General features: G+C 47.0%; 2 protein-coding genes and 1 pseudogene across 3 annotated transcripts; all 3 read left to right on the top strand.

The window, feature by feature from the left end:
• Positions 1 to 1,352: 1,352 nt before the first annotated feature.
• LOC106800142 (sialic acid-binding Ig-like lectin 14) lies at positions 1,353 to 44,938 on the top strand. The gene is given in 9 exon segments (XM_087421900.1): positions 1,353 to 1,797; positions 2,003 to 2,281; positions 7,719 to 7,723; positions 34,497 to 34,539; positions 39,494 to 39,618; positions 39,620 to 39,752; positions 39,858 to 39,993; positions 44,628 to 44,697; positions 44,867 to 44,938. Coding segments are annotated over 9 exon segments (1,308 nt in total).
• Positions 44,939 to 49,968: 5,030 nt separating this feature from the next.
• Positions 49,969 to 57,563, top strand: LOC101408068 (sialic acid-binding Ig-like lectin 6). 2 transcript variants are annotated; one of them, XM_087421228.1, is made up of 10 exons: positions 49,969 to 50,048; positions 50,126 to 50,497; positions 50,666 to 50,944; positions 51,144 to 51,191; positions 51,686 to 51,940; positions 52,025 to 52,309; positions 53,079 to 53,172; positions 53,519 to 53,600; positions 55,456 to 55,491; positions 56,479 to 57,563. In XM_087421228.1, exons 1-10 carry the CDS (start codon positions 50,006 to 50,008, stop codon positions 56,650 to 56,652), a joined length of 1,668 nt encoding a protein of 555 aa, XP_087277354.1. In that variant the 5' UTR covers positions 49,969 to 50,005; the 3' UTR covers positions 56,653 to 57,563. The 2 variants fall into 2 exon arrangements, with proteins under 2 accessions (XP_087277354.1, XP_087277355.1); XM_087421229.1 differs by lacking the exons at positions 52,025 to 52,309; positions 55,456 to 55,491.
• A 2,762-nt stretch (positions 57,564 to 60,325) lies between these two features.
• Positions 60,326 to 70,696, top strand: LOC101407810 (myeloid cell surface antigen CD33-like; annotated as a pseudogene).
• Positions 70,697 to 71,832: the final 1,136 nt, after the last annotated feature.

The following is a 71,832-nucleotide window of genomic DNA, read 5'->3' on the forward strand; positions in this document are numbered from 1 at the left end:
GACCACAGATGCTGCTACAGCCCCTGCAGGGAGAGAGTGAGTGGCCAGGGGAGCCCAGCAGAGGGATGGGGATGCAGGCTGAGATTCCAGCTGAAAATGCAGGAAATGGTGATGGTGTGGGAGTGTCTATGCATGCTCAACCCTGCACCTTCCTTCCCCATGATCACAGCACTGACTCTACTCTGGGTTTTTGGTGATAGTTCTGGGAAGGAGGTAATATGGGATGGGAAGAATCATGAAGTTGAATAGAAGAAAACAGACTGTATATTTTTCTACGTATACGAAGTCTTAAGAAAAGCATAGTGCAGAGCCATAGTATTAAAGGCAGCTCAGATGATAAAACTACAGATAAAAGCCAGGAATAAATTATTACAGTGAGGCTGGGGCTCCTTGAGGGGAGTGGGGTGTGGGGATAGGGAGGGGGACCCAGAGGGAGGTCCTGGGTGTTCCCAACATTCTATTGCTTGGAGGGTGTTCATTTTGTGAGGAATCATTGAGCTGTTCTTGTGGGGACACCTCTGTATGTGTCTTATGTTTCCCCAAAAAAATGTTTCAAGAAAATCGACATGGGTCTGAGGAGGCAGCACCTCCCAGGATTCCCATCGCTTCCTCCCAACCCCCACCACACAGTTAAAAAGAACCCTCCGTGAATTCAGGTGCACGTCTCTTCTCTCAGGAAATCCTCACCGTCCCTGAGGGTGGACGACCCTCAAGCTGACATTCCTTTCTCTGTGTCTCCTGCACGTGTCTCCATATCTTCCCGTCTCAGGGAGCTCCAGGTGCCGAGGCAGCTATTGTCACTCCACTGGACAGTGACTCTCAGGCCGTCGACCGGAGCTGGTGTGTGACTTTGTGAGCATAGAGGTGATGCTCACCACGTAGATGCTGAGGCAGGGAGGACAGTCAGTCTCTGTCATCTCCTGTGTCCCTGAGTCCCACTCCTGGCTGGACTGACCTCCACAGACATCCATAGTCTGTGAGTCAGGAAAGCTGACCAGAAGGAACCTATTTCACTTTGCAGAAAATGACCCTCTGAGAGGAAGGGCATCTACTTGGAGGTGGGAGATGGGGCTCGGGCACTTCATGGGGTAGGAACGTGGGCGAGACTCTCACCGTCCCTGGCTCAGGGTCCCTGGGAGTGGACATGCAGTGATGGATGGTTCATTCTATGGGCTGTCCCATGTCCGACAGCGTCTGGAGGTGAAGTTCCTCCTCTGAGGAGGGTCACTGTTCTGCCTTCACTCTCATCTTCCTGTTGGAGCCTCCTCTAAATATTTCAGTTTTTAGTTCCTGAGAGAGAACCCTGAGAAACAGACTTTCGCTGGCAGAACCTGGGACCGCCAACCCCAGACATGCTTCTGCTGTGGCTGCTGCTGGGCCTGCTCTGGTGGAGGGAGGGGGCCGAGGGCCAGAGGGAGCCCTGGGAAAACAACAAGGGTTACCAGCTGCAAGTGCCGGAGCTGGTGAGGGTGCAGGAGGGCCTGTGTGTGCGGGTGCCCTGCTCCTTCTCCTACCCCCAGGATGGCTGGACTGACTCTACCCCAGCTCACGGCTACTGGTTCCAGGAAGGGGCCAATACACACCAGGATGCTCCAGTGACCACAAACAACCCAGATCGAAAAGTGCAGGAGGAGACCCAGGGCCGATTCCACCTCCTTGGGGACCCCTGGACCTACAACTGCTCCCTGGACATCAGAGACGCCAGGAAGACAGATGATGGAAAATATTTTTTTAAAGTGGAGAGAGGAAGTGCAAAATGGAGTTACATATCCAACCATCTCACCGTGCGTGTGATGAGTAAGGAGTGGGCTCCCGGAGAGGCCAGAGGGGAAGGACGGGGGGCCCGAGGGAAGGACTGGGATAAAACCCTCCTCCTGGGAAGAGTTGGGAATACAGAGTGTCAGAGTTTAGATGGAGGATCTGGACCAAAGTCTAATGTTTCTCTGAGCCTGTACCTCAGACCCTCCCTTCTGATCTTCATGTCTCCCTCTCTCCTCACAAGCCCTGATGCACAAACCCGACATCCTCATCCCAGGGACTCTGGAGTCCGGCCGCCCCAGAAACCTGACCTGCTCTGTACCCTGGGCATGTGAGTGGGGCACACCCCCCATCTTCTCCTGGAGGACAGCTGCCCTCACCTCACTGGGCCCCAGGACCCGCTTCTCCTCAGTGCTCACCCTCACCCCACGGCCCCAGGACAACGGCACCAACCTCATTTGTCAAGTGAAGTTCCCTGCATCTGGTGTGATCGTGGAAAGCACCATCCAGCTCAACGTCACCTGTGAGTGCTGGGCCAGATCACCCGTGTCCCTGAGGGCGGAGGTGGGGAGCAGGAGGGACAAGCTGGGGATGCTTGTTTCTTTTGTCCTGGGGACCTGACTGAGTAGGGGACCTAGATGGACGTAAGCCCTGTCCCTCCTGTATTTCTGTGGCTTTTGGGGGTGGAGGCTTACCTACACTTATCCCACCCCATATTCCCACTGAAGTAGAATCCTGTCTTCTCATCCTAGGTGTTCCAGAGAACCCAGCTATTGGTGTCTGTCTCCGGGATGGCACAGGTAGGAAGGAACCCCTCCTGGGCTGTGAGCAGGGCCTCTTCCAGCTCAGGGCAGGCCTGGATCCCTGCCTCACCCTGGACTCACTCCAGTGACCAGAGATCACATTGTGGGTGAACCCTGTGGTTCCTCTCATCCCCAGCCCCCAGGGCCTCTGTGAGTAGCTGTCCCCATCAGCCCCTCACTCCCCTCAGACTTCTCCACCCTCCTCAGCTCCACAAGAAGAACAGAACAACGTTCACAGCAGAGGCCTCCTTTCAAGGCCAATTAACATCCATCTTCTGACGATTCCTCCAGCTTTGTCTTTTTATTTTTCCCTAGTACTTTGTAATTTACATTTTTTTGGACAGATGAGATATTCACATGGCCAAAAATTCAAAATGCACAGCAGAGTCTGTCCTCACATGCCCAAAGCCCTCCTGGGAAGTGTCCATAGGCTTCTCTGAGCCTTGATTTGTTCTCCCAAAGGATCTTAGGGGTCATTTGATTTCAGTAGTACAGGCTGTCCTCATTCTGCTTTGTGATTGTGGCTTATTCCATGGCCTAGATGGATTCTGATTCTGTACAGATCTTCTACTAGTGGAAAAATCATGGCATTAAGTTTATTTTACCAACAGAAATGCTGCAATCAGTAATATTGTATCTCTTTTCACACATGTGTATATATCAGACTGTGGGATAAGTTCCTAAAGCAAAACAGCTGGATTACATGTTCTTTCTATATTGAGAAACATGGTCTATTTGATCTCCATAGAAAGTGGAGAAGTTTACTTTCCCAGCATCAAGGGCTGAAAGTGTGTGCTTTCAGTAAACCAGTACGGGGTGAAACCTTTGCTTTTTGCCAGTAGCAGGTGAAAATCGGTATCGACATAGTTTTTTAAAAATCTGTATGTATTATTTTATTATGGAGAAAAGTCACATAAAATAAAATCAACATTTGGGCCATTTTCAAGTGTACAATAGTTGGCTTTTAGTACATTCACAGTCTTGCCCAACCATCACCACGATCTAATTCCATCCAGCCAACATTTTCATCCCCCCAAAGAGAAACCCTGTGCCCATGAAGCAGTCACTCTCCACGCTCTCCTCCCCCAGCCCCTGCAACCACTACTCTGCTTTCTGTCTATATTCTTTTGCCTATTCTGGACACTTCATATAAGTGGAATTGTGCAAAATGTGGCCTTTTGTGTCTGGCTTCTTTCACTTAACAAAATACTTTCGAGGTTTATCCATGTAGTATGTATCGCTAATTCTTTCTTTTTTGTCTGAATAATATTCCATTGTATGGGTGTACTACATTTTGTTTACCTATTGATCATTTGAAGGACATTTGGGTTGTTTCCACATTTTGGCTATTGAAATAATGCTGCTATGAACATTAGTGTACACACTTTTGTTCAAACATATGTTTTCACTTTTTGGGGGCATGTACCTACCTGGGAGTGGAACTGCTGGGTCGAATAGTAGTTTATATGTTTACATTTTTGAGGAAATGACAGACTGTTTTCCACAGTGGCAGCTCTGTTTTCCATTCCCAGCAGCAATGTAAGAGGGTTCCAATTTCTCCACATTTTTGTCAACATTCTTTTCTTTTTTTTTCTTAATTATAGCCCACTAGTGAATGTGAAGAGCTGGCCCTGGTGGTCTAGTAGTTAACATCTGTGCTCTCATGGCCATGGCCTGGATTAGTTTCCCGATCAGGGAACCACACCACCCATCTGTGGTTGTCATATTGTGGCAGCTGCGTGTTATTGTGATACTGAAAGTTGTGCCACCAGTATTTCAAATACCAGCAGGGTCACTCATCGTTGACAGGTTTCAGTGGAGCTTCCTGTCTTAGACAGACTAGGAAGAAGAACCTGGCCACTCATTTCTGAAAAACTTGGCCATGAAAACCTTTTGAATAGCAGTGGAGCATTGTCTGATATAGTGCAGAAGATGAGAAGATGATGCAAAAACACTAGGCAGGGTTCCACTCTGCTGCACACAGGGTCGCTAGGAGTCAGAATCGACTCCACAGCACTAACAAGTGGGTGTGAAGGGGTATTTCATCATGGTTTTGATTTGCATTTATGTAATGACTAATGATGCTAATTTTTTCATGGACTTACCGGCCATTTGTATATCTTCTTTGGAGAATTATTTATCAAGTCCTTTACTTATTATTTTATTGGGTTTTTCACTTGCTGTTTTTGAGTTGTAAAAGTTCTTTACATATGCTGGATATGTCACTCTTATAAGATCTATGATTTGCAAATATTTTCTCCCACTAAATGTATTAGCTTCCCACTTTTGTGATAGTGTCAGTTGACAAAGAAACTTTGTCATTTTGATGAAGTCCAACTTATGCAGTTATTGTCTCTCCAACTGTTGGACACTCAGGACATGGAGTGGGGTGAGGCCCAGGCGCAGGTGGTCCTGCCTCCAGTGATGCAGGCGGGCCTGGAGACCCAATGTCCAGAGTCCTGCTGGGATTGGAAGGACTAGGGTTGCTGTGGAGCAGGTGAATCTGTCCTCATCCTACTTTCCTGCAGGGAGGTCAGTGCCCGTGGCAGAGGTGGTTCTGGTGGCCATTGGGGAAGCGGCTGTGAAGACCCTGCTCCTCCTCCTCTGCCTCATCTTCCTCAGGTGAGCATTGTCCCAGGAGGAAGGGGAGGCAGGGGGAGGGCAGGGGGCACATGGCTGAGTCCCAGAAGCAGTGATGGAGGGTCCTGAAGGAGTCAGGGGTTTGGGCAGGTAGGAGGCAGATGGGGGCAGGGGAGGGGGAAGGACCTACACTGGCAGCCATCCTGTGTGCCCACCTAGTGTCCAAGATAGCAGGTACCTGTGTGCTCAAGGTGGGTCTGTGGAGCCAGACCTGCCGTCTCCCACCTCAATCACCCCTCCAGCCCCTGAACAGGGAAGAAGGGGTGAGCCCCCTGGACTGTGATGCAACCAGACTGAAAGACCCTCGTCTCTTCTGTTAGAATGAGGTCCCGCAGGAAGAAGGTGGCAAGGCCCACAGGGGGCACGGAGGATTCAAACACCATCCCAAGTTAATCCCTCATGTGAGTGAACCAGACGTCTCACTACCCAACATCAACCACACGTCTCCTCCAGGGTGGCCCCCAGGATTGCTCTGGTCAGCATGCCAAAGTTCAGCTGCCATCTTCCTCCCCAAACCCACTTCTCTGCTGGATTCTCTCACACGCTGATGACACCATGGCCCCATCTCTAAGGCCAGGACCAGGATATGGTTCTCCTCTTTACCTCCCTCCCTTCTCCCTGATCCATTCATCCATAAGTCCTGTCTATCCTTCCTCCTACACAACTCATCTTGCTGCTTGTCCCCTCCTCATCCTGACCTGGTTGTTCCCGAGTCATCAACTCTTCCCTGTGTCTTTGAACCCACCCCACAACCTGCCTCCATCTCTCACCTTAACACAGACCTCCAGACTGTGTTTCCAGAGACCATCATCGTCCATGTCCCGCACAATGTGGACAGCTACGTGTCCTCTCCATGGCAAGAGACCGAGATGCAAGCAACAGGCTGGATTTGAAGGCTTGGCCTTTTCTGTCCCCCTACTGGCCTCTCCCTCCAGATTCCTCCCTCTCTCTGCATCTGGCAATATCTCAACCCCCAGTTGGGCCAAGGCCCCTGTGACTCTGAGACTTTACATGCACAGTTCCTTCTCCTGAAATGCCCTTCCCTCCCCATTCCTGCCTCTCCAAGTCCTGCTCCACCTTCAGGCTCATTCTTAACTATCATGAGGCTTGTGTGTGTGTGTGTGTGTGTGTGCGTGTGTGTGTGTTTGTGTGTATCATTGTATGGTTCTTAGCAGAGTGCCATCCAGTCGCTTATTCATACACTCAATTAACAAGTGGTATTGCACACCTACCACATGCCAGCATTGTCATAGGGGACAGGGGTGCATCGGTCAACACAACTTCAAAACCCACTGTCACCCAAAAGATTTGAAGGGATGCTTCTCAAAGAGGACATACAAATGACCAAGGATCATATGAAACATGGTCAACATCATCAGTCATTAGAGAAGTGCAAATCGAATCCACAATGAAATATGACTTCACACCCATTAGGACAGCTATTATATCTTTTGGAAAAAAAAAAAACAGAAAATAACATGTGTTGCTGAAGACACGGACAAATGGAACCCTCATGCATTGTTTGTGGTAATGAAAAATGGTGCAGCCTCAAGGAATACCCTTTGAATTTCCTCCAAAAGTTAAACACAGAATTAACCTATGACCTAGCACTTCCACTTCTAGCTGTGTACTCAAAGGAATTGAAAGCATGGATATAACAGGTACTTGCACATAATTGTTCATAGCACCAGTTTTCACAGTAGCAGTGGAACCAACCCTACTGTCCATCAACAGAAGAATGGATGAACCAAACATGGTATATAGATATAATGGAGTATCATTCATCCTTAAAGAGCAATGAATGACATTCTGACACATGCTACAACATGGATGACCCTTGAAAACAACATGGTAAATGAAAGGATCCAGACACAAAAGGACAAATATTGCATGATTCTGCTTCTATGAGCTGCCCACGGAGGCAAAGTCACAGAAACAGAAACTAGAATGGTGGCTGCTCAGAACCAGGGGATGGGGGATGAGAATTTGTTGTGTAACTGTGCAAAGTTACTGTTTGGGATTATGGGAAAGTTCTGAAAACACACAGTGGAGATGGTTGCACAACACTGTGAGTGTGCTTAGTGTCACTGAATTGCACCCTACAAATGTTAAAAATGGCAAGTTTTATTTTGTGGATATTTTACCACAATAAAATAAGGGGAACAAGAAGCACTTCTGTCATCAAGATGCTGTCATTATGAAGGTGAGAATAAAAAATAAATAAAATTAGAGCATGTTGGAAATTGACACGTGTTTGGACGAAATCCTTCAAGGAAAGGAGCCTGTGACATAATGGCGTGGGTTTTCTATATCGGACATTGTGATGTGATGGAGGTGATGTCTGAACAAAGACTTGAAGGTAGGGAGGAAGCAGGCTCTGTGTTTTCCTAAGATAAAAGTATTCCAGGAAGATGGGGAAGGGGGAGGAGTGAGTGCTATGGTGCTGAGGCAGAAGCAGGTGTGATGTGTAGTGGAGACAAGAGGCCCATGTGTGACAGCACAGGGAGGATGGTCCAGACCCCGTGGAAGACCAGTGCTGGCCAGTGCACAATTCTGGAAGCCTTTGAGGGGAGCAGACACATGACTAGACCCTCACATTAGCAGGATCCCAATAGCTGCTATGTTCAGAATCAACCAGAGTTGGTACAGGGCAGCAAGAAATAGATGTGGCACATCACTACTGGGTACTCTAGGAAGGAGGTGGTGGTGCCCTGGACCAGGGGCATTGTGTAGGTAGGGAGGATATATTTGGGAAACATTTGGAAGGTCAAACTGACTGAATTTTCTAATGGATGTGGTAAGTGAGGGAAAGAGAGGAGCAAGGATGGTGCTGAAATCTTTCTTCTGAGTAACTGGAAGGATGCAGTTGTGTTCCATGGAGGGCGACAGAGAGTAGGGCTTTGAAGTGTGCTGATCACTCTGAGAAGTCACTTGCTAGCAACTCGGGACGTCAGCGAGAGAGCTGAATATGAGATATCTGGAGATCAGGAGAGGCTTTAGACTGGAGATGTTAAAATGTATAGCCAGCGTAAGGTAATGACAACAGATGAGGTAAAAAAAAAAAAAAAAAAAAAAAAAGAAGGGTTGATAAGAGAACAGCAGTTCCTCAACAAAATAAAAATAGAGTTACCATACGACCCAGAAATTCCACTTCTGGGTATACGTGCAAAAGAATTGAGCTCAGAGACTCAGATATATTTGCACACTCATGCTCACAGCAGCGTTTTTCACAATAGCCAAAAGGCAAAAGAAACCCAAGCATCCCTTAATGGACAGATGGATAAACACAGTGTGTGTATACCTACTGTGGAATACAATAAAGTCTTAAAAGGAATGAATTCTGACACATGCTACCACGCGGATGAAGCTTGAGAACATTATGATAAGTGAAATAAACAGTGATAAAAAAGGCAAATACTATACGATTCCCTAATATGACATATCTAAAGTAGTCAAATTCCTAGAGACAGAAAATGGGATGGTGGTTGCCAGGGGTTAGGAGGTGGAAGGAAATGGGAAGTTTTTGTTTAGCGGGAATAGTTTCAAGTACTGCAAGTTGAAGAGTGTTTAAATGTTTTTGGCCAGATGTCAAATATAGAAATATAGAAAATCCCAAGTACCTACCAGGACACACAGCAAACTGACTAGTGACTGCAGTTCTAAAGCCCAACAGTATTGAGTGTTTGAGGAGGAAGTGACTCCACTGGGTGGGGAACATCTCATGGACATGGACCAGGTCTGTCGTCTTCCTTCTTGTCTCCAGCATCTCCAACATAGAGATGCTCACTAAGTGTTTGAGGAATGAATGAATGAATGATTGGCTTCTGCCTTTAGTCATCTAGGACCCCTTTCTTTTCCTCTGCTTCAGAGTATCACACAGACCCTAAAGAATCCTACACCAGGCAGGACCATCAACCACTGCTCTAGATGAGGCTTTTACTCTCCGGGGTTAGGCAGGAGCTGACCAACTCCCTGGTGTAGACACCAGTGCTCAGAGAAGCACCTCAGACGGGAGGCCCTTAGAGACTCACTGTGTCCCACACCTTAGATGTCCTCATAGGTCCTGGTCCAGGCTCTGGTGCCAGAGGGAAGCCCCAAGATGGGGCAGGACACGGGGTCTGCTTGTCTGCTCCCCTCTGGGGCAGACTCAGGGTCTCTGAGCAGTGGGGTGTGCAGAGAAGGAATGAGCTCCAGCCTGCAGTTCCTCATCTGTGAATAACCAAGGTCATGTGCTCCTCCCCAGATTCCCGTGGGTCCTCCCTCAACTCCACTCCCACTCACCTTCCCCTTCTCTTTTCAGACAAAGGACAAATGCCCAGAACTCTCCATCTCAGAGATGCTGCCACTGCTGCTGTCCCTGCTGTTGGTGGGTGTGTGGGCCGAGGGGAGAGGGGGCGGGCGGGGCAGGAGCTGTTGCTGACCCTGTTTCTCTTCAGGGTCTCTGGCTCAGTATGACAGACACCCACTGGAATTGCAGGAATCCGTGACTGTGCAGGAGGGCTTGTGTGTCTCTGTGCCCTGCACATTATCCCATCCCCGGTACTACTGGAATAATGCTGCCCCAGCTCACGGATACTGGTTCCAGGAAGGGGCAAATCCACACCAGCATGCTCCTGTGGCCACAAACCACCAGTTAGTAAAGTGCAGGAGGAGACCCAGGGCCGATTCCGCCTCCTTGGGGACACTTGGACCTACAACTGCTCCCTGGATGTCAGAGACACCAGGAGGAAGGACAATGGAAAATACTTTTTTCGGGTGGAGAGAAGAAGTACAAGATGGGCTTACACAACTAACCATCTCTCTGTGCATGTGACCAGTAAGGAGTGGGCTCCAAGAATCGCCACAGAGGAAGGACATGGAGGTTCCAGGGCAGGGCTGGGATGGGACCCCTCTTCTGGGAGGAGTTGGGGGTACAGTGTGTCAGGGCTCAGAGAGAGGAGCTGGACCAAAGCCTGAGGCTTCTATCAAGTGGACACCTCAGACTTTCACTCCTGATCCCCATGTCTCCCCATCTCCTCACCAGCCCTGACCCAGACACCTGACATCTTCATTCTGGGGACCCTGGAGTCCGGCCGCCCCAGGAACCTGACCTGTTCTGTGCCCTGAGCCTGTTAGCGGGCCACACTTCCCATCTTCTCCTGGACATCAGGTGCCCTCACTCCCCTGGGCCCCAGGACCCACCTCTCCTCTGTGCTCACCCTCACCCCATGGCCCCAGGACCACGGCACCAACCTCACCTGTCAGGGGAAGTTCCCTGCAGCTGGTGGGACTGCGGAAAGGACCATCCAGCTCAACATCACCTGTGAGTGCTGGGCCAGGACACCTGGATCTCTGAGGGGGTGGGAGGTGCAGGGCCAGGCTGGGGACACTTGATGCATTTTTCCTGGGAGGCTGGCTGCATAGGGAACCTAGAAGGACACAAGCCCTGTCCCTCCTGCATTTCTGTGTCCTTGCTGGTTGGGGGAGGATTACACTTATCTCACCTCATACCTCCTTCCACTGAAAGGGAAATTCCTTCTTCTTGTCCTAGGTCCTCAAGTGAACCCAGCAGTCAGTGTCGGCCTAGGGGACAGCACAGGAAGGAAGGAGTCCCCTCCTGGGCTGTAGGGAGAAGGGCATCTTCCAGCTTAGGGCAAGGCCGGGTCCCTGCGTCACCCTGGACTCACTCCAGTGACCAGATTGCCCCTTGTGAGTGAACCCAGTGGTCCCTCCCATCCTCAGCCTCTGTGGCCTCTGTGATCAGCTGTTCCCATTGGCCCCTCACCCCCCTCAAACTTCTCCACCCACCTAAGCTCCATAAGGAGAACAGGGCAGCATTCACATGGCAGAGTCCACCTCTCAAGGCCCCTTGTCACCCGTTTCCTGACAATCCCCCCATCCTCAGTTTCTTGTTTTTCCCTAATAGTTTATAATTTACATATTTTGGGGCAGGTAATACATTCACCTGGCCAAAAGTTCAAAATGCACAGCCGAGTCTGTCCTCAGATGCCCAGTCCCCTCCCAGGAAGTGACCAGTGTCCATAGGCTGCTCTGGGCCTTGGTTTGTTCACCTAAAGGATCTCAGTGTCCTTTGACATCAGTGGTACAGACTGTTATTCCTCTCCGTGACTTTGCAGTGTTCCATGGCCTGAGTGGATTCTGATTTTACACGCATCTTCTACTAATGGAAAAACTATGGCGTACATTTATTCTACCAACGGAAAAGCTGCAATCAGTAATCTTGCGTCTCTGTTCACGTGTGTGTGTATTTATGACTGTGGGATGAAATCCTATAAGTGAAATAGCTGGATCATATATTCTTTCTATATTGAGAAATATGACCAAGTTGTTCTCCATTGAGGGTGGACAAATTGACATTTCCAGCATCGAGGGCTGAAAGTATATGTTTTCAGCAAACCAGTATGGGGTAAAACCTTTGATTTTTTGCCAGTAGTAGGTTAAAATAAGTATCTCTATAGAATTTTTTAAATTTATATGCATTATTTTATTATTGAGAAAAAATTCACTAAAAATATAATCACTGTTTGAGCCACTTTCACTGTAGGTGGCTTTTAGTATATTCTACAATGTTGTCCCACCATCACCACCATCTAATTCCATCCATCCAACATTTTCATCCCCCAGAGAGAAACCCTGTGCCCATGAAGCAGTCACTCTCCACACTCCCCTCTCCCAGCCCTGGGAAACCCCTAATCTGATTTCTGCCTCTATGGATTTGCCTACTATGACATTTCATGTAAGTGGAATCATACAAATGTGGCCTTTTATATCTGGCTTCTTTCACTTCACAAACGTTTTCAAGGTTGACCCATTTAGCATGTATCAGTAATTCTTTATTTTTTGTCTGAATAATATTGCATTGTATGATGTACCACATTTTGTTCATCTACTGCTGAGTTGATGGACATGTGGGTTGTTTCCAGTTATTGGCTATTGTCAATAATGCTGCTATGAACGTTTGTGTGTACAGTTTGGTTCGAACATGTGTTTTCAGTTTTATGGGGCATATACCTACCTAGAAGTGGAATTGCTGGGTCAAATGCTAGTTTCTATATTTAATTTTTGAGGACATGCCAGACTATTTTCCACAACGGCAGCTTCATTTTACATTCCTACCAGCAACATACGAAGGTTCCAATTTCTCCACATCCTTGTCAACGTTGTTATTTTCCTTTTAAAAAATATAGGTGTATAGCCTACCAGTGGATGTGAAGAGCCAGCCATGGTCATCTAGTGGTTAAGATTTGGAACTCTCACCACTGCCTCCCAGGTTCACTTCCTGGTCAGGGAACAGCACCACCATCTTTCAGTTGTCACACTGTGGCGGTGGCATGTTACTGTGATTCTGAAAGCTATAATCGCAGCATCACCCATGCTGAATAGGTTTCAGTGAATCTCTCAGACTAACACAGACTAGGTCAAAGAACCTGGTCACTAACTTCCAAAAGAAACTGGCAGTGAAAACTCTATGAATAGCAGTGGAGTGTTGTCTGTGATAACATTGGAAGATGAGAGGAGGGTGCTAAAGACAAGGCAGGGTTTTGATTTGCATTTATGGAATGACTAATGATGTTGTTAATTTTTTCATGGACTTACTGGCCATTTGTATATCTTCTTTGGAGAATTTTTTTCAAGTCCTTTGCCCATTACTTAACTGTGTTCTTGTCTTTTTGTTGTTGAGTTGTAAAAGTTCTTTATATATGCTAAGTACTACACCCTCTTCACATCTATGATTTGCAAATATTTTCTCCCATTAAATGGGCTGGATTTTCACTTTGTCGATACTGTCAACTGACAAACAAAAGTTTGCCACTTTGATGAAGTCCAACTTATACAATTTTTCTCTGTCCAACTGTGGAACAGTCAGGACATGGGGTAAAGTGAGGCCAGGGCACAAGTGGCCCCAGATCCAGTGAGGGAGGAGGACCTGGGGAATCCATGTCCAGAATCCTACTAGGAGTCGGAGGACACAGAATTGCTGTGGGGCAGGTGGATCCATCCTCATCCCACTTTCCTGCAGGGAGATCGGGGCCTCTGGCAGAGGCCATCGGGGAAGCGGCTGTGAAGACCCTGCTCCTCTTCCTCTGCCTCATCTTCCTCATGTGAGCATTGTCCCAGGGGAAAAGGGAGGTGTGAGGAGGGGAGGGGGCATGTGGCTGGGTACTAGAACCAGTCCTGAAGGGGCCCAAATGGGTCAGAGGTGGAGAAGGCAGGAGGTTGGCATGCGGTGGGGGTGGGGATCCATGCAGGCAGCTGTCATGCCCACCTGCCGTGTGTCCAAGAGGGGAGGTACCTGTAGCTCAAGACAGTCTGTAGGGTGAAACCTGCCCTCTCCCAGCTCAGTCACCCCTCCAGCCCCTGAACAGGGAATGGAAGGAGGGGTGAGTCTGCTCTCTGCTGTACCATGATCCAACTGGACTGAAAGACCCTGGTCTCTTCTCTCAGAATGAGGTCCTGCAGGAGGAAGATGGTGAGGTCCACAGGAGGCATGGTGAATGCAAACACCATCCCAAGTTAATCCCTCAAGTGAGTGATGTGGGTGTCTCGCAACCCAACATCTCACTGCACACCTCCCCCAGGATGGCTTCTGGGGTTCCTCCACTCAACGTGGCCAAAACTAAGCTACCACCTTCCTCTCCAAAACACTTCTACCTTGGGTTCCCTCAGACACTGATGACACCATGGCCGCAATCTCTAAGGTCAGTACCAGGGTGTGATTCTCCACTTTACATCCCTCTTTTCTCCCTGATCTATCCATCGATAAGTGTGTCCATCTGTCCTCCTACATGGCTCATCGTGCTGCCCGCATCCTCCCCTGGGTTGTTCCTGGGGCCTCATCTCTTCCCCAGCTCTCTGAACCCTCCTGACCTCCTGCCTCCACCTCTCTCCTCAACACAGGCCTCCAGACTGTGTTTCCAGAGACCATCACCGTCCATTTCCTGCACAGTGTAAACAGCTACGTGTCTTCTCCACGGCCAGGGACTGAGATGGAAAACCACAGGCTGGATTTGAAGGCCTGGCGTGGTCTGTCCTCTGCTGGACTCTGCCCCAGATTCCTCCCTCTCCCTGCATCTGGTAATGTCTCCACCTGCAGCCAGGCCAAGGCCTCTGTGACTCTGAGACTTTGCATGTGCAGTTCCTTCTCCTGAAATGCCCTTCCGTCCCCATTCCTACCTCTCCAAGTCCTGCTCATCCCTCAGGCTCAGTCATAAATGTCCCCCAATGTGTGTATATGTGTGTGTGTGTGTGTGTGTGTGTTTAATTATTGTATGGTTCTGAGTAGAGTGATGTCAGTCATTTATTTATAGATTTTTGAGCAAGTATTATTAAAGACCTACTATGTGCCAACATTGTTGTAGGTTCTGGGGCTGTATCAGTGAGCACAACATCCAAAATCTGTGTAATCAAGTAGCTGTCATTCTGGATACAAAAAGGACAGAAATCAAAATAAATAAATAATAAGTAATATTAGAGCATGTTGGATGGTAATGTGCGTTTGGAGAAAAATGCAGGGAAAGGAGCACATGACACATTGGAGACAATTTTCTACATCAGAGAGTGTGAGGGGTGATGATGGAGCAAAGACTTAAGATGCTAAGAGGGCAGGTTCTGCATTTGCCTCGGGGGCAATTATCCACAAAAGGGGAACATAGAGGACAGCGAGTGGAGTAGTCTGAGGCAGAAGCACACCTGGTGTGTTGGGGAAACAGGAGGAAGAAGTCTGACAGCAGAGGGAGGCACAGGGAGGAGAGGAGCTGGGAGGATGGTGCAGACCCTGTGCTGGTGCAGAGCTTGTGAGGCCGTGCAGGAAATGCAAGAAGCCGGACACCATGGAGGGTATGATTCAACTTTCATTTTCAAGGATCCCCGTGGCTGCTCTGTTCAGAAAAGGCCAGAGTGGGTCCACAGCAGCAACACAGAGATTGGGAAGGGACTGCAGGAGGTGATAGTGACTTGAATCAGGAAGGTGAGGTGGAGAGTGAAGGTTTGTGTTTAGATGTGTTATGAAGATGGAACTAACAGGGTTTTCTTGTGGGTGTGGGGAGTGAGGAGAGAGAAAAGGAAGGATGATGCCCAAATGTTTCCCCTGAGCTACTGGAAGGATGGAGTTGTGTTCCATGGAGGACGTCAGGGAGAAAGGTTTGGAAGAGTGATGCTCATCCTGAGAAGCCACTTGACATCCAACTGGAGACATCAGGGAGAGAGCTGGATACGAATGTCTGGAGATCAGGAGAGGGGTTCAGGCTGGAGACTTGAGGACGTAGAGCCTTGTAAAGTGATTACAGTAGATGAGGCAGAAAGGGGTTGATGCACACAAAGAAGAGAACAGCACAAGGAAACGCATTTCTCCTTGGTGATCCTGACACAGCAGTTTTGATGGAGAGGTGGGAAAGGGGTGCAGACTTGGTTGGAGCAAGTTCAGGAGAGAATTGGAGGAGGGCAGATGGGAAGAGGGTACAGACAACCCTTTGAGGAGTTTGCCTGCAAAAAGGAGCAGAGGAATGGTTCTGTGAAGGAAGGTTTTTCTCCATTATTCTCTGCATTCTCCCTGGAGATGGCATTTCTCTTATATCCCCCAGTGTTAGCTTCCTGGGGCCACTGTCACAAATGACTACATACTCCATATCTAAAACAAAAGAAATTTATTCCATCACAGTGCTGGAGTCCAGAAATCCATGGAGAGGAGGAAAAATATTTTCCCTCTGTTCTTGCAAGTTCTAAATTGAGACCCCCTATAATCCAAGACAGGTTAACAAGAGAAAGGAAACATATGCGTTTAATGTAATTTTAATGTGGCACAGGAGGCTTTATAAGGAAATGAAGACCTGAGTAAATGATTGAACCTGAGTATTTTCCTGCTAGATTTGACACAAAATGGAAACCATGAAGAGATATCATAAAACAAAGAGTGTGAGCTAAGTGCAGTAAACTGGGAGAAACTTAGCAAAGCCTGTTCCTTCAGATTCCTCTCAGTGTCATTGATCTTAAGAGATAAGATGCCCCTTTTCTCCGGGTACGGGGGGGGGCACCTCTCAGTGGGGGTTTATGACCCACTTGAAGAGAAGGTCAGAAAGTCCTTCCTGCACATGTTGTTTCTCAAATTCCTTCAGCATGAAATATTCAATATGCAAAGGTTCCACAACTTGGGGTAACACGTCCTGAACCCCATCATCCAGAATCAACTATGCTGAGCAGAAGTCAAGTGGTTGGTAGATCGCACTTCCTCAGAGGCTCGAGGAGAGAATCCATCTCTTACTTCTTCCAGATGATTATGCTGCCGGCATTCCTTGATTTGTGGCCACATCACTCTGTCTCTGTGGTCACATTGCTCATCTGCATCTGTGTGCAAAAATCACCCTCTGCTTCTCTCATCAAAGGACACTTACAACTAGATTTAGGGACCAATTTAGATAACCTAGGATCATCTCCTCAGGTCAAGATCCTTCTTCACACCCACAAAGATCCTTCTTCCTTATAAGGGAACAATTACAGCTTCCAGGGATTAAGTCTTGTGTTTTTTTGGGTGGCTGCAAGTCTCACATGACCTTTGCACCCCTGAATGCCGCCATCTGGCCTCCAGACCTTCCCCCTTTTAATCTTCTTTGCTCTGCTGTTTGACATCCTGACACACCCGTGGGTCACCTCATGGGAGACGTGCGTCTTGGGGAACGGGGGCCTGCTGTTCTCTAAAAGCCACTATGAAGGGACTAAATGTTACAGACTGGGAGAATACATCTGCAAATACCTATCTGACGGATGACTTGTATCTGGAATATAACAAGGACTCTCAAAATAAAACGTCAGTAAACAAACAAACAAAACAGAACATGCTTTTATATGTATCGAAAAAACCATCAACCCAAGAACAAAAAGCCAAACACCTCTATATAAAAATTGGCCATGGATTTGAATAGACATTTCTCCAAAGATATGCAAATGCCCAATAAACACATGAAAACATGATCAACATTACTAATATTGGGAAAACGCAAATTATAACCACACAGGGAGATACTTTCACATTTTTCACACTCATTAGGGTGGCCATTTAAAAAAAGAAAGAAAGGAGAAATAAGTGAGAGTGAGGATGTGGAGAAAGTGGAACTCCCATGCTTTGCCATTGATTGTAAAATGGAGCACTTACTGTGGAAAAGAGTGTGGCAGTTCCTCAAAAAATTAAAAATAGAATTATCATATGATCCAGTCATTTCATTTATGGATGTGTACCCAAAAAATCGAAAGCAGGAACTTGAATAGATATGTGTACACCCACGTTGCTAGCAGCATTATTCACAGTAATGAAATATGGAAGCAACCCAAGGGTCAATCAACAGAGGAATGGATTAACTAAATATGAGAAACACATACAATGGAATGTTATTCAGCCTTAAAAGAAAGGAAATACTGACACATGTCTCAATGTGGATTGAAGACTTTACACTAAGTGAAAGAAGCCAGTCACAAAAGGACAAATACTGTAGATTCTACTTAAATGAAGTATCTAGAGTAGGCAAATTCATAAACACACAAAAAATAGAAAGGCGGTACCCAGGGTCTTGGGCAAGGGAAATGGAGAGTTATTCATTTAATGAGCACAAAGATTCAGTTTGGGAAGGTGAAATAAGTTCCAGAGATGGATGGCGGTGATGGTTGCACAACAATGTGAACGTACCTCATGCCACTGAATTGAACAATTGAAAAAGGTTATAATAGTAGGTTTGTTACCTATATTTTACCACAATGATTTTAAAAAAGCAGCCAATGATTTAATCACCCACTTCACCAAACAAGAAAAATGGGTGACAATTAAGCACGTGAAAACATGTTCAATATCACTTGTCATTAGGAAATTGCACACTAAAACCAGGATGACATACACACCTAGTAGAATAACTAAAACTACACTAAAATAAAAAGAAACAGAAATCCTGATAAAAGCAAATGCTAATGAGGATGTGGAGCAGCTAGAACTCACACACACACTCCTAGTGGGAACACCAATGTACAGCCACGTTGGAGAACAGTTTTGTAATTTCATATAAAGTTATACCTACACTTTCCATAGGACCTAGAAATCAGACTCCTAGATGTTTACCCAAGAGAAATAAAAATGTATCTTCCTACAAAAACCTGCGTATGAATATTTATAGCATCTTTAGTCATAGTTGCCCCAAACCTGGAGACAACCTGAATGTTCTTCACTTGGTAAAAGGATACAAAATGGGGTACATGGAAACCATGGAGAACCAGACAGCACTTAAAAAGAACAAATTATTGATACATATACGTGATAACATGGAGAAACCTCAAATGCATTATGCCAGGTGAATTAAACCAGAGTTTGAAAACTATGTTTTATCTGATTCAATTCTTATGACATTCTGTAAACAGCAAAAGGAGAGGGCTGGAGAATAGATCAGCATTTTTTCAGGGGTTATGGGTGGAGGGAGGATTTGGTTCCCCAGGGACCAAGAGGGAATGTCTTGTGTTATGGCTCTCTTCAATATCTTACTGTTGTTGTGATTACATATGATATACATATGTGAAACCTCACAGAATTGTATATAATAAAAGTTGAATCTCACTTTATCTAACTTTAAAATAAATTAAAAGTTAAAAACCACAATGAGATAGAACTGCACTCCCACTAGAATTATTAAAATTTAAAAGACTGACAATATCAAGTGTTAACAAGTGTGTGAAGCTGCTAGAATTCTGGAACATTAGGGTCAGGAGTGTAAAGTTTAAAACCCTTCTGGACAACAAATTGCAATTTCTACTAAAGTTAAACGTGTGCCTACTCTTTGACCTAACAAATCCACGCCTTGTGTGTACTCATGAGGATGAAAATATGTCCATGAAAAGACTTACTCCTTAACATTTATTGCCAAAAATCTCAAATGTCTGTCAATAGATGAATAAATAAAAGATTACAGTATACCCACACAAAGGAATACTACTTAGTAATCAGACATTATGAACTACAGAAACATGCAACTGGGATCCATTTCAAAAACAGTATGTTGAGTGAGAGAATCTAGACACAAATGAGTATATTTCTTGGAAATTCTCCAACAGACAAAATTAATTCACCAAGGTAGAGAGTATTAGTGGTTACCTGGGGTGGAGGTGGGAGTGATGAGCTGAAAATAGGTTTGGGAAAACCTTTTGTTGTGTTGGAAACAATCTATCTCTTAATTGTGGAGGTCATAACTCAGCTGTATATGTTTGTCAAAATTCATATAAATGTAACTTTCAAGTGGGTACATTTTATTTTATGTAAATTATAAGATTCATTAAAGAGAAACAGTGAGAAATCACTGAAACTTCCAGTCCATGGACATGGTATAACATTCTTTACTCTGAAGCCAGTTGTATTGGGGTTTCCATTAGGTGGCACATTCTCACTTTTTTAATAACCTAGTACTAATATTATTTTACTAATTTGAGACTCAATTTCTTATATTTCAAATAAGGGTGTAAAATCTCTCTCTGTTTGTAAAGTTGAAGGAACGGTTATCTAGATACTACTGTATTTGAAAGATTTTACAAATTGGTGGTAGCAAATGCTATTAAGTCACAGGTGTCAAGGATTTCCCAGAGGCATAAGACACAGAATGACATGCAAACCTCATGGGCTGAAACCAATTTTTTAATTGTAGCTGTATATTCTACTCACATTTTCTGGAAGTATTGTGCCCTGTGAGCCACGTGTAACTGTGAGAAGATGTATTCCATGACAGGAAATGCTAATCTGTATGATGAAGATCTAAAACAATTCACTCCAGTCCACCCAGGCAGAATTCGGGGAAAAGAAGTTTCCTCTGCACTGGCTCCTAGAACATGTGTTCCCCTTTTGTTTTACAGGAAGATTCTTCATGGTTTTTCTTTTTAAGATCCAATTGTACCTCCACGAATCAGCATACACATACAAAGGAAAAACAATCCTGTACTCAAGTTTTATAATATATCCTTTATCCTATAAGGACACACAGCAAGCTCACCACTGACTGCAGCTCTACAGCCCACAATACTGAGTGTTTGGGCAGGAAGTGACTCCACCGGGTGGGGAGCATCTCACGTGAATGAACCAGGTCTGTTGTCTCCCTTCTTGTCTCCAGCCTCCTCAAACCAAAGGTGTTCACTAAGTGTTTGAGGAATGAATGAATTAATGAATTAATATCTGCTACCTTCATGTCACCTAGGACCCCCTTATTTCCTCTGTCTCAGACACTCTTACAGACCCTAAAGGATCCTACACCTAGCAGGACCTACCATCTGAAGTCTAGATGAGGCTGTGACCATCTGTAGTTCAGCAGGAGCTGACTAGCTCCCTGGTGTAGACACCAGTGTTCAGAAAAGCACCCCAGATGGGAGGCCTTTAGAGATTCACTGTGTCCCACACCTCAGATGTCCTCAGAGGCCCTGGTTCAGGCTCTGGTACTCGAGGGAAGCCCCGAGATGGGGTGCAGGACACGGGGTCTCCACATTCTCTACTCCCTTCTGGGCAGGTGTCGGGATATCTGGGCACTGGAGTTTCTGCCCAGTCTGTGCAGTGGGGGGATAAGCTGAGGCCTGCAGTTCCTCTTCTACAAATGTCCGAGGTCGTGTGATCCTCCCCAGCTTCCTGTAGGTCTCCCAACAGTGGCCCCTCCCAGTTGCCTTCTCCTTCTCCTGTCAGACACAGGACTGACACCAAGAACCCTCTATCTCAGAGATTCTGCTGCTCCTGACTCTGCTGTGGGCAGGTGAGTGGGTCAAGGGGAGGAGGGATGGGTGCGGCGGGGGCTGGTGCTGACCCTCCTTTCCCCACAGGGTCCCTAGCTAAGGATGGGAGATTCTGGCTACTAGTTCAGGAGTCTGTGATGGTGAAGGATCGCCTGCACGTCTCCGTGCCTTACAACTCTCTTACTCCTGGGACTCCAGGACTGACTCTGCCTGACCTCACAGCTACTGGTTCCGGGAAGGGGCAAATCCACACCAGGATGCTCCTGTGGCCACAAACAACCCAGATCTTAAAGCACAGGAGGAGACCCAGGGACAATTCCACTTCCTTGGAGACTCTGGGACCTACAAATGCTCCCTGGAGATCAAAGACGCCAGAGGAGTGACAATGGAAGATACTTTTCTCTCTTGGAGGGAGGAAAGGAAAAAAGCAATTACAAATATAACCTTCTCTCTGTGCATGTGACAGGTAAGGAGTGGGAGCCAGGAATCACCACAGAGGAACAACATGAGGGTCTCAGGGCTGGGCTGGGATGGGACCTGTCTTCTGGGAAGAGTTGGGCTACAGTGTCTTCAAGGCTTAGAGGAGGAGCTGGACCAAAGCCTGAGTCTTCACTCATGGCCACACCCTCCCTGCTTATCCCCGTGTCTCCCCATCTCCTCACCAGCTCTGACCCACACACCCGACATTCTCATTCCAGGGACCCTGATGTCTGGCCACCCCAGGAACCTGCCCGGGTCTGCCCTGGGCCTGTGAGCAGGGTACACCTCCCATCTTCTCCTGGACGTCAGCTGCCCTCTCCTCCCCGGACCCCATGACCCGCCTCTCCTCGGTGCTCACTCTCACCCCACAGCCCCAGGACCTCGGCACCAACTTCATCTGTCAGGTGAAGTTCCCCACAGCTGGTGTGACCATGGAAAGGACCATCCACCTCAATGTCACCTGTGAGTGCTGAGCCAGGATGCTTGGGTCCCTGAGAGTGTAGGGGGCAGAGGGCCAGACTGCGGATGCTTGGTGCTTTTGTCCTGGTGGTCTGGCTGAGTAGGGGACCTAAAAGGACACAAGACCTGTCCCTCCACAATTTATTTGGCTCCTGGGGCTGGGGTGTGTACCTAAACTTATCTCACCTGACCCTCTCCACTGAAGGTGGAAATCCCCTCTTCTCATCCTAGGTGCACCAGAGAACCCAGCAATCGGTGTCTACCTAGAGGATGACACAAGTAGGAAGGAGTCCACACCCAGGTGTATTAACTGGGGTGGGGTCTCTTCCAGGTCAGGTCAGACCCGGACTTTCAGAGCTCAGATGGTGGGGCTGGGGTGGGGGGCTGCGGTTAGACATGAGAAGACACTGTCAAGCCTCCTCCCTCAATGACCTCCAACATCCGTCTTGCCCGGATGACCAGCAACTTCCTCCCTGCCCATCCTAAAATTACTTTTTATCTTCCTTCAGTCACTGAAGACCTTGTGGAAACATTTTTGTAGACTTTATTTTTTACAGCAGATTTAGGTTCACAGCAAAATTGAGAGGAAGTTAGAGAGAGTCCCCATTTACCCATGGCACTTTCCCACACGTGCACAGCCTCCCCACTATCTACATCTCCCACCAGAGGGTACATTTGTTACAACCCATGAATCTACATTGACATGTCATTATCACCCAAAGTCCGTAGTTGACATTAGGGTTAATTCTTGGTGTTGTACATTCTATGTACAACAACATTGGACAAATATGTAATGACATGTATCCATCATTATAGTATCATACAAAGTAGTTTCATTGCCCCAAAAATCTCTTTGGGCCCTTTTTTGACTGTCAATATCCCACCCTCACCCTGACCTCTCTCTGGAGCCCAGGTCCCCTCACTGCTCTATCTCTGTGGGTAAAGGCATCTGGTCCCCTCACTGGACAGTGAGTCCCATTGGGTCTTTCTCAGTGGTGTCCATCAAACCATTGACAATTCATGCCCTGAAACACATCTCTACCCTGGATGTTAGGTTCCCAGGATGTATGACCAGGCAGGGCCAGAAGAACTGTCCAAGTCTGACCTGAAGGTCTGAAAACTCTCAGTTGCCACTCCCTTCTGGAGGCATTAAAGACCACCTTTGACTCTCATGGTTGGGGTCAGTGGAGGACAGGAGAGGAGATTCAGACAGCCTCCCCAGAAGGAAGGAAGAACAAAGCATTTCAGCATCCCATAGGGCTCTTTGGATTGTGTTTCTCTCTCTCTCTCTGGAATGCACATAGAGCCCAGAGCCTCACGCTCCTGCTGCGGGCCAGTTTGGAGGATGTAGCAGAGAGACACTGGATGCACAAGAACCTGGGTCATGGAAGAGATGGAGTTTGTTGGACAGGAGTGTAGGTGCTAGATAGTAGGTGTCGCATGGACCGTGTCCTTCTGGAGAAGGCTGAGTTCCTATGGTGGGTGGAAGGACCCAGAGGTTGAACACTGGATAAAAGGGGAAGGGTGAGCTTCTCCACTTGCTGAAGAGGAGAAAACACATGCCTGTTCATCAAGATTGGAGTTCACCCCAAGTGTCTCCCATCAGAGTGAAGAGCTGCAGGAAGAAAGAAGCCAAGACAGCAGCAGGTGTGGATGACATCCACCCTGCCACCGGACCAGCTTCCCCGGTGAGTGATGTGGACATTCTGGCATGCAGTCTGCCCACCTCATCTCCCCAGCATGGCCCACAGTCATGCTCCAGGGTAAGAATGATGAACCTGGTGTCAGAAGTTAAGTTCTAGATACATTTTGAAGGTGGAGCCAACAGGATTTGTTAATGGAGTGATAGAGTATGTGTGGAGAATGATCAAAGATAGCTTACTGCCTCTACCCATAGATGTCAAAGATGACTCCAAAGATGTCATAGATGTCCATAGTTATCAAAGATGATTCTATAGATGTCACTGAGGTCCATAGATGTCAAAGATGACTCCATAGATGCCATAGAGGTCATTATATGTGATAGATGTCCATAGATGTCAAAGATGACTCCATAGATGTCATAGATTTCATAAATGTTAACAGAAGTCATAGATGTTCATATACACAAAGATAGCTCCATTGATTTCTACAGATAGTCACAGATAGCCATAGATGTCCATAAATGTCCATAGATACCAAAGAGGACTCCAATGTGGTTGCCTTGAGCAACTTAAAGAATTGAATTGTCAATTCTTGAAATTGCCAGCTCTACAAGAGAAGTATATTTTCAAGAGGGCACCAAACTTTATTTTATTTTATTTTATTTTTATTGATGTTTTATTAGTTTTTAACGTTGTGAAATTTTGGGTTGTACGTTTTTGTTTGTCCATCACCATATATATGTCTCCCTTTACCCCTTGTGCCCACCCCTCACCCCCATAGCCCCTGGTAACCACAATACAGTTTTCTCTGTCCATGTGTTGGTTTATATTCCTCATATGAGTGAGATCATACAGTGTTTGTCTTTCTCTTTCTGGCTTACTTCACTTAACATAATACCCTCCAGGCCCATCCATGTTGTTGCAAATGGGACGATTTTGTCTTTTTTTTATAGCTGAGTAGTATTCCATTGTATATATTTACCACACTTTCTTGATGCAATCGTCAGTGGAGGGACACATAGGTTGCTTCCACTTCTTGGCTATGGTGAATAATGCTGCAATGAACATAGGGGTGCATAAGCCTCTTTGAATTGTTGATTTCAGGTGCGCTGGATAGATTCACAGTAGTGGGATGGCTGGATCATAGGACATCTCTATTTTTAATTCTTTGAGGAATCTCCATACCGTTTTCCATAGAGGCTGCACCAGCTTGCATTCCCACCAGCAGTGGATGAGGGTTCCTTTTTCTCCACATCCTCTCCAACATTTGTTGTTTTTTGTCTTGGTGATTATAGCCATTCTAACAGGTGTGAGGTGATATCTTAGTGTTGTTTTGATTTGCATTTCCCTGATGATTAATGATGTTGAACATCTTTTCATGTGCCTATTAGCCATTTGTATATCTTCTTTGGAGAAGTGTGTGTTCATTTCCTCTGCCCATTTTTTGATCGGGTTGTTTGTTTTTTTGTTGTTCAGTTGTGTGAGTTATTTATATATTATGGAGATCAACCCCTTGTCAGATGTATGTTTTGAAAATATTCCTTCCAAACTGGTGGTTTGCCAAGCTTTATTTTGGTTGCTGTAAGTTTGTGGTACCTCTGAGATGTCCAAGTGAAGATGACAAGTAGTTGGCAAAAGTTTGGACCTCTGGAGAGGGGTCCAAATGGGAGACACAGAGGTTTGTGTGTCCTCCACATCAAGGTCTGATAGTAGATGAAACCACAAAGAAGAGAAGAGGTCCACAGACAAAGCCCTGGGACCTTCCAGCATTTAGAGTTAGGGAGATAAGGTGGAAACAGCAAGAAGACAAGTGAGGATGAATAAATGACCAGGAGAGTGTAGGGTTGGATCCTGGTGGCCAAGGGGAGCTGGCGTTTCGGAGGAGAGAGTACTAATGAAGATTCTAATAAGTCTAGTAGAATAGGGTCTGAGAAATAACCATTTAAATTTAGCTAAGTAGTATCACAGCTGATCTTGACAAAAGCAGATCTGGTAGCCTGGTAGAGGCAGATAGCCTGATTGGAGTGACATCAAGAGAGAATGGGAGGACAGGAAGTAGAAAGACTCTTGAGAAATGTTGCAGTAAATCTAGAGCTGAGAAATGAGTCTGCAGCAGAAAATGGTTGTACTCCTAAATCCCTTGTAAATTCCTGAGTGACAGCACTGTATTTTGTTTTAATGAGGTGACTCCTGGTGGGCTCCTGGATGGAGATTTTCATCCATGACTCCTTTCTCCAGAGACTGGAGAGGGGCTGTGAATGCAGTTAATAAATGATCATGCCTATGTGGGGTAGCCTCCAAAAAAATCCCCAAAGCATGGAGTTTGGGGAGCTTCCATGTTGGTGAACACATGGAGGTGCTGGTAAGGTAGTACATTCAGAGAGAACATGGAAGCTCCTTGCCCCTTTCCACCTACTTTGCCCTATTCATCTCTTCCATCTGGATGTTCATCTATATCCTTTATCATTCCCTTTTATAATAAGCTGGTACACAGTAGGTAAACTCTTTTCCTGAATACTGTGAGCCACTCTAGCAAATTAATTGAACACATGGAGGGGACCATTAGAACCTCCAATGTATACTCAGCTGGTCAGCAGCAGAGGTGACAACCTTGAATCAAGACTGGGGTTTGAAGAGGGGGGCGGATCTTGTGGGACTGAGCCCTTAACCTGTGGATTCCTATGCTGTCTCCAAGTAGAGAGTGTCAGAATTGACTTCAATTGTGCAACACTCATCTGGTGTCACAGAGAATTTCTTATTGTGGAGAAAAACACCCCCACACACCTGGTGTCAGAAGAGTTGTGAGTGTGATAGTAGTGTGAGAGTAAAGGAGAGACACACAGGAGAAGAAGTAGATTTTCATAAACACTTTCTGTAATCCAGTGCCCAGTACATACGAGAACTCAGAGAGACCATGATCAGTAGCTGTGTGACCTTGGGAAGTACCTAACCTCTCTGAAACTGAGCTTCTTTCTCTGTAAAATAATAGTATTTTACACATAAGTCTGTTTGTGTGTTCAGTAGAATTGGAAAGCAACCAATAAGTGATATATTTGTTGGATAATTGAATAAGTGGGAACTTGGGAAACATTTGATAAAAGAATGAATACGTGTCGTCTCAGAATCAACTCACTTCATGGACCCAATTGTCCTTATCCCTATCCTCCCTACTCTCCTCCTCTAACCCCCTTCTTTGCTCTCCACGCAGAAGCACCAGAAGGAATCCAAGTTAGTCAGCCCTGCTCACCACACAAGCTCTGCAGTGAACGCCTCAGCCTTGGGGATGGCATGAAGCAAGCTATTTAGAGGAGCAGTACAAAGGCTGGTAAACAGAAAACCTCAGCAATAACATCCCCTTGCCCCTGTGGCTCGGAGAGGTGGGGCAGACCGACATCAGCCACAGAATGGACATTGCCTGAGAGCAAACAGGAGAGGTGGGAGAAGGAATAGAGAGAGGAGACCAGCACCACCCACTCCTGATTGTCTGCTCCTCCCCTGGCTCCATCCATCCCCAACTCTTTGAGCTCCCGACCCCAAATTGGGACCTTAAGCCTCAGCTCAGACCCTTCTGCAGAGCTGGGAGGTACCTGAGCTACAATCCTGACCTGTTTCAGCACCATGGACAACACCAGCTCCCCAGTTTGGGTCTTCCCAGGGTTCACAGTGCCTCCTGGTGGATGGACCCCTCTGGCCAAATATTTATCAATCACGAATGCAGAGTGAGAGGAGCCTGGGGAAGGACCTGGTAAGATCCTAGGTCAATGATGCTGGTCAGGGGTATCCAGGACCTTCCAGGTAGTGCCACCATCCTCAGATTTGTGTTCTTCATCCCCTAGAAGTGTTAACTATGGGTTGAGTGCTGTCCTGAGGTAAGGACAGTTTATCGAGGGGTGTCCCCAGTAATTAGAGGGAATAACAAAGCCAGACTCGGGGCATCATTGATTAGAAAGCATTCATCACTCAAAGAAGGGGTTACTATGGTATTATACAGCTGTTGGAGGACCTTAAGAGAAATACACCTTCCTTTTAATTTTGTAGCTGTCCCCCACCCAGGCTTAACAACAGCAGAATGCTTTCTGTCTTTCTCCATCTGAGCTGATATTCACCTTCAGTCTGGGACAGGTTTTTCCTGTTTCTGAGTTTTCTCACATTTCTGTCTGGAGCCGTCTGGTCTGTCGCTAGGCAGTCTCAACCACTGCAGGTCTCCCACTCCAGCTCTACCCAGACGCTTCCTGCAGTTACTAACCCAGGATGTCCTGAGCCCCAGTGTCACGAAGTGGCAGGAAGTCTGGGTCCTGTTACGGCTGGAAACAGGAAGTTCATGCCTTTTCAATAGTCCCTTATGTGTGCCCCTCTGTGGGCTCTCACTCTGTTCAGGAGTGCCCAGTGGGGGCTGGCTTGCTCCTCTGCTATGTCATCTCCAGGATATACTACATCAGGTAATCAGGGCCTTCCCCAGGTAACATTTTATCTGAGTCCCTCAAACACCAGAACACTGTTCCCCAGCTCATGACCCTCAGAGCCAGCATTCTACAGCTCTAGGAGCTCATTCCTGTTTTTTCTGGCAGGGTTGGGGGCCTCTCAAAAGGAGGGATGAGAAAAGCTTGAGCTCCTTTGCCCCTCTGGACAGGAGAAGATCCTGGATAAAAGAGCTCAAAAGGAAGTGCCAGACACTGAGACACCATGATCATTGTCTCCCAAACCTCTCTCCCTACCCCCAACCCACATTTGCACATCAGGGAAGCACTTTGCTGAGTTGGCCCTGCCGCTACACAGAAAAACAAACACCCAAACTTGTTCACCTCTCACTTATGGGCTCACAAACTATTCACTATATTTGTGAGTGAGTAGATGGAAGGAGAGGAAAGATATGTATACGTAATATTCTTTACCAAAATTAAAGCAACACTTTATGCAAGATTCTGATACTGGTTTATTTACCCATATGTAGATTTGGGAAGCCTGTCATTTGGCACATATCCATCACCAACTATGTAATTTATCATCACTGCATGCAAAACAAGTCTACAGCACTTGTGAGAGTCTACAGCGCACATTCCTGCCACCAAGGACTCCCTTTCTATAGTTGGAACTTAACATACACAGTTAAGGAAACTCGTCTTCTCCCTGCTTTCTGACCACCTCCAATCTGTTTTCCACAGACAAGCCAGAGCGAATTCTAAAAACCCAACGGTGTCCCTTTTCTGCTTCTAACCTTTCAGTGGCTCCCAGTTGCCCAAATGGAAATAGCCAAAATCCTTTAAGATGAGACCAAGGTGTTGTATGGTCCATCTTATTTGGCCCAGAGGGACCTGTTTCTAATGCCTAGGACACACCACAAACCAAAAAGCCAACACATGCACAGAGGCAGACATAAACTTTTTCATTTATTCTATCAAAGGATAATTTAAAAAAAAGTAAAATCATGACTCTCATAAGGATATAAAATGAATATGGGTTAAAGACTTTTTTTATTGTGGTAAAAGAACAGTAACTTGAGATCTACCCTCTTCACAAAGTATTAAGTGTACAGTATTGTTAACTACAGGCACTATGTTGTACAGCAGACCTGTAGAACATTTTCCTCTTGCATGAATGAAATTTATATCCGTTGCTCAGCAACTCCCTGCTTTCTTTAACTCAATGGGAGAACCAGGCAGAAATGGAAGAAGCACAAATTGATGTGGAGTAAAGTAATGTTGAAATGAATTTGTGAATTCATGTGAAACTGGCTTGGTGGAGGGATTCAAGAGACCACCCCCCAGCAGACAGAATGTGCATGTCTATGGACATGAACTATTTACATTGCTGTTAATTATCTACAAATGATAACATTGTAAAATAGTTCAAAGGCAACAAAATGCCAGAATCAGACAACTCGGGAAGGGTGTGCTCTAAAGAATGCCTAGTTTTCCACTGGAGATGGCCAGTAATCTCATTTTGCTTCTTTTGTATCTCCTTGCAATTCTTAAAGCAAATATTTATTGATCACCTATTAAATGCCAGGTATTTTTCTAGGCAGAGTGGATTCAGCAGTAAATGGAAGAAATACAAGATCCTTTGTGAAGCTTCCATTTTAATGGCGAGAGATACAGGCAAAGAATAGTCAAGTAGATTATATATATTATGTTGACTGGTGATAAGGGGTTAGGAGAAAAAAGAAACAGGAAAATATGTAGGGAATATGGGATGGATTATACTCTTCAGTATGTTGTCCATGGACATTATCATTGAGAAATTGACATTTAAGTATGTACACATATGCACACACACAATAGGCGCTTACAAGGACATACACACAGTTCAGATATGCACACACAGATACCATAGACACACATATAGACACACACACAGACACATACACACTTCAAATATACATACAGATACACACATCTCAAGCACACACAGAAACCACAAACACAGACACACACACACTCATACACACAGATCAAAGAAAGAGACGCACACATCACAGAGACACACATAGAGACCAGACACACAAACACATACATATATATGCAGGCACAGATACACAAACACCACAGACACACAAATGAGGCATCAGCCATTGGCTCCCTGGGAAGACTGGGGCCCTGGTTCTCAGGCCAGCTAGACCCAATGTCTCAGAGGGAGAGAAATGTCAGGGGTGCCCTGTGACTCTTGGCCACTTACTGCCATTTGGGCAACCTTTTCGTTCTCAGAACCCACCTCCCCTGCCTACTGACGTCACCATCCACTGGTCCCTGCTGCCCACAGTCCAGCGGACCCTGCGGCCCCACCACCCTGGTTGCTGACCAGTAACTGGAACAGCAGTTGTGTCCACACTCAGACCAAGCATCAGAGAATGGACAGGGAAGGTGAGATCTCAGACTTTGGAAAGACTGAGACATGAAGCCGGGACAGGTGAGAAGGGAAGAGGACTCATCTGAGAGGAATGGGGGGCAAAGAAGCAGAGGGCAAAGAAGAGTGGGCTCTGGGGTCACAGCCAGTGTGGGGGGCCCAGCTGCTAAATGGCTTCTGTCCCTGGAGCACCCCCTTGGTCCTGTGAAGATGCCATGGGGCTGTGAGTGGAGTTCATGGGACATGCTGGGACCCCTCAGAGGTGTCTGGAAAGTTCTTCCCATGCTCCTGGGCTTATTACAGCCATGAAGGGGCATCATTTTGGATACTCCATCTCCTGAACAGACCCTATGCTCCCTGAGGAAGCTCCTGAGATGTCTTTCTGGAAACCCGTATGTTGATGAAGGGAGCTGGGCAGGAGGGAACCAGGGTCCCCGCATGGGACAGCAAGGAGAAATGTTAGCTGCAGAGCTCATCGGGTGGCTCAGTTACCATCCTCTTCCCTAGAAGAGAAGGAGGAGGAAGAGGAGGAGGAAGGAGAGAAGTGTTGAAGGAGTTCAGACTCAGATTTCCTTGGACCCTGGAGCTGAGAGGCTGAAGAGCTGACTGAGGCAAAGGCACTGGCCGGGGGCTGCAGGGGGAGCTGCAGGGGCTCCCTGTCTGCTCACACCTGCGTCCTTGGCTCTGGGCCTGCTCTCTGGAGGATGAACTTACCTCCCAGACAACCATATTCATGATCTACCTCTCACCCGGCCCATCCTCCAGACACTTCTTCACCCCCTCCTTGGGCTGTCACAGCCCGATCCTCCCTGTTGGATCAGGCTTGACCACGCCAGGCTGTGAATGTGTCTCTGCTTCCCACTCTTGGCCCCACTAGTGCTCCTCCAGGGTCAGCCTCACCTCAGCCCCGCCCCCAAGGACACTCTTCTCAACAGATGGGAGGCAGGTGCCCAGGGTACAGGAGTAGCGATGAGCACAGCCAGCAGAGGGACCAGCCCCAGCAGAGGCCCATGGGGCCTGTCCTGTCTTGGGGAGAGGAGGGGAAGGGTGGCCAGGGTGAAGTAAGAGCCCTGAAGAGTTCAGAGCTCGTGCCCGGAGGAGCAGTAGAGGTTTCCTCGGTTACCAAACCTTTCCCTTCCATTTTTTACTCCCACTCTCAGCGCGGCCCCACCCTGCAGGCTGGCCACTGGCCACTGTGTGGACGGTGTCCGTTGTGGACCAGACCACACTGCTCAGAGCACTTTACTTGCACAAACACATTGGATCTTGTTGGTGACTCCATGTTTTCATTTCCTGAGGCTGCCATAACAATCTATCACTGACTACGTGGCATAAATAACAGAAATTCATTTTCTCACAGTTCTGGAGGCTGGAAATCTTACATCAAGGTGTTGGAAGGGCTGGTTCCTGCTGAAGCCTCTTTTCTTGGCTTGCAGACGGTCGCCTTCTCATCCCTGTGTCTTCACTTGGTCTTCCCTTTGTGTCCTAATCTCCTCTTCTTATAAAGACACCAGTCCTATTGGATTAGGGCCCACTGTAATGACCTCATTCAACTTAATTACCTCTTCAATGGCCCTATCTCCAAAGACAATCACCTTCAGAGGTACCAGGGGTTAGATCTTCAACATATGAAACTCGAGGGTGACACAATTCAGCCCATAACACCTCATGTGCATAGGCACCTGACTATGCACAGAGTTGGCAAACCCCTTCCCAAGGCAGCACAGCAAGAATTAGGGAGACAGACTTGAGCCCAGGGCCATCTGGCTGCAAAGCCCATGCCCCTGACGACCTCGTTGGAGGCCTCAAATGAGGAAGGCCCAGTGCAGTCCTTCTTGCTGAAGGTGGGATTCAAACTGACCACTGAGGAATGGGCAGGGCCAGATCCTTGACCTGCAGGGTGGCCACACCTGCGTCTGCAGAAAATGCCGAGCCCCGTCCTCACGTTAGATTCTCCCACAGACGAGGGCTGAAAATTGGGATCCCTCCAGAGGACAGATGAGGAAACTGAGGCTTGGAGGGGAGAAGGGCAAGGCCCCTTGCCTCCAAAGCCAGTGCTTCCCCCCAAAAGTCACGCTGTGCTGTGATCTTGCTCCAAATGCCCATGTCTCAGGCCTGGCCTGTGCAGTCAACACCAGGGATGACTGGAGCAGGGGGCTGTGAGCAGGTCAAGATGCCCCAGGACCACTCATGGGGGTCACGTTGTGACCCCCTTGGAATCCTGATCCCGTCCACTCTACTATTTCTACCTGGGAGCTCACCTTCTGGCTGCACGGAGCAATCGGGTACCTATAAGAACCTACCTGTGCTTCCACCATCATACACTGTGCCAACAGGAGCTGGAAGGGCCTGGGGTTTCTCTGCCTCCTCAGGTGTTAGAGAAGTTCTCAAGGACATGGACAAAGTCTGTCTTATTGTCCCCTGTGACTCTACTCCCCTGGAAGGAGTAGATGCTCAAAATGCCATTGTCATGTTCATTCATTCATTAATCTCCACTTCCTTCTCCTGGGGGTGGGGGGACACCTCCCCATCTTTTTTGTATCCAGGTTCCCTCACCAGCCCCTCCTGAGTCCACACCTGGCAGACGGACCCTCCGGGGCATCTAGAAGCTGTGACTGCCAGGCAGTGCCTGCTTTCCTGGTGTGGACAGTGTTGCGGGAAGGACAGGTCATGGAGAGGGAGCCAGGAGCAGCAGGTCGAAGCCTCCTTACTGTTGTGTGACCCTCATTGGGACCCCATCTGGAAAGTAGAAGTGGTTATTCTCCAATGACAACGCCAGCTCCTACAGCATATGGTTGCCTAGTTCCTCTTCTGCGAGTCATGTTTCTGACCTCAGCCTGGGCTTCCTGCTGGGGCTTCCCCTCAGTCCTGTGACACCAAGGTCCTGTGGCTCTTACCCCAGAGATGTCACTGCTGCTGCTGCTGCCCCTGCTGTGGGCAAGTGAGTGGGTCAAGGAGAGAGGTAGTGGGTGGGTCACAGGTTGCAGCTGACTTTCAATTCCCCACAGGGTCCCTGGCTCAGGATGGGAGATTCTGGCTACAAGTGCAGAGGTCTGTTATGGTACAGGAGGGCCTGTGCCTCCATGTGCCCTGCACTGTCGTCTATCCCCAGGATGGCTGGAATGACTCTACCCCAGCTCATGGCTACTGATTCCAAAAATGGGTATATCAATACCAGGATGCACTTGTGGCCACAAACAACCCAGATCATAAAGTGCAGGATGAGACCCAGGGCCGATTCCACCTCCTTGGATACCCCAGTACCAATGACTGCTGCCTGGACATGAGAGACGCCAGGAGGAGGGACAATGGGAAATACATCTTTAGGGTAGAGAGAGGATCTTTTGTGAGATATAATTACATATAGAACCTACTCTCTGTGCATGTGACAGGTAAGGAAGGGGGTCAAGGAGAGGACACATGGCTGGGTTCTGAGGGTCCCCGGGGCAGGGCCAGGAGGGGATTGCCTGCTTCTCATCCTGGGAGGGATGCAGGGGGACCTAGCAGGACAAGATGCTGAGGCTGGCTGGGGAGGAGCTGGCTGGCCTGAGGCAGAGGTTGCTCTTAAGGTCATGCTTGGGCTCCCTACCTCCAGGCCTGGGGTCTCTGTCTCTCTCCTCCTCAGCTCTGACACAGACGCCTGACATCCACATCCAGGGGACCCTAGAATCTGGCCACCCCAAGAACATTACATGTACAGTGCCATGGGCCTGTGAGATGGGCCCTCCCCCACCTTCTCCTGGATCAGGGACGCCCTCAGCTCCCTGGGCCCAAGACTCCACACTCCTTGGTGCTCACCCTCAACCCAGAGCCCCAGGACCCCAGGACCACGGCACCAACCTCACCTGTTGAGTGACCTTCCCGGGAGCCTGCATGAGCTCAGAGAGGACCATCCAGCTCAGTGTGTCCTGTGAGTGCCAGGCCAGGACGGCCAGATCCCTGAGGGCAGTTGGTATGGGGGAAAGGGAGGGGGGGCAGGGTCTGGGATACTGGGTGCTGGTTCCTGCAAGCTGGCTCTGGGGAGGGAGGAAAGAGGACACTCAACTCAGCATCCTCTTATTTCTAAGGTTTCTAGGGGAAAGAGGCCAACCCACAGCTTCCTGCCACTGAAAAGGGAACAATTATGTCCGTTTGTCCAGCTGAGCCCCTGAACCTGACCATCAGTGCGTTCTGGAAAGAAGGCACAGGTAGGGTGCAACCTCTCCTCCCTGGGTGTGTGGTGGATGCAAAGTCTGTTTCCTCCCTTCAGAGCAGAGCTGGGGTTCAGAACGCAGACGGGAGAAAGGCTCAGGCCAGGTGCGTGGACAGCAGAGGTGAAAAGTCCCCAACTTGATTGTCAGCTTACAACCTGCCTTCCCCCACCACTGACTCTGTCCTCAGGCGGTTTTCACGGCTTCTTCCATGCCCAATGGATGTGCTGTCCCCATGCTAAGGACACGGCCTTGTCCCAAATCCTGTCCTCAATCTCATTAGCATCTGGACCCTGCCTACTCCTCCAGCCTCCTTGGATCATTTTAATGTTAGTGTTTAAAACGGCAAGCACAAAATGAGCCTTTGTGTGCTCAGGATGAGGTAACATGATACCCTAGACTGCGTGGCTTACACAACAAGAATTTATTTCTCATAGTTCTGGACACTGGAAGCCCAAGATCAAGGTTCCTGGTGAAGGCTCTTTTCTTGACTTGTAGATGGCCGCCTTCTAGCTGTGTCCTCACGGGACTGAGAGAGATCCAGCTCTGGAGTCTCTTCTCATAAGGGCACCAACGTCATCATGACATCCCCCCTCTCATGATCTCATCTGACCCTAATCACCACCCAAAAGCCCATCCAGATAATTCGAAATACCATCATGTTGAGAGTTAGGCCTTTGACATATGAATTTGGGGGAAACACAGTTCAGTACCAGCAAAATGTAATAAGAAGAAAAGTGTATTCAGCTCCTTGTGTATCTCCCTTTTAGTTATCTTCTCAAATATAACCTATGCATACACATTTAAAATCACACACATAGGAATAGATCATAATGTATGTACTGCTCTGCATCTTTATTACTTTTAACAAACTTTTCATGTGGAGTAATTTTATTTATTTATTTTTTATTTTTTTTTATTGTGGTAACATTGGTTTATAACATTGTATAAATTTCAGGTGTACACCATTTTCTTTCTATTTCTGCATAGATTACATCATGTTCACCACCCAAATACTAATTACAATCCATCACCACACACATGTGCCTAATCATCCCTTTCACCCTCTTCCCCCCGCTTCCCCTCTGGTAACCACCAATCCAATCTCTGTCTCTATGTGTTTGTTGTTATTTTTATCATCTACTTATGAATGAGACCATACAGTATTTGATCTTCTCCCTCTGACTCATTTCACTTAGCATAATACCCTCAATGTCCATCCATGTTGTCGTAAATGGCTGGATTTCATTGTTTCTTACGGCTGAGTAATATTCCATTGTGTATATATACCACATCTTTTTTATCCATTCGTTCTTTGATGGGTACCTAGGTTGCTTCCAAGTCTTGGCTATTGTGAATAATGCTTCAATGAACACAGGGGTGCATACACCTTTACGCATTTGTGTTTTCATGTTCTTTGGATAAATACCCAGCAGTGGAATAGCTGGATCGTATGGTAGTTCTAACCTCAAATTTTTGAGGAATCTCCACACTGTTTCCCGTAGTGGCTGCACCAGTTTGCACTCCCACCAGCAGTGTATGAGAGTTCTCTTCTCTCCACATCCTCTCCAACACTTCTTGTTTCCTGTCTTGTTAATTATAGCCATTCTGATGGGGGTGAGGTGATATCTCAGTGTGGTTTTGATTTGCAGTTCCCTGGTAGTTAGCGATGTTGAACATCTTTTCATGTGCCTGTTGGTCATCTGTATATCTTCTTTGGAGAAATGTCTGTCCAGGTCCTTTCTCCATTTTTTAATTGGGTTGTTAGTTTTTTTGTTATTGAGCTGTATGAATTCTTTATATATTTTGGAATTTAACCCTTTATCAGGTATATAGTTTGCAAATATCTGCTCCCAATTGTTAGGTTGTCTTTTTGTTTTGTTGATGGTTGCCTTTGCTGTGCAGAAGATTTTTAGTTTGATGTAGTCCCATTTGTTTATTTTTTCTATTGTTTCTCTTGCCCTGTCAGACATGGTACTTGAAAATATCTTGCTAAGACTGATGTCGAAGAGCATACTTCCTATGTTTTCTTATAGAAGTTTCATGGATTCAGGTCTTACATTCAAGTCTTTAATCCATTTTGATCGAATTTTTGTGTGTGGTGTAAGATAATGGTCTACTTTCATCTTTTTGCATGTGGCTATCCAGTTTTCCCAACACCATTTGTTGAAGAGACTTTCCTTTCTCCATTGTATGTTCTTGGCTACTTTGTCAAAAATTAGCTGTCCATAGATGTGTCAGTTTATTTCTGGGCTCTTGATTCTATTCCATTGATCTGTGTGTCTGTTTTTGTGTCAGTGCCACGCTGTTTTGGTTACTATAGCTTTGTAGTATATTTTGAAATCAAGGAGTGTGATACCTCCTGCTTTCTTCTTTTTTCTCAGGATTGCTTTGGCTATTTGGGGTCTTTTGTTGTTTCATATAAATTTTAGGATACTTTTTGTTTTATTTCTGTGAAAAATGTTGTTGGAACTTTTATAGTGATTGCATTGAATCTATAGATTAATTTAGGAAGCATGGACATCTTAACTATGCTAATTCTTCCAATGCAAGAGCACGGAATATCTTTCTGTTTCTTTGTGTCTTCTTCATTTTCTTTCAGCAATGTTTTATAGTTTCAGTGTACAGATCTTTCACCTATTTGGTTAAGTTTATTCCTAGGTATTTTATTCTTTTTGTTGCAATGATAAGGTGGGATTTATTCCAGGGATGCAGGGATGGTTCAATACCCACAAATAAATCAACATGATTCACTACATTAATAAAATAAGAATAAAAAACATGATCATCTCAATAGATGCAGAGAAAGAATTTGACAAGATACAGCATCCATTTATGATAAAAACTCTGGATAAAATGGGTATAGAAGGAAAGTACCTCAACATAATAAAGCCCATATATGATAAAACCACAGTTAATATCATTCTCAATGGCGTAAAACTGAAATCTATCTCTCTAAGAACAGGACCCAGACAAAGATGCCCACTCTCACCACTCCTATTTAACATAGTATTGGAAGTCCTAGCCAGAGCAATCAAGCAAATAAAAAGAAATAAAAGGATCCAAATTAGAAGGGAAGAAGTGAAACTGTCACTATTTGCAGATGACATGATTTTACATATAGAAAACCCTAAAGAATCCACCGCTACTTTTAGAAGTAATAAATGAATACAGAATAATTTTAGATTTACATGGTAGAGAGAGTTTCCATAATCCCTCACCCAGATCCCCTCATCGATAAAATCTTATATCATCTTAGCACATTTGTGCAGCTAAGGAAGTGACATTGGTACATTTCTGTGAACTAAGCTTGTGTTTTTCCCAAACTTAGTCTGTCTTGGAGATCCTTCTGTATCAGTACATAGGAAACCTTCTTCATTCTTACTGTTGACTCGATGGTTTTCCAACTGGAAGTATATTATACTAGAAGTAATTAATTTGTCCCCCGTTGGTGGAAAACTGTGGTGTTTACAGTCTTCTGACTAGAAAAATAATACTTTCCTGAATAACTTGTACAAGCATTCCCCACAGGTGTGTTATTGAGTGTGTCTGTCAGATAATTTCATAGAGAAGAAAGTCCTGGATCAAAGAGTATGTGTGTAATTTCTACAGATATTGCAAAATCTCATTGCATGGAGGTGGTTCTGTTTATACACCCACATTCAACGTGCATCGTTCCCTGCTGAACATGTTCATCCTGGCTGATCCTAAGCGAATTCACTGCCATTTTACTCACAGTATCATTTTGTGACTAGGTTGAGATATTTCATTATGTTTAAGAATGGTGTCTATGTTTTGTGGACTTATTCTTAACGGTTTGAAGAAGCTCTTTTCATATTAAAGACATCAGCTGTGTGTTAGTTGAAAGGATTGATTTCCAGTATATTGATGGCCTTTTGACTTAACATATGGTGATTTTTCAAGGTGGCACCACACATCTTTCCTTTGAGTCGCACTGAGTGGCGTACTGGTGTGGGCTCTGACTAGGTGACAACAGTCAATTGTGTCTATCTTCTCCCAACACTGGGTTCAGTGAGTTCAAATTGGTTCTTTATGTTGACCAAGATGCGAGTATTTACACCAAGGAAATTGGCCAATTATATAAATCAGGACTCCGCCCTCCCCCACCATGAGAGAGCTGGTTGTTAAACATTTACTAGTAAACCACTGGTTGCATTTATCAATGTTTTCTTTCATGACACTGACTTTCCCACTCTAATATTGTTTTTTAAATCTTCCATATTTTCTTCCAGTAGCCTCATATGTAAACACTCGCAAGCACGCCCATTCACTCAAACCTCACAGAAATATTTATTTTTCCCTGAGCATGCAGGTCATTTCACTCCTCAATTGTAGTTGTACCTTTTGTACTTTCCTCCCACAAGGTCCTTCCATCAACACCATCCTCTAGCCAGATCCCACCAATTCTGAGGCTCTGTTAAGCCTCTCCTCCTCCAGGAAGCCCTCCCTGTCCTGAAAGTCTCAATGCACTCCTGTCCTCAGGACTCTTTCAGCCGAATTTGTCCCTATCATAAAACATGTCATGTTGCTCTGTGAGAACCTGCTTTTGGGTATCTCACCCACGAGACTGTGAGCTCTCAGACACAGCTCAATTAGATGGGTCTTCATGAACCGTTAATGAAAAACAAATAGCAAGGGTTGTGGAGGGAATTCTTGGACCTGTGTTTTCACAGATGGCTAAGACAGGAGGCGTGGGGACAAATGTTGTTCAGCAGAATGCACAATGGCCTCTTGGAAAGGCTGCATTGCATGTTCCTAGTTCTGCCCACTTGGAGTTGAGCCCAGACAATATGAGCTCATAAGGCAATGGAAGAGAAGAATCAGATCTACATGATGAAAGGAAGAGAAAGAGAGAGAGAGAGAAAGAGAGAGAGAGAGAGAGAGACCCCCTAATGAGGGCCTGGGCTCAGCTTTCTCTCCGTCTTGTCAGGACCTGAAGCTCTGGGCAATGGCTCATCTCTTCCAGTCCAGCAGGGCCAGTCCCTGCGTCTGGTCTGTGACACTGACAGCAACCCTCCTGCCAGGATGAGCTGGACCCAGGGGAGCGTGACCCTGAGACCCCCCCTCACCCTCAAACCCTGGGGTCCTGGAGCTGCCCCGGGTGGTCTTAGGGGACGGAGGAGAATTCACTTGCCAAGCTCAGAACCCTTGGGGCTCCTACCACGTCTCTGTGAACCTAGTTGTGCAGGGTGAGTACAGCAGGATGTCTGCATTCTAGGTGGGGCCATGAGCAGGCTCAGGTGTAGACTTTAGGAAACTCACCTCTCCATCTTTCTCCCCCTTGTCTCCCCCAGGTTTCTCCTGCTCCTGTCCGCATATCTCTGGGGAGCAGCAGGGCTCCTGGCCTCTAGTCCTCACCCTGCTCAGGGGGGCCCTCATGGGGGCTGGCTTCCTTCTCACCTACAGCCTCACCTGGATCTACTACACCAGGTGAGAAGCCCTTCTCAAGATGTCCTACATTTGGGGACACCTTGGGTGGCTTCACCCATCTTGTTCTCTCCAGAGCACACCCCCCCACACAGAACCCATCTCTCATTTTAGAACTGTTTCCCCCACAGATTCAGAGGTTCCCAAGGGGGGAGGGCTGCAAGGTGTGACCGTCCCCCTCCTCCCGACGGTGCTGAGGTCTGGGCTCCAGATCCCTGACAGGTGGATGAGGATCCATCAGAGCACTGTGTCCGAGACCCTCCCAAGCACAGCTCTGTGGAGCAAGGAGGTGCTGCATGAGGTGGCCCTGCCTCCTCTCCAGAAACAACCCTTCACCTCTTGTGTCCAGGACTCTTCCTGATGGTTCTACATGAATGGTTGGATGGCATGTGAGGAGATAGATATTTTTTATTATTAATTAGAATTATGCTTATTGTAGTATGTTGATTCTCTGTGCTTACCTTAATATGGTTTTGAGAAGCCCATAACTCAATCCCATCAAATATCATTATATATTCCATTTTCTTTTTTTAAAACAGTCCTTTTTAAAGAGATTTTTGTTTTTAAAGCTTCAGTGCATGGTTGTGTATGCTACTTGTTAGTTTTTAGTTCTCTATGTGAGCCACGACCAAAGTATGACAACTGACAGGAAATGAACCCAGGCTGTGGCTGTTAGAGTGCCAAATCTTAACGACTAGCCCAGCAGGTCTGGCTCAAGAGATATTTTTTTTAATTAGAAAAATAAACTCTTTTATACTGATCCACATTTTAACCACTTCAACGGCTCTTCATTCCCTAGTACACATTCCAGTGTCTCTGTGGTATCATTTTGCTCCTGCCTGAGGACGTTTTCATATATTTCTTGTAGCGATGGTACACAGGGGATGAATTCCCTTGGCTATTGTTGGTCTGGAAAAATGCTAATTTACGTGAGCTTTGCAATATCTGTGTATTGGGAAAGGAATTCTAGGTTGACATTTTTTCTCTTTCAGTTCTTCACATCTTTGGCTTGCATAGTTTCTTAGGAGAATTCTGCTGTAATTTTCATCTTTGTTTCTAGTTTGTCTTTTTCTTGGCTAGTTTGAATATTTTCCCTTTTACCCTGAATTAATTTAAATGATTTGATTAATATGTGCCTTGATGTGGTGCGTGTGTGTGAGTGTGTGTGGTCCTGCAGCTCCGCCCAGGCCCTCTGTTCCCCCTTGGTGAACGCGTCCAATCCTGGGGCCGACTCTGCTGTCTTCCCTCCCACCTTCTTCACACCCAGCCCTGCACATTTGTCCTGCTCTGGGCGAGGGCACCTCTGTCCCCTGTTAGTTGCTAGAGTCAGGGTTCTGGGGGTCACTCCAGACACCTCCCTCCCCACCCTCCACACCTCCCTTCAAATCTCACTTCCTGAAAGTGGCTGGAATACCTTCTTTCCTCCGTCACCAAGGCTGCTGTCTCCATGCAGTTTGGGTCTCCCCTCCTGAGATATCGAAACAATTTCCTCTCTCGCCTCTCCCTTCCAGCTCTTTCCTCCACTGGCCTCAAGGGGATCAGTTTGACCTCTATTTGACATCTATAAGACCCTGCCCCTTCCCTGCTCAAAACCTTCCATGGCTCCCTGCTGCCCTTGGATGAAGCTCCAGTTTGTCTGTCTTCCCCCACTGCTGGAGCTAGTTGAGGGTCAGGACTCTTTCAAATCTGTCTTTTTTCACGTTAGTTTGTGAATGATATAATGAATGAATGAACGAAGTGAATGAATGTGTGTGTTATTTCTCTTGCCTCATGTGAGCTCTTTCTATCTCTGGTGCCCATATACACTGGCCTGAGACCCACCTCTCACAGGCCACCTCCAGGACGGTCCCGAGGCCTTGACTCTCTGGGAGCTGGCCAGGTGAGACCTGCTTCTCCTGTACAGATGATTGTGCACAGGCCCAGGAGGCAGGACTTGGGGGCTCTCATCCTTCTTTGCTGCCTTACATGGGCAAGCTCCTTGCCTCCTGCGATACCGTCATTTATAAGAAATACATATTTTTCCATTTGAACATGTGATCTTTGTCCACGGTTCTTAGTTCCCAGCTCCTTAATCCCTTGGAATTCCTACTTGATGTTAATAAAGATGACTTTTGATCCCCACCCAATGGTAGAAGGCTGGTTCCCAGGAGGACCAGCCACGTGATCAGAGGATGGCACCTTTCAGTCCCACCTCCTGATTTCCACAGAGCATAGCGGTGCTTGAGGTTGAATCAATTGCCCATGGCCAATGACTTAGTCAATAAAAACCCAAAGGACAGCTCGGCAGTCTTTTTCAGAGATCTTCCGGGTTGGCGAACACGTGAAGGTTCTGGGAGGCTGACACACCCAGAGAGGGCGTGGATGTTCTGCACCCCTTCCCTCATACCTTGTCCTGCACGTCTCTTCCCTCTGGATGTTCATCTGTATCCTTGATCATATCCTTTAATAAACTGGTAGAATTAAGTGTTGCCCTGAGTTCTGTGAGACTTTCTAGCAAATTAATCAAACCCGAGGAGGGGATTGTGGGAACCCCTAGTTTATAGCCACTTGGTCAGAAGTACAGGTAACAACCTGGATTTATGGCTGCCATCTGAAGTGGAGGGTGGTCTTGTGAGAATGAACCCTTTATCTGTGGAATCTGATTCAGTCTCTGGGTAGATAGTGTCAGAATTGGGTTGAACTCTCAGACACCCTGCTGGCATCTGACGCCTGCTTGTTGGTGTGGGGAAGCCTCCACACACACAAGGGGAATTGGGTCCAGGAACCACTCTGCTGCTGGATAAGAATGTCGGGAGAGGGGCTGGCCCCGTGGCTTAGCAGTTCAGTGTGCATGCTCCGCTGCTGGCGGCCTGGGTTCGGATCTCGGGTGCTCACGGACGCACCACTTGTCCGGCCATGCTGAGGCCGCGTCCCACATATAGCAACTAGAAGGATGTGCAACCATGACATACAACTATCTACTGGGGCTTTTGGGGAAACAAATAAATAAACTTATTAAAAAAAAAAAAAAAGAATGTCAGGAGATCAGGAAAGGGGTCCAGACTGGAGATGTTAATATGTAGAGCCAGTATAAAGTGACTAAAACAGATGAGGGACAAAAAACAAGGTGAGATGATAAGATATTGGGGATTCCGTAAAAAATTAAAAATAGAATTACCATAAGATCCAGTAATTCCACTTCTGGGGCTTTATCTAAAAGAATTCAGAGAAGGATTCAAAGAGATATTTGCACACCCATGTTCACAGCAGCATTGTTCACTATAGCCACAAGGTGGAAGCAACCCAAGTGTCCCTCAACAGATGAATGGATAAAGACCGAGTGGTGTAGAGGCCAGCCCCGTGGTGTAGCAGTTAAGTGCACGCACTCTGCTGCTGGCGGCCAGGGTTTGGATCCTGGGTGTGAACTGACGCAGTTTGTCAGGCCATGCTGTGGTGGCGTCCCATATAAAAAGTGGAGGAAGGTGGGCACGGATGTTAGCCCAGGGCCAGTCTTCCTGAGCAAAAAGAGGAGAATTGGCATGGATTTTAGCTCAGGGCTTATCTTCCTCACACACAAAAATTGCAAAAAAGAAGACTGAATGGTGTATTCCTACCATGGAATGTTATTCAGTCTTAAAAAGGAAAAAAATCTGACACATGCTGCCACATGGAATAAGCTTGAGGACACTATGGTAAATGAATTAAACCAGTCACAAAAAAGGCAAATACCATATGATTCCACTAATATGAAGTATCTAAAGCAGTCAAATTCCTAGAGACAGAAAATGGGATGGTGGTTGCTAGGGGATGGGAGGTGGAGGGAAATGGGACATTTGTGTTTAACGGGTGTTGAATTTCAAGCTGTGCAACTTGAAAACATTTATTATTGTTGTTGTTTTGACTAGATGTCAAAAAAAATCCCATACTCATATTCTAGAAAATACTCAGCGTGCTACCAGGACACAAAATCTCACCAGCGACTGCGTCTCTAAATGCTGAGAGTACTGACTGCTTGGGGAGGAAGTGATTCCACTGGGAGGGGAGCATCTCATGGGCATGGACCAGGTGAATCTTCTCCCTTCCTTTCTCTAGTCTCCCCAACACACACATGCTCACTAAGTGTTTGGAGAAGGAAGGAATGAATGAGTGCATGAATGATTGGCTGCTGCCTTCTTGTCACCTAGGACCCCATTCTTTTCTTCTACCCTAGATGCTCACACAGATCCTAAAGAATCCTACACCTGACTGGACCATCCATATGAGGTGTAGATGGGGTTGTGACCCTCTGAGGTCAAGCAGGAGCTGATTTGCTTCCTGGTGTAGACAACAGGGCTCAGAAATTCTTCTCAGATGGGGACCCTTAGAGACTCACCATGTACCTCACCTCAGATGTCCTCAGATGTCCTGGTCCAGGCTCTGGTGCTGGAGGGAAGCCCTGAGATGGGGAGCAGGACACAGGATCTGCTCCTTGTCTGCTCCTCTCTGGGCGGATCTCAGGTGTCTGGGCCGTAGAATGTCCATCCTCTCTGTGCAGAGGGGGACGAGCTCCTGCCTGCAGTTCCTCTTCTGTGAATGGTTGAGGTCATGGGCTCCTCCACGGCTTCCAGTGGGTCTCCTCACAGCCTCCCCTCCCCCTCCCCTTTCCCTTCTCTTTTCAGACACAGGATGGACATCCAGAACCCTCCATCTCAGAGATACTTCCGCAGTTGCTGCCCTTGCTGTGAGCAGGTGAGTGGACTGAGGGGAGAGGGGGCCTGTGGAGCAGGGGCTGTGGCTGACACTCCTTTCCCACAGAGTCCCAGGCTCAAGATGGGAGATTCTAGGTGCAAGTGCAGGCGTCTGTGATGATGCAGGAGGGTCTGTGCATCTCCATGCCCTGCAACTTCTCCCATCCCAGGGACTACTGGACTGCCTCTACCCCAGCTCACAGCTACTGCTTCTGAAGAAAACATGGAAACGGTTCAACTAAAAGCCAGGAGAATGGATACATTTAGGAGGGATACACAGAGTATTCTTATCAGAGATACCCACTAGGGGACATCTGGAGGGTGGTCATTAGTGTTTTAGTGTTTTATTATTTGATCAGTGTTGAGTTTGCACTAGTTTTTGCTTTCTAACCATTTGGCTAATGTCACCTATATGGTTACACACAAACTCATATATAAATATATATATCACAGGAAAGATTGTAGGATAATTTGACAAGCTAAGAGAAGTTTGATGCACTGACACTTTTTTTTTTGAGGAAGATTGGCTCTGTGCTAACATCTGTTGCCAATCTTCCTCTTTTTTCTCCCCAAAGTGCCAGTACATAGTTGTATAGCGTGGTTGTAGAGTTATGTATCCTCTGTATGGGAGCCTCAGCACAGCTCAACAAGTGGTGAACAGGCCCGCTCCCAGGATCCAAACTGGCGAACCTGGTGCCCTCGAAGCTGAATGTGGGAACTCAACTGGTACACCACCTGGCCTACTCCACACATGGTTTTGTTTTTTGTGAGGAAAATTAGCCCTGAGCTAACATCTTCTGCCAATCCTCCCCTTTTTGCTGAGGAAGATTGGCCCTGGGCTAACATCCATGCCCATCTTCTTCTACTTTAGTGTGGGATGCCTGCCACAACATGGTTTGATAAACGGTGCATAGGTCCACACCCTGGATCCAAACCCGTGCACCCCGGGCCGCTGAAGCAGAGCACGTGAACTTAACCACTGCACCACTGGGCTAGCCCCTCTGAAACTCATGTTTTGATGACACTTTACAATGCTTCTTCCCCCTGGAGCTCAATATTCATAAATGAGAGAATAATATTTTTTAAAGGTCAAGAAATACTCAGTTTTATCTTCCAGAGAAATAAAAGACTAATTTGTGTGATAGATTTGATTGTATCAAAATGAAGGTTTCTGTCAAACAGAAGACAACCCAGACAAATTTAATCAAGAAATGACAGAATGGGAGAATTCATTTCCTGTATTAAGTGCACAAGAGCTTTTCAACTAGAATGTACAAAATCTTCTATGAATCAACAAGACAAAGGAAAACAAGCCAACATAAAAATAAACAAAGGACATGAATATTTATGTCACAAATGTGGAAGCATGAATGGAAAACAAGCCCACACTGAGATGCTCAAACTCACTGGTACTTGAGAAAAATCAAACAGAAATGAGATACTACTCCACACTCATCAGACCAGAAAATCAAGAAGGCAGATAACAGCATGTGTGGCAGAGCTGTGAATAATAGAAACCTCCTGCTCTGATCATGGGAGTGTAGACTGTTGAGGCATTTTGGGAGCTGGCAAAACTATTTCGTGAACTGACTATTTGCTTTGTGATAAATCACTGAGCTGCACTTAGCCATTTGTGTCTTCTTCTGTATGTTGTACACTTTATAATATTTTTTTTAAAATTAATATTGAGTGGAAGTAGCCAGAAAGAAATGTATACCATATCCTGCCATTTATACAAAGGTCAAAAACAGTAAAACCCAAACTTTGAAATTTAGGGATGCACATTTTGTTGGCAAAATATATTATTCTCTAAGGTAAATAATAGGTATGAGATTAAAATCTTTAGAGAAGTGGTTAAGGAAAACTCCAAGGTCCCAGTGTGTAAACACTTTGAATAGATAATTCACAAAGAAGAATTGTAGTTAATAAAAAAATAGATGGGACAGGTTGTTTATAATCGCATCGATTCAAAGTGAAGAAAGGATATAATACTATTTCTCTAATCTTGAATTAGCAAAAGTGAAAAAAGTCAGACACACCAGGCACTCTCAGGTGCCATTGGGTGATTTAAACGAGTGGGGCACTTTTAGAAAATGTCGTGTTGGCTGCAAACGGAATTTGAGGAATCATCTCCACTCCTCACTTATTGCATCACTTAGAAAAGCGTTTTGCTCTAAGTTACAAAAGGCTGACTTTCAGGAATTTTAACAAATAGGGCTTTATTTTTCTCGAATAGTAAGAAGTCTAGAATTGGGCTGCTGCTTGCTTTGATTCAGCAACTGGCCAAGCCCAGGGGACATTATGGAGAGTAAAGAAGGAGGGAGAAGTGGCACAGGGGAAGCTCAGCCCCCAGACCAGAAGATCGGCCTATTCCCGATTTTCTCCCTAGTAGATGGTCAATTTCCTCTGACTCTCCTGCTTTCCTGACCTGAGTCCCAGATCCTGTTCCCGTCTAATCAGACCTCTCCTCACAGCCCAGTTATTCCTAGACTTGAGACCCAATTATGCTTCAGCACCCAGGACAGCGCCATCCTACTTTGTGGGGCTCGCCAAGGACCACATTGTGTCTTCGCTGAAACAAGCGCCTCTCCCACTGTGGACAGATCCTGATGGGGGAACTGAGAGAGGATATGGTGGATATGATCAAGATAAGGGCCTCCAATCTAGTTCGGCCCTTCTTAGGCTCCTTTCCACCCCCATGGAATGGGACTTTGTATTCCATAAGAGAGGGACTTCTCACACACCCTTTGGTTTCTTGCCTCTCAGGGGAAACTTCACCTCTAGTCTTCTCAGAAATCCCTCCCTGTCTGGGGAAAGCCCCTGTTTCTCCCTCTTCTGCCTCTTACAGACAAGAAAGACCTCTCTCCCCAACAGGCTGATATCTCTGTCTCTCTGTCTGTCTCCCTCTCCCTCTCTCTCCTCCACCCCATGCTCTCTTCCTCTCTTTCTCTTCTCAGTCTCTGGCTGGTACCAAAATAGAGTTCTGGAGGACGGGGAACAAGACTCATGGTCCTTTACTGTCTCTAGCTCTGTGCCAAATACTGAAAACTTTTTAAAAATATGCCTCCATTCTATCTGATAAATGAAGGAATGAAACATCAGGAGGCTGACTGAAGCATTGTCTTTGGAAGTGATGGAAGACATTCAAAGTGTTTAGGCACACAAGGGAGCTTGCTGAGATTGGGAAAAGAGTTCTGCGACATCAGAGATGGATCCATGTCAGTGGGAGACCAAGAGGCTACAAGAGGGAGAAACATAAGGAGAGGGGAATTAGGTGGTCACCCCGTGGAGGGGAAGTGTGGAGGCTAGAGGAGCTGTGGAGAAGATGGGCAGAGATATTCTGTACATGTATGTGCAGGGCTCACAGGAAATGTGAGGAGGAACAAAGATCCAGTCATAATTTCTGTCTCACACTGAACTCAAACAGCTCACCCAAGTCTGGCACTGGATTCAGGACTCCAGGCTCAGTCCCAGCCTCTTTCCATATGGTCTCTCCATGCAGATGAATTCAAGAGTTCACCCAATGCTTCCTGAGGCCTCCAGGGAGCTCCGGCCCTGGAGTGGGTCCCACACAGAGAGGATTCAGTCTCAAGAGTGTCTTAGTCCCTCTCTCCTCTGTCCCCATGAGGGAGGCACTAAGAAACCTATCTGGGGAAAATAGACCACAAACTCCACATCTCTCTTGACGGAAGTGGGGGTTGGTCCTCAGCAAGTGAGAGGTTGCATTTCAGGGTACAGGAAGAAGGAGGGGTCCACCCTGCTGTGGTCTCAGGAGAGAAGAGCTCAGCTTTCACTTCCCCTGCAGCGGCCAGAGTGAGAGGAGTATTCTTGTTGGAGGGAGAACTTTGGGGGCAGAAACTACACATTTCAATCAGAAAAAGCCCCCAGGGCACTGACCACCACACAGTCTCCCCCACCTCCCAGCCGGGAGAGATTGATCAGATGGTATCTAGGGAATCTAGATGATCATCTGCAGCCCAGAGATGCTGCTGCTGCTGCAGACACAATGTGAGGGCAACAGGTCTGAGGAAGGGATTTCTGGGCGGGGCTGCAGTCAGAGACTCTGTTTCCTGCAGTGGACCCTGGGGGATGGTGCAGATACAGTCTGTAACCTTCAGTCTGTGACCATGAAGGAGGGCCTGCCTGTGCATCTTATCCCATTCTCCAATCCAACCCCTGGATTTTCTGGACCGACTTTAGCCATGTAGACCCACCTTCAGGTCCTGGAGGTGGCCAACAGACACCATAATCCCCCTCTGGCCACAGACCCTGTCAAACCTGGAAGAGAGAATCTGGGGCTGACTCAACCTTCTTGGGGACCCAGGGGCCCACAGTTGCCCTCTGAGCATCAGATTTTCCAAGATGTGGGAAAGTGGGAAGACTTTAGGATAGAGAAATATGTGAAATATGACTCCCAATATATGACACTGCCTCTGGAGGTGACAAGTAGTCAAGGGTCCCCAGGAGAGAACCCCAGAGACAGGAACTCACCTGCTCCTTATCTGGAGGTGGGAGATTGATCAGGATCATGGGGCTGAGAGAGTGGGAGGCTGATTTGGAGGCTGCCCCCAGATCACACTCTGGGGTCTGAGTCTTTTTCTTCTCTCCAGCTTGCACCAGATACCCCAAATCTACACCCTTTTCGCCTGAAGTTCAACCATCTTGGAATCTAAACAGCACTATGTCAGCAGCTTGTGTAAGAGGATGCTTCTCTCCCCCTGGACCCCAAGTCCTCCTCCCATTTCTAAATCCTCATCCATACATTAGGGTCAAGATCATGACCCCAGCCCTACATGCCAGGTGACCTTCCTAGGAGGTGGTAGGTCTGTGGTTAGAACCATCAGAGGAGTTCAGCCCATAGCTAAAAATATATGTGATTTTTCAAGCCCATTCACAGGCAAATAGATAGACTTTCCTTGGCTGTCCTCATGAGAAGCGGCCCTCCCTGCACTCTTTACTCTCTGGGTGCTGGCCAGGTGGGACCTGCTTCTCCAGTAGAGACAACCGTGCATGACCCCAGAAGGCAGGACTTGGGGGCTCTCTTCCTTCCTTGCTGCCTTACTTGGGCAAGCCCCTTGCCTGTCTGAGCTTCAGGGTTCATTTGCCACATGCAGAAATGGGTCTGGATGATCTCAAATGGGAAGTCTCAGCTTACTCTGTGGTCTGAAGTTTCCTCTTCTGGGCATATGGCCCTTTCTTCTTGCCACAGGCTTCCTGTCTCAGCTTCCTCTGCCCTCCCACAGCTGCGACTTTCTCTTCTCTCTCAGAGGGACTCCGGAAGGTGGACCATCCAAGGGTAGGAGGACAGAATGTCGCTGTGCCTGCTGCTACTGCTGCCTGTGCTGTGGGGAGGTGAGTGGTCGAGGGGAGAGGGGACCCCACTCTGCGGAGGCACCAGAGCTGCAGGCTGAGTTTCTCCTTCTCTCCAGCGCCCATGGCTCAGGATCAGATCTACCAGCTGGAACTACTGGCATCCGTGACAGTGCAGGAGGGCCTGTGTGTCCTCGTGCCCTGCAAATTTTCCTATCCTTGGATTTCCTTTGGAACCCTCCACGTGTTTTGGTTCCGGAAAGGGGTGGATAGAAACCAAGATCTTCCAGTGGCTGCAAATAAACGAGAACAGCAGCTGCAGGAGAGTACCCAGGGCCGGTTCTTCCTCCTTGGAGAACCGCAGGCCCACAACTGCTCCCTGATCATCAGAGATGTCAACATGGGGGACAATGGGACTTACTACTTTCACATGGAGGATGCCTTGAGGAAACACTCATATCTAGATAAGATGCTCTCTCTGCATGTGACAGGTATGGTAGGGGCCCAGGTAAAGTCCCCAGAGTGTGAGGCACTGGAAATAGAAAAATGAAGGTTCTGTTCTTCCTAGGTGTGGGGTGTGGTGGGGACGGTGGTGGAAAGAAACTAGGGCCTGCTGAAGATACGCCAAGGGGCCCCAACCTCCTCTCTCTCTTCACAAGCCCTGACCCACAGGCCCGACATCCTTACTTCAGAGCCCCTGGAGTCTGGCCGCCCTGGGAACCTGACCTGCTCTGTGCCCTGGGCCTGTGAGCAGGGCATGCTCCCCATCTTCTCCTGGACATCTGCTTCCCTCACCTTCCTTGGCCCCAGGACCCACCTCTCCTCTGTGCTCACCCTCACCCCACGGCCTCAGGACCACGGTACCAGCCTCACCTGTCAGGTGAACTTCCCTGCAGTTGGCGTAACCGTGGAAAGGACCATCCAGCTCAATGTCACCTGTGAGTGTTGGGCCAGGACACTTGAGTCCCTGAGGGGGTGGGGCGAGGGCAAAGCTAGACCAGGTTTGATGTAGGGGTCCTGTTAGTCCCACAAGAAGGGGTTCCGCATTACCTGTTTCCATGGCTCCTGGGAGGAAAGGCCCCGTGCCCACCCATCTGTCACAATGGATGCTGAGGTTTCTACACCCTTCTGTCCCAGATGCTCCACAGAACATGGTCATCAGCATCTTCCAAGGAAACAGCACAGGTAGGAAAAACCTATTCTCTCCAGCACTGGGCTGGATGCAGGTCTAGCTGGATCTAGAGCTCCAATTGTCCAGGGACTAAGTCAGAAGCCAGCTACTGAGGTCATATGCAGAGAGAGCACGGGGGAAAGCCCCCACAAATCCCAACTCCCTGAAGTTAATCTTTTCTCACCCACAGTTTCTCTGGCCAAATCTAAAGGAAGCCATCACATCCCTCTTGTTTTAGGTTCTCTCTGACATGTTAGCTCCTCCTGCTTCCATAGCCCCTCGTTGGTCCATTAACTGCATTTGTTCACTACATCCCTGTCCTGAGTCCTCTGTCCTCCATCTGCTCAACACTCTGAGCAGCTCAGGGAAATTGTCTGGGCCTCTTCTGAAGGCCTGAGGCCTGACTCTCCTGGTCCTCTCTTCAGAGTTAATGTGAAGAGAGATGACGGCTTCGCCCACCCGATGTCTCTCTGTCTTTGTCTCTTTCTCTGCATCTTTGTGTCCAAAGGCCTCAAGATCCCGCAAGACGCCTCGACCCTTCCCGTCCTGGAGGGCCAGACTGTGCGGCTGCTCTGTGTGGCTGACAGCAACCCGCCCGCAGAGCTGAGCTGGTTCCAGGGGTCCCCAGCCCTGAACGCCACCCCCATATCCACCACCGCCATCCTGGAACTGCCTCCCATAGGGACTACAGGAGGAGACTTCACCTGCCTTGCTCGGCACCCGCTGGGCTCCCAAAATGTCTCTGTGAGCCTCTCCGTGGTCTGTGCGTGTGGGGACCCCCGGGGCAGGACACCCGGGTCCTATGGAGTGCAGAGGCACCATTGACCTTCTCTTCCCTCCCCCACAGACCCCCCACAGCTGCTGGAACTCTCCTGCTCCTGGGAGGTCCAGGGTCTGCACTGTGGCTGCTCATCCCAAGCCCAGCCAGCCCCCTCCCTGCGCTGGCGGCTGGGGGAGGGTCTGCTGGAGGGGAACAGCAGCAACGCCTCCTTCACGGTCACCTCCAGCTCCGAGGGTCCCTGGGCCAACAGCTCCCTGAGCCTCAGCAGGGGGCTCAGCTCCTGCCTCAGACTCAGCTGTGAGGCCACGAATGTCCACGGAGCCCAGATCGCCACTGTCCTGCTGCTGCCAGGTCCGGGATCAGCCGAGGGGTGACGCCTAGGGAAAGAGGAGCTTGGACCTTGTTTTAGTTTCCTAGGGCTGCCATAACAAAGTAGCTGAAATGTGGGGCTAAACAACAGAGATTTATCATCTCACAGTTCTGGAGGGCAGAAGCCTGAGGTCAAACTGTCAGCAGGGCTGGTTCCCTCTGAGGCTGTGAGAATAGGTTCCAGGCCTCTCCCCCAGCTTCTGGTTATTTGTTGGCAATCTTTGTCATGCCTTGTCTTGTAGAAGCATCTCCCCAATCTCTGCCTTCATCTTCACTTGGTGTTTTCCTTGTCCACGTGCGAATTTCCTCTTTTTAATGAGGATATCAGTTATATTGGATTAGGGCCCAACCTAATGACCTCATTTTAACTATAAGTATTGTAAAGACCCTGTCTCCAAATAAGGTCACATTCTGAGGTACGGGGCAGGAAATATGCCACGGGTGAGGGGGCGTGAATTTCAACATACGACTTTTTTGGGGGGGAACAATTTTACCCGTAACAGGCCCAGAAAGATGGAGCTTGGAGGAGAAGCACCCCAAGGTCTGGACCAGGGTGGCTGGGGGTGTAAGATCCTCAGTCCTGTGGCCAGGAGAAGGGGCTGCTCCAGGATCTACAGGGCAATGGAATGCAGAGCAACTGAGTCCTGTTTGGGGAGTGGGTACACTAAGGGAATAAAGGGAGAGAAGTGGCCAGTTGGGAGGATGCCATGTATTGGGGTTGGAGTTTATCCTAAAGTCAAATTATCTACAGGTAAACCAGAACCCAGGGCTGGCAGGGTCCTGGCAGCAGTTGCAGGAGCTGGCATCACGGCCTTGCTTTCTCTCTGCCTCTGTCTCATCTTCAGGTGAGAGTGGGCTCCAGGCACAGAGGAAGAGGCCTGGGGTGGGAAGGGCATAAAGTCTCAGAATCTCAGAGATCCTGATCTGGAGGAACCTGGACTGGTTGGAATGCCAGGCGCCAGGGGAGGGAGGCTGAGTGGTGGCATGGATTAGCCCATAACCAACAGGTCCAAGTACTGGGTCTCTTCCAAGCCTCCAATCCAGCTCTTGGTTTGGGGGTAGCACCTGGAGACAAGCCCCACCTCTCCTACATCATTCAGCACTTCTATGCTCTTGACAGGGAGTAGGGGATGGTCTGCCTACTCCATACCCCAAATAACCAGGCTGAAATGCGCTGGGCTGTTCCCTTAGAGTGAAGACCTGCAGGAAGAAGGCAGCCCAGCCAGTGCAGAGCACGGACAACGTGAACCCAGTCGAGGGCTCAGGCTCCGGGGTGAGCGAGGGGACATGAGCCCCATTCAACATTGTCCCTGGTGGGTGCCTCCTTGGGAACGGCCCGTAGGACCTTCCCTGTTTACGTGCAACACTCCCCCGAGGTCCACATGTGGTCATTTTAAACTATTGACTCAACTGCTCTGATCTGTCTTCTTCTGGTGGGGTAAGTAAGTAGTCCAGTCTTTTGTTGGGGGTGTTTATGCCTCATCTGTCAGATGATCATATTCCCCTGGAAAATCAGCCTTTTCTTCTGGTGTTGATCACCGGGGAAGGGTAATGGCCCAAACCTAGTCTGTGTCAGACGCTCTGTGCACAAGGAGAGTGGTGAACATGGGCTCTAGGGTAGAGAGCCCGGGCACCCCAAAGTCACAATTCATCACATCATTTTGCAATTTTCCAATCTATCACCGTGTTTATTTAAAATCAACCCTGAACTTATTGAGTTATACTTTACAAGTAACAAAATGCACCCATTTTAAATATATGGTTAAATGAATTTTGACAAATGGATACACCCTGTAAACATGTCCCTAGTCTAGACATGGAGCGTTTCCATCACTCCCCAAAATTTCCTTCTTCCCATTCTCAGTCAACCCCTGGTTTCCAGTTATCACTGATTTCTATCATGATACATTAATTTTGTCCCTTCTGGAACTTCTTATAAATGGAACCTGCAATATTTACTCTATATGTCTGGCTTCTATCATGTCATTAAAAGATACAGAAATCCTAAACCCATATGCCCCCAATAACAGAGCATGATTCATCAAAACAGATGAACAAAAACTGACAGAGCTGCAAGGAGAGGCAGAAACACCCACAATCACAGCTGATTATTTCAAAACTCCTTTCTCAGAGCAAAGAGCCAGAAAATCATTTTTTATTTTGTGAGGAAGATCAGCCCTGTGCTAACATCTGCCAATCCTCCTCTTTTTGCTGAAGAAAACTGGCCCTGGGCTAACATCCGTTCCCATCTTCCTCCACTTTATATGGGATGCCGCCACAACATGGCCCAGCAAGCAGTGCGTCAGTGCGCGCCCAGGATCCAAACCGGCGAACCCCGGGCCACCGCAGCTGAGCATGCATACCTAACCACTTGCGCCACTGGGCTGGCCCCCAGAAAATCATTGTTTAATGCAATTTACTTAATTCCCTACATTGTTTCTCCTGGTCGATCTTGGGGAATGGAATCCTCAGTGTATGCTAAGTCCCCCTCAGGAATCGTGGGCACAGGGATCATGGATGTCAGGAATCAGGTTATATCTTTTCCATTGCTTTACTATCAATTTTTCAGTAAACTTTTTTTTGTAGTGAATGCCACCTATAATCTGTAGAGCATAGTTGTTCAAAGCTTGTCCTCCAGGCTGGCCCAGTGGTGTAGTGGTTAAGTTCTTAGGCTCCTCTTCGGCAGCCCAGGGTTCACAGGTTCAGATCCCAGGCACGGACATATGCACCACTCATCAAACCATGCTGTGGCGGTATCCCATATACAAAATAGAGGAAGAAGGGCACAGATGCTATCTCAGGGCTAATCTTCATGAGGAAAAAAAAAAAAAACAGGTGCTCTGGAGCCAGATGGCATAAATTCAAATCTCCTTTCCCTACTGATGAGCTGTGTGACCCAGGACAAACTATGTTCCCTCTCTGACCTCTATTTATGTTCTGTGATGTGGGAATATGAGGAGACTCTGTGTCACAGAGTAGTTGTGAGGAGTACTTGAAACAGCGCCTGGCATATATTGAGCACAGGACCCATTACTACCCGTCAGAATCCTTGCCTCCTCCAGCGAGTGAGTCCCAAGGGTGGTTTATTGTTGTTGTTGTTGTTGTTTTATTCCCTGTTGCATTCTCAGGGCCTAGACGAATGCCTGGCTCATAATCCACAGCAGGTACTCAATAAATATTTCTGGAATAAATCGTTGAATAATCATAGTGCTGGAAAACATTTTCTATTAAAATCTGTGTCTTTTGATGGGTGAGGTTTCTTTAGATGCAAATACTGTAGCTATGATTATTCACAGACATGTTTCTTTCTTTCCCACGTTTTGGCTGCAGTAGATTAGCACAGTTGGTCTGTCATTAATTTTCATCTTTCTTTTGCACAGTCTGGGCAGCCGTCTCTCTCTCTCTTCTATTCCCTCTGCAGTAGGGAATCCCTTTCCTCCTGACCTGAGAAATGTTTGTCTTTGCCTCTCTGAGCTGCTGTTTGAGGGTTTCTATTTCATGTGTCTGTAGCCTGAGGGTGCTGTGGGCAGGAAGCAGATATGGGAGAGGTGTCTGGTGCCATCTTTCCTGCAGAATCTGCTCTCTGCTCTGTCATCTAGGACCTATCCAGAAACTGGATATGCCCCCCCGCCCCCACTTTATATTTCAAAATATCCCCTATCCCAAATCGAGAACTTGAAATGTATTTGCTTTCTATTTGTTTAGCAACTGCCTCTCCTAGAAAACCATCAGCTGCGTGGGGTCAGGGGCTGGGTCTGCTTTCTTCATCACTCCACACACAGCACCTGGCACACGGCCCCAACAGAGGATGGTGCCATAGTGAGAAAGAGCTGGATTTGAGTCCTGGCTCAGTGGTGCACGTATAGAGATGTGTGTCTTCAGGGCAATGCATGTAATCCCTCTTAGCCTTAATTTTACTGTTTGTAAGATGAAAGTGATAATAGCATCCTTTCCAAGCATATGTTTTTAGAATATAACATGATTAATATATATACTCACTAACGGTTGGACAATCTTAAATATTAACTATTTTTGAACAAATGAAGGGGAAGATGATCAAAGTTCCATCGGTCCCAATCCCATTCTGGTCCTGGCTGCTTGCTCCCTGACCCTATTGCCCAGCTCTGAATCCTTCTCTTCCTTCTACTCAGGCTCATCGCCACCAGTTCTGGACAGACTCCCCTTCAGACCACCCAGCCCCTGCTGGGGTGAGCCCCATCTCGAGAGAGGAACCAGAGCTCCACTATGCTTTCCTCAGATTTCACAAGCCTCCCAAAAAAAAAGACACCAACATGGAATATGCAGAGATCAAGACACACAAATGAGGGATTTTTATCTCACAGTTCTGGAGGCTGGAAGTCTGAGATCAACGTGAGCAGGGTTGTTTCCTTCCGAGGCCTCTCTCCTGGCTTTCAGACAGCTGTCTCTTCCCTGTATCCTCACTTGGTCTTCCCTCTTCTTATAAATGTTTCTTCTTCTTAAAACGATACCAAGTGTATGGGGTTAGGGTCCATACTAACGACTTCATTTCAACTGAATTACTTCTTTAAAGACCCTGTCTCCTAATATAGTTACATCCTGAGGTCCTGGGGGTGAGGACTTCACCTTATTCATTTTATGATTTTTCAGCACGTAACACTCAGCCTCTGATTATTTTAAAATTGGTAGCCTTCCTGGCAATGGAATGAATCCCCTAGTGTATGTAGAAGACTATAGGACTGTGTCCAAAAGAACTGAGTTCAAATCCATATATACCACTTAGTGAGTGAGTCCCTTTATCTCTCTGTGCCTCACTTTCCTGTTCTGCAAAGCAGGGGAATCATCCATCTAATCAGTTTATTGTGAAATATCCATGAAAATGCACATAAAAAAGCAGCTAACAAACGTCCTGATATGAAGGTTTTGTGAACTCTGAACCCAGGTTGTGTCAGGACTTTTGTTGGCTGTTTTTTTTTTTTCTTAATTTTTTGTTTATTGCAGTAACATTGGTTTATAACATTGTATAAATGTCAGGTGTACATCATTGTACTTCTATTTCTGCATAGATTACATCATGTTCACCACCAAAATACTAATTACAACCCATCACCACACACATGTACCCAATTATCCCTTTCACCCTCCTCCCTCCCCCCTTCCCCTCTGGTAACCACCAATCCAATCTCTGTCCCTATGTGTTTGTTTATTGTTGTTATTATCTACTACTTAATGAAGGAAATCATACGGTATTTGACCTTCTCCCTCTGACTTATTTCACTTTGCATTATACCCTCAATGTCCATCCATGTTGTCACAAATGGCTGAATTTCATCTTTTCTTATGGCTGAGTAGTATTCCGTTGTGTATATATACCACAGCTTCTTTATCCATTCGTCCCTTGATGGGCACTTAGGTTGCTTCCAAGTCTTGGCTATTGTGAATAACGCTGCAATGAACACAGGGGTGCATTTCCCTGGTGAATTCTACCAAACATTCAAAGAAGACTTAATACGTATCCTTCTCAAACTCTTCCAAAAAATTGAGGAGGGGGGGAAGCTCCCTAACTCATTCTACGAAGCTGACATTACCCTGATACCAAAACCAGACAAGGACAACACAAAAAAAGAAAATTACAGGCCAATATCACGGATGAACATCGATGCAAAAATCCTCAACAAAATACTAGCAAATCGCATACAACAATACGTTAAGAAGATTATACACCATGATCAAGTGGGATTTATTCCAGGTATGCAGGGATGGTTTAACATTGTTGGCTGTTTTAACAGAAAGTTTCTGCTAATAATTTCTGCTAAGGCTTGGAGGGGACTGTCCCAGTGGTGGCAGAACCTTTTCCCCTAAGATTGGAAATGAGGCAGCAATGGCTGTTCTTACCACTTCCATCAAACAATATATAGTAGATCATTCCCAGTGCAATGAATGCAAGAAAGAAATAATAGCTCTCTAGATCATAAAATGAGAACTAAAAGAGTCTTTATTCACAGACAACATGTTAGTGGGCATTAAAAATGTAAAGTTATCCACAAAGAAGCTGGTAAAACCAATAAAAGAGTTTAGCAAGTTGTTAAGATGTTAGTTCAAATGAAAAGATTACTTTTCAACGCTCTGTGTTGGCCAAGGAAAATTAGAAATCAAATATTTTTTTAAAGATATAATTTACAGTAACTTGAAACAGTGAAATAAATTGAATGAAATAGGTGCAAATCCTGAACATTGAAAGAATACAAAGTATTGCTTAAAGAATCGGAAGAAGAACGAAATACATGGAGATATATACCATGTTCATGGATTGGAAGACTCAATATTGTTAGGTTGCCAGTTTTCCTTAATTGGTGGGTAAATTCAATGCAATCTGAAAGTCTCAGTGAGAGCTTTGTAGAAATTGACAAGCTGATTCTAAACTATACATAGAAAAACAAAGAACTAGAATGACCTAAGAAATTTCATAACTGACAATAAGTCCATTGAAGGACACCCCTCCAGTTCCTGTCCCTCTGTCCCAGGATTCCCACCACCTCCTGCACAGCCACCAGCTATGCAGGAGAAACATGTCCTCCACATCCAGGAGCAAGTCTCTTCTCCCAACAAATCTTGATGCTCCCAGTGGACGATGATTCCCAGCCTGGTGGTCCTCATTCCTGTGTCCTGAGCACCAAAATACCCAGCAGAGGGGTCTGCATGGGCAAAGTCCTAGAGGCAGGGCAGAGCTTGTCATGTTCAGGAACAGTGAGGGGCAGTGTGGCTGGGCAAGGGGACAGCCGTCCACAAGTCAGTCATGGAGGCCAGTGGGGCAGCTGTGTCAAAATGGGCACTTATTCTCTCTACTTTCATTTGCCCTACAACCCCATCCCACAGAGAATCCCAGTTGTCCTCTGGGGAGCTCTCAGTGTTCCAGGACCTCTGATGAATTAAGTGTGTTGTCCCACTTACTCCTCATGACCTCCCACCTTGAGAGTCTTTCTGCAAATTCCATCTAGATTCTAGTTCCTGGTGCCTCGTCCAGCTCCCCACTGGACAGTAAGGAGAGTGTCCTAATCTATCTAACTTATCTCCCTTTCTCTTCTCCGAGGAGAGTAGGACTTATCCCTGTGTGTTTGGAGAAATGAAAGAAAGGATAAATGAATGAAAGACGGCCTCTCCGTATTGACAAGAAACATAACTGAAACTTAACGATTGAGAAAGGATGAAATGACAAGATGTCATTAGATATACCATGGAAGCACTAAACGAAGGATAGTTGGCGTCACTGTCTTAACATCAGATGAGAGAGTCCTTGAGGCAAAGAGCATTAGGTGTGGGCACTTCATAAAATCAAAGGTTTATTTAACCCTCCATAAAATATAGAATTCTAAATATGTATGCCTCTGAAAATTGAGTCTCAAAATACACAAAACACACATATTCACAAAATTAAGGCTCCTGTCACAGGAACCTCCAGGTGCTGAGACACTTACCGTCTTCCCACTGGACCGTGACTTTTGGGGCAGCATCCAGGGCTGGTGTGTGAGCTCGTCAGCAGAGAGGGGTTGTCTACCCTGTGGACACTGAAGGAGGGAGGACAGTTGACCTCACTCCACACCCCAAACCCTCACCCATCTCCCATGTCCCTACAACCCAGGCCTGGACAGACCTCCACAGATATCTACAGCCTGTGACTCTGGTGGTCTGGCCACAAAGTACCTGTTTTCACTTTCCAAAAAATGACCCCTGAGCGGAAGGGCATCAACAGAGAGGCGGGAGATGGGCTGGGTCCCTATGTGGGGTGTGAATTTGGGTGAGGCTCAAACCCTCTCTGGCCCAGGGTCCCCATGAGCAGATGTTCTGGTGGATGGTTGACTCCAAGGGCTGTCCTGCCCCTGACACTGTCTGGGTGTGAAGTTCCTCTGTGGAGGGTCACTGTTCTGCCCTCACTCTCAGCTTCCTGTTAGAGCCTCCTCTGAATCTTGCAACTTTTAGTTCCTGAGAGAGAACCTTGAGAAACACACTTTCTAAGGGAACATGGCACTGCCAACCCCAGACATGCTGCTGCTGCTGGCCCTGCTCTGGTGGAGGGAACGGGGCCAAGGGCTAGAGGAAGCCCAGGGAGGATTCTCAGCTGCAAGTGCAGCGGTTGGTGATGGTGCAAGAAGAGCTGTGCATGTTCGTGCCCTGCTCCTTCTCCTACCCCTTCTCCTACCCGGCCACAGGGCTACTGGTTTTGGGAAGGATCCACTGCAGACGAGGATGCTCCAGTGGCCACAAACTACCTAGATAGTGAGCCGCAGAATGAGACCCTGGTCTAGTCCACCTCCTCGGGGAGCCCCGGGCTTACAATTGCCTCCTGGACATCAGAGATACCATGAGGAGGGACGACAGTTCATACTTTCTTCGGGTGCAGAGAGGAAGTATAAAATGGAGTTACACGTCTAACCAGATCTCCATGCGCGTGATGGATAAGGAATGGGCTCTAGGAGAGGGAACAGGGGAAGGACATGGGGGTCACAGCACAGGGCTGGGATGGGACTCTCCATCCTGAGAGGTGGTTGGGGGTACAGTGTGTCAAGGCTCAGAAAGAGAAGCTGGACCAAAGTCTGAGGCTTTTCTCAGGGCCACACCTTGAGCTCTCCCTCCTGATCCCTGTGTCTCCCCATCTCCTCACAAGTTTTGACCCACATGCCAGACATTCTCATACCGGGGACCCTGGAGTCCAGCCGTCCCAGTAACCTCACCTGCTCTGTGCCCTGGGCCTGTGAGTGGGACACTCCTTCCATCTTCTCCTGGATATGGGTATCCATATCCCCCCAGGTCCACATGATAGCCCACTCTTCAGTGTTCACCCTCACCCCACAGCCCCAGGACCTCGGCACCGGGCTCACTTGTCACGTGACATTGCATGGGGTTGGAGTGACCACCTCGAAGACCATCCACCTCAACGTGTCCTGTGAGTGCTGGGCCAGGTCACCCGGGTCCCTGATGGGGTCCTGAGGGCATTAGAGGTGGGAGTCAGGGCCTTGGACACTGGTGTGGGGTCCCAGAAACCAGGCTGAGCAGAGGTCCGGAGGACACTCACCTACACCCTTCCCCCATTTATGCAGTTCTGGAGACAAGGGCCAATGTCCACCCAGCCATCACCACTGATGTGGGTCTACCATGTCTTTCTGTCCCAGACTCTCCACAGAACTTGACTGTAACTGTCTTCTGAGGAAACAACACAGGTAGGAAGGAGCCCCCTCTTGGGCTGTGGGGGGCAAGGCCTCTTCTGCTCAGAGCAGGGCCTGGTCCCTGCCTCATCCTGGACTCATCCCAGTGACCAGATATCCCCTTGTGGGTGAATTCAGTGGTTCCTCCCATCCTGAGCTGCCATGGCCACTATGAGCATCTGTCTTCATTGACCCCTTACTCCCATCAGACAACTCCACGCTCCTCGGCTCCACAAGGACAAGAGGGCAACATTCACATGGCAGAGCCTACCTCTTGAGGCCCCTTATTATCAGTCTCCTGATGACTCCTCCAGTCTTGTCTTTTTATTTTCATTAACAATTGTTTATTTAAGTACTTTTGTACGGGTAGTATATTCATGTGCTCAAAAATTCAAAATTCACAGCAGAGTCTGTCCTCATGTGCCCAGTCACTTCCCAGGAAGTCACCAGTGTCCATAGGCTGCTCTGAGCCTTGGTTTGTTCACCTAAGGGATCGTAGGGGTCATTTGATACCAATCGTACAGACTGTCCTCATTCTTCTCTATGACTGTGCAGTATTCCATGGCCTGAATGGATTCTCATTCTGTACACATTTTCTCCTAGTGGAAAACCATGGCATTCACTTCATTCTACTAACAGAAACACTGCAATGGAAAATCTCCTGTCTCCCTCCTCGTGTGTGTGTGTGTGTGTGTGTGTGTGTGTGTGTCTGTGTGTCTGTGTGTCTGTTTCTTTGGAATGAATCCTAAAAGTTAAAGAGCTGGGTCATGTTTCTTTCTTATTTTTTTTTATTGAAGTATAATTGACATACAACACATAGCAGAGGAGCCTTCATACAGAAATGAAGACTCAAATTTGTGGATAAATCTGAATATTTTTGGGCTAAATTTGATGAAGAGTGGAAATTTGTGGAGAGATATGATAGGGCAAAGAGTGTGAGCTAAGTGCAGTAAGCTGGGAGAAACTTAGCAAGACCTGTTCCTTCAGATTCCTCTCAGTGTCCCTTGATCTCAGGAGATAATATTCTCCTTTCCTCCAGGTACAGGGAGGGCACCTCTCACTGAGGGTTTATGACCTGCTTCAAGTAAAGATCAGAAAGTCCTTCCTACACGTGTTGTTTCTCCAATTCCTCCAGCTCCAAATATTCACTATGCAATAGTGAATAGTAGCCACATTTTGGGGTAATGTGGCCTGAACTCCAGCATCCACAATCAGTTTATCTGGGCAGAAGTCAAGTCGTTGGTAGGTCACACTTCCTCAGAAGCTTGAGGAGAGAATCCGTCTCCTCCTTCTCCCAGATGATTGTGCTGCCGGTATTCCTTGACTTGTGGTCACATCACTCTGACTCTGTGGTCACATTGCTCATCCTCCTCTATGTGTAGAACATCATCCTCTGCTTCTCTCTCAGAAGGACACTTGTGACTAGATTGAGGGACCAACGCAGATAGTCTAGGATCATCTTGTCAGGTCAAGATCCTTACCTTAATCACATCTGCAAAGACCCTTCTTCCTTATAAGGGAATATTTACAGAGCCCAAGGACTAAGACCTGGGTATCTTTGGGTGGTTGCACTTCTCACGTGACCTTTTGCACCCTGGAGTGCCCCCATCTGGACTCCAGACTTTCCACCTTTTAATCTTCTTTGCTCTGCTGTTCCACACCCTGACACATTAGTGGGTCACCTCATGGGTGATGCATGTCTTGGTGAGTAGGGGCTTGCTGTTCTATAAAAGTCGCTAGGAAGAGATTAAAAGTTACAGACTGGGAGAATATATCTGCAAATATATATCTGATGGACGACTTGTATCTAGACTATATCAAGGACTCTCAAAACAAAATGTAGGTAAACAAACAAAAGAATCCAGTGTTATATATATTAAAAAACCCAGCTACTGAACAACAACAAAACAAACACCCCTATATAAACATTGGCCAAGGATTTCAATCGACATTTCTCCATAGATGTACAAACGCCCAGTAAACACATGAAAACATGGTCAACATTACTAAAATTAGGGAAATGCAAATTACAACTACACAGTAAGGTACCCTTCACGTGCATTAGGATGGATATTTAAAAAAAACAACAAGGGCCCGGCTCCGTGGCATAGAGGTTAAATGAGCACGCTCTGCTGCTGGCGGCCCGGGTTCAGATTCTGGGAGTGCACCGATGCACCGCTTGTCAAGCCATGCTGTGGTGTCGTCCCATATAAAGTGGAGGAAGATGGGCACAGATGTTAGCCCAGGGCCAGTCTTCCTCAGCAAAAAGAGGAGGATTGGCATGGATGTTAGCTCAGGGCTCATCTTCCTCACAAAACAAAAACAAACAAACAAACAAACAAACCAAAGTAACAAGAGTTGGCGAGAATGCAGAGACAGTGGGACTCCTGTGTTTTGCTCTTGAGATTGTGAAATGATGCATTTCTGTGGAAAACAGTATGACAGTTCCTCAAAAGATTGAAAACAGAATTACCATATAATCCAGTAATTTCACTTTTGGGTGTGTACGGAAAGAATTGAAAGCAGGAAATTGAATAGATATCTGTACACCATGTTCATAGAAACATTATTCACCATAGTGAAAAGGTGGAAGCAACCCAAGGGTCCATCAATAGAGGAATGGATTAACTAAGTGTGAAAAACACATGCAGTAGAATACTATTCAGCCTTAAAAAGGAAGGAAATTCTGACACATGCTGTAAGGTGGATTGAAGACATTAGGCTAACTTAAATAAGCCAGTCAAGAAAGGACAAATACTGTAGATTCCTCTTCAATGAAGTATCTGGAGTAGGTAAATTCATAGACACAGAAAATAGAATGGTGGTGGCTAGGGTCTTGGGGAGGGGAAGTGGAGTGTTATTCATTTAATGGGCACAAAGTGTCAGTTTGGAAAGATGAAAAAAGATCTAGAGATACATTGTGGTGATGGTTGTACAACAATGTGAACCTATTTAATGCCACTGACCTGAACAATTAAAAATAGTTAAAATGGCGGGCTGGCCCCATGGCCAAGTGGTGAAAGTTCTGCACGCTCAACTTTAGTGGCCTGGGTTTGCAGGTTTGGTTCCCAGGCATGGACTTACACCACTCATCAAGCCATGCTGTGGCAGTGACCCACATACAAAGTGGAGGAAGATTGGCACAAATGTTAGTTTAAGGCTAATCTTCCTCAAGCAAAAATAAAGGAAGATTGGCAACAGATGTTAGCTCAGGGCAAATTTTCCTCAGAAAAAAAATAATGTTAAAATGGTAAAGTTTTTGTTATGTATATTATACTATCTAATAATCTAAAAAGCAATCAAAAATCTTTGTGCCTAATTAAATCAATTAGGCACTTCACCAAAGAAGAAAACAATGGATACAAATAAGCACAGGGAAACATGCTCAACGTTACTTGACGCTAGGAAATTACAGGTTAAACCCAGGATGAGATATACACCTATTACAATAATGAAAAAACTAAACAGAAAGAAAAAGAAAAAGAAAAAGAAATTCTGGTAATAGCAGGTGCTGATGAGTATGTGGAGCAGCCAGAACTCACACACGCTGCTGGTGGGAACACCAAAGGTACACCACTTTGGAGAACAGCTTGGTAATTTCATGTAAAGTTAAACCTACTCTTATAGGACTGAGCAATCTGACTCCTAGATGTTTACCCAAGAGAAATAAAACCATATGTTCCCACAAAACCTGCATGTGTATCTTTACAGTAGCTTTATTCACAGTCACTCCAAACCTGGTAACAACCCAAATGTTCTTCAGCTGGTAGTGCATACAAAATGGGGTACATGGAAACAATGGAGAACCAGCCAGCAATTAAAAAGAACAAATTACTGATACATACACCCAATAACAAGGAGAACCCTCAAATGCCTTATGCCAGGTAAACAAAGCCAGACTTTGAACACATTCTGTAAACAGCGAAATACTGGGGATGGAGAACAGATCAGCATTATTCAGGGTTCTGGGTGGAGGGAGGATTTGTCTACACAGGGACAGCAGGAGGGAATGCCTTGGGTAACACTACTCTTCAGTCTCTTGACTGTGGTTATGGTTACATACGATTTACATCTGTCAAACCTCACAAAATTGTATATGATAAAAAAGTGAATCTCACTGTATCTTAATTCAAAATAAAGTGAAAAACAATGAGATACCACTACACTCCCAGTAGAATCATTAAAATTTAAAAGTCTGACAATACCAAGTGTTAATGAGGGTGTGAAGCACTAGAATTCTGGCACTTTGCAGACAGGAGTGTAAAGGTTAAAACTATTCTGGACAACAGTATGGCAATTTCTACTAGGGTTAAACGTGTGGTTACTCTTTGATCGAACAATTCCACTCCTTGTGTGTACTCACGAGGATGAAGATATGTCCACAGAAAGACTTATTCCTTAATATTTATCGCCAAAACCTCAAACATTTCAAATGTCTGTAAACAGGCAAATAAATAAAAGGCACAGTATACCCCATATAATGCATTACTATTTAGGAATCAGATATTATAAACTACAGAAACATACAACTTGGATCCATTTCAAAAATAGCACGCTAAGTGAGATAATCTAGACACAAATGAGCACATTTCTAGAAAATTCTCCAATAGACAAAATTAATTCACCAAGATAGAGAATATCAAAAGTCACCTGGGGTAGAAGTGGTGAGCTGCAAATAGGTGTGGGTTATCCTTTTGTGGTGGTGGAAACATTCTATCTCTTGATTCTGGAGATCAGAACTGGGCTGTATACATTTGTCAAAATCCATGACACGTAACTTTCAAGTGGGTACATTTTATTTTCCGTAACTTATAAAGTTCATTATAGAAAAACAATGAGAACTAACAGAACCCTCCATTCCATGAACATGGTACAACTTTACGGGCTGTGAAGCAGGTTGTATTGGGGTTTCTATTATGTGCCACATTCTTACTTTTTTAATAATGTAGAATTAGTATTATATTACTTATTGTAGATTCCCTACGTATCAAATGAGAGTACAAATCTCCCTTGAGTAAGGGCGAACGAACAGTTATCTAGATATTACTGTATTTGAAAGATTTTACAAATCAATGGTGGCAAATGCTATTATGTCACAGGTGTCAAGGATTTCCCAGATGCATATGATGCAGAGGGAGATGAAAAACCATGTGAGCTGAACCTAAAATTTTAATTGTAGCTGTAAATTCCACTCATGTTTTCCAGAAGTATTATGCCATGTGAGCCACATGTAATTGTGAGAAGATGTTTTTTATGACATGAAATCCTGATCTGTATGATGAGGATCTAAAAAAATTCACTCCAGTCCACACAACACTGAACGGCAGCATTCAATGAAAGAAGTTTCCTCTGCACTGGCTCCTAGAACATGTGCTCTCCCTTTTGTTTTACCTGAAGATGCTGCATGGTTTTTATTTTGTAGATGCCATTGAAACTTCATGAATCAGCATATAGTAAGTTAAAAAAAATTCTCATACTCATATTTTAGAAAATACCAAATATTCTTCCAGGACACACAACAAATTCATCTATGGCTGCAGCTTTAAAGCCCGACAGTACTGAGTGTTTGGGGAGGAAGTGACACCACTAGGTGGGGAGCATCTCAGAGGCATGGACCAGGTCTGTTGTCTCCCTTCTTGTCTCCAACCTCTTCAACACAGAGATGCTCACCAAGTGTTTGGGGAATGAACGAACGAATGAATGAGGGAATTGCTGCAACTTAACATCAACTAGGACCCCCTTCTTCCCTCTGCCCCAGATGCTCACACAGACCCTAAAGAATCCTCCGCCTGGCAGGACCAACCATCCAAGCTTAGAAGAGGCTGTGACCCTCAAGGGTCAGGCAGGACCTGACCAGCTCCCTGGTGCAGACAACATGGACCAGAAAAGCACCCCAGATGGAAGGCCCTTAGAGACTAACTGTGTCCTGTGACTCAGATGTTCTCAGAGGTCCTGGTCCAGGCTCCAGTGCTGGAGGGAAGCCCCCAAAGTGGAGGGACTTGTCTGTTCTCCTCTGGGTGGGTCTTGGGGTGTCTGGGCCATGGGGTGCCACTCACTCTGAGCAGAAGTGGACAATCAGGCCTGTAGTTCCCCTTCTGTGAAGGGCTGAGGCCACTTGCTCCTCCCTAGCTTCCTGTGTGTCTACCATCAGCATCCCCACCCACTCGCCTTACCCTTCTCTTTTCAGACACAGGACAAACTCCCAGAACTCTCCATCTCAGAGATGCTGCCACTGCTGCTGTCCCCGCTGTTGGTGGGTGAGTGGGGCGGGGGCTGTGGCTGACCCTGTTTCTCTTCAGGGTCCCTCGCTTAGTATGACAGACACATACTGGAAGTGCAGGAATCCGTGACTATGCAGGAGGGCCTGTGTGTCTGTGCCCTGCACCTTCTCCCATCCCTGGGACTACTGAAGTGATGCTGCCCCAGCTCATGGCTACTTGTTCCAGGAAGAGGCCAATCCGTATCAGGATGCTCCTGTGGCCACAAACAATCCAGTTCGTAAAGTGCAGGAGGAGACTCAGGGCCAATTCTACCTCCTTGGAGACCCCCAGACCTACAACTGCTCCCTTGACATCAGAGACACCAGAAGCAAGGACAATGGAAGATACTTTTTTCGGGTGGAGAGAGGAAGTAAAAATGGACTTACAAATTTAAACATCTCTCTGTGCATATTACGGGTAGGAAATGGGCTTCAGGAATCTCCACAGGGGAGCCTCCTGCACTGGAGGTGCTGGCACAGGGCTGGGATGGGACCCATCTTCTGGGAGGGGTTTGGGGTACAGTGATTCAGTGATCAGTGGTAGGAGCTGGACCAAAGCCGCAGGCTTCTTTCAGGGCTATCCCTCAGACTCTCCCTCCGATCCCTGTGTCGCCTCCTCTTCTCACCAGCCCTGACCCACAGACCCCACATCCTCATCCTGAGGACCCTGGAGTCTGGCTGCCCCAGGAACCTGACCTGCTCTGTGCCCTGGACCTGTGAGTGGGGCACACCCCCCATCTTCCCCTGACCATCAGCTGACCTCACCTCTGTGGGCCCCAGGACCCTCCTCTCCTCGGTGCTCACAGTCACCCCATGCCCCAGGACTACGGCAGCAACCTCACCTGTCAAGTGAAGTTCCCTATATCTGGTGTTCCTGTGGAAAGGACCATCCAGCTTAACATCACCTGTGAGTGCTGGGCCAGGAAGCCTGGGTCCCTGAGGGTGTGAGGGACAGGAGGGCCAGGCTGGGGATGCTTGGTTCTTTTTTTCTGTGGGTCAGACTGAGTAGGGGACATAGGAGTATACAATCCATGTCCCTCCACCATTTCTGTGGCTCCTGGGGATTGGAGGGTGCCTACATTTATCTTACCTCACCCTCCCACTGAAGGGGGAAATACCCTCTTCTCGTCATAGGTGCTCCAGAGAACCCAGAAAAAGGTGTCTGCTTAGGGGTTGGCACAAGTAGGAAGGAGTCCCCAACAACGGTGTGGGGTCTCTACCAGGTCAAGTCAGAGCTGCATTTTCAGAGCTCTGATGGTGTGGGTGGGATGGCGGGGCTGCAGTTAGACACGAGAAGCCCCTGTCAGACGACCTCTCTTAGTATCCTCCTAATCCCCTCTTATCAGGATAACATGCAACCTCCGGCTGCCCATCATAAATGGGCTCTTTATCTTCCTCCAGTCACTGAAGGCCTTGGGGGAATTTTTTAGTAGGCTTTGTTATTTAAAGAAGTTTTAGGTTCACAGCAAAAGTGAGTGGAAGATAGACAGATTTCCCCTATACCAGCTGCACTTTCCCGCATGTGCGCAGCCTCCCCACTATCAACATCCCCCACCAGAGCGTACGTTAATTACAACCCATGAATCTGCATTGACGTGTCATTATCACCCAAAGTCTGTAGTTGACATTAAGGTTCACTCTTGGTGCTGTACATTCTATGGATTTGGAGAAATGTACAATGACATATACCCATTGTTATAGTATCATACAGAGTAGTGCCATTACCCCCCAAATTATCATTGGGCCCTCTTTTGACTGTTAATCTGTCACCCTCACCTTGAACTCTCTCTGTAGCCCAGCTCCCCCCACTGCTCTATTCCCATGGGTAATGGCATCAGGTCCCTTCATTGGACAGGGAGTCCCACTGGGGCTTTCTCAGAGGTGTCCATCAAACTGTTGACAGGTGATGGACAGAGATACATTCCTCACCCTGGGTGTGGTGTTAGTGGGAGGTATGACCAGGCAGATCCAGGAGAGCTGTCTGGGTCTGACTTGCACATCTGAGAACTGCCCAATTCCACCCCCTTATGGTGCATGAAAGACTGCTTTTGACCCCGAGTGATGGGGCCAATGGAGGGGAGGAGAGGAGATTCAGACACCATCCCTGGAAGGAAGGAAGGAAGGACAAGGCCTTTCAGCATCCAATGGGACTCTGGGTTGTCTTTCTCTCTCTGTGGAATGCACACGAGGCACAGAGCCTCACGCTCCTGCTGCAGCCAGGTATTGGGGCTGTTGCTGAGGGACCCTGGGTGGAGAAGAACCTGGGTCCTGGAAGAGATGGTGTTTCCTGGAAAGGAATGTGGGGGCTGGATAGGTGTCACATGGACCATGTTCTTCTAGAGAGGGTTGAGGTCCTGTGCTGGATGGGAGAGGAGAGGTGATCCTCTCCACATGCTGGAGGAGGAGGGGACACATGTCTGTTCATCAAGATTGGAGTTCACCCCAATTCTCTCATGTCTGCAGGGAAACTGGGTACCACGGCAGGAGTGATTCAGGGGACCATCGGGGGAGCTGGTGTCACTGCACTGCTTGCTCTCTGCCTCTGCCTCATCTTCTCCATGTGAGCTGGAATTGATGTAGAGCAAGACGTGGGGAAGAGGTACTTGGAAGTGCTGTGAGGGCCCAGAGCCAGGACAGGGTTATGGTGGTGGTGAGAATCCAGCTGGTAAGCCCTGAGCCAGGCATGAGTATGTTCCCAGCCCCGCTTCCAGACACCCTGGAATGTGAGTACCGTTTTACAAAATCCTGTTATGAAAGCTCCTGGCTTCACCTCTCAACCTGCCTTAGTCACTCACTCTAGCCTCAAAAGAGTTACGTGTGTCAAAGATTCTGGTGTCTCCCATCAGAGTGAAGACCTGCAGGAAGAGAGCAGCCAGGACAACAGTGAGCATGGATGACATCCACCTGCCATCAGACCAGCTTCCCCAGTGAGTGACGTGGTCATCCTGGCATGCAGTCTGCCCGCCACATCTCCCTGGGGTGGCCCAAAGTCGTGCTCCGTTAAGCATGAACAGAACTAAGCTCGGCGTCTTCCTGTTTGTTTGAAAATGTAGGTGTTATTATTACAGTCATGAGCCACATAATGACATTTCAGGCAACAAGGAACTGCATATATGACAGTGGTCCCACAGGATTAGTACCACACAGCCCAGGTGTGTAGTAGGCTATCCCATCTAGGTTTGTGCAAGTACACTCTGTGATGTTCACACAATGATGAAATCACCTAAAGACGCATTTCTCAGAACATGTCCTTGTTATTAAGTGACACCTGGTGTATTCAGGTATCTGAGGCCAACACATCGGGAGAAAGTTGTTACTCACAGTTCCCAAGAGGAGAGGAGATACCACACCACACAGGGCCATGTAAGGGAGCACCAGGGTCGGTAAAGAGGCAGAGGGAGCAAGGAGAAAATGTGAGCAGGAGCATTTATTGTGGTTTCCGTGGGAAAGGCAAGGTGAGGCAGAGTAAGTGGGTTTAGCACCAGCTAGTTTGAGTAATTTCAGCGGGCTCTGGGAGTAGGGGCTGTCTCCAGATATCTGGTACCTGCCCTTGGGGTGATTAGGGCAGGAGGACAGTCTGGAGTGTAAGAGCTTGATAAAGGGAGTGGTCGGGTGTGAGCTTTGGAGGGGTTGGTTTGCAATATGAAAGGCATGCTTACAGGCAAGTCCTTTACTATCTCTGGAAATTCACTAGCCCTGGCAGGGGCACTTCCAGGGTCAGAAGTCCTCAAAGCTCAACACATCAGGAATACGTGGTTAATACACCTCCAAACATACTTCTTCTGCTGGGATCTCCATCTCACTGATGGCACTCATCCCTGACACCCAAGCAGAGACCTAGCTTTGTGGCCCCTAGTCCTCCATCACCTCTTCCTGCACCCATATGCTGCAAAGCTTGTCTGTGCTTTTTCTGAAAACATCTTAATACAACCACTCCCTTTGAGCTGAGCACCCCTCTTAGGCCTTCTCCTGCTGTAGCCCTCCCATCTCTCCTCCCCAGCACATTAGCATTATCTACATAATGAAATGAACTGCTTCTCCACACTGCCAAAGACAAGCATCCAAAC

Source organism: Ceratotherium simum, chromosome 33, assembly GCF_057802395.1.
Source record: "Ceratotherium simum simum isolate JZ-2026a chromosome 33, ASM5780239v1, whole genome shotgun sequence".
In the NCBI taxonomy this organism is placed as follows: domain Eukaryota; kingdom Metazoa; phylum Chordata; class Mammalia; order Perissodactyla; family Rhinocerotidae; genus Ceratotherium; species Ceratotherium simum.

Bases quoted from the DNA above. Each gene is read 5' to 3' on its own strand.
- LOC101408068 (XM_087421228.1), top strand. From the start codon at position 50,006: ATGTCGCTGTGCCTGCTGCTACTGCTGCCTGTGCTGTGGGGAG. The intron at 50,049-50,125 runs GTGAGTGGTCGA...CCTTCTCTCCAG, and splicing joins GCTGCCTGTGCTGTGGGGAG to CGCCCATGGCTCAGGATCAG. The intron at 51,192-51,685 runs GTAGGAAAAACC...TTGTGTCCAAAG, and splicing joins CTTCCAAGGAAACAGCACAG to GCCTCAAGATCCCGCAAGAC.